Source organism: Pipra filicauda, unplaced genomic scaffold (assembly GCF_003945595.2).
Source record: "Pipra filicauda isolate LSUMZ 115617 unplaced genomic scaffold, ASM394559v2 scaffold505_size606005_pilon, whole genome shotgun sequence".
NCBI lineage: Eukaryota > Metazoa > Chordata > Aves > Passeriformes > Pipridae > Pipra > Pipra filicauda.
The window spans coordinates 129990-200933 of record NW_024104649.1 but is presented as its reverse complement, the minus strand read 5'-3'; the positions used below and the strand labels follow the sequence as shown (position 1 = coordinate 200933).

General features: G+C 45.1%; 1 protein-coding gene across 3 annotated transcripts; it reads left to right on the top strand.

Moving 5' to 3' along the window:
- The first annotated feature begins 29891 nt into the window (after window positions 1–29891).
- On the top strand, window positions 29892–67570 carry SGPP2 (sphingosine-1-phosphate phosphatase 2). 3 transcript variants are annotated; one of them, XM_027751269.2, is made up of 5 exons: window positions 29892–30120; window positions 44329–44487; window positions 55251–55430; window positions 57896–57985; window positions 64102–67570. In XM_027751269.2, the coding sequence occupies exons 1-5, from the start codon at window positions 29899–29901 to the stop codon at window positions 64642–64644; spliced, it is 1194 nt and encodes a 397-aa protein (XP_027607070.2). In that variant the 5' UTR covers window positions 29892–29898; the 3' UTR covers window positions 64645–67570. The 3 variants fall into 3 exon arrangements, with proteins under 3 accessions (XP_027607070.2, XP_039242739.1, XP_039242740.1); XM_039386805.1 differs by lacking the exons at window positions 29892–30120; window positions 44329–44487 and adding an exon at window positions 47548–47850; XM_039386806.1 differs by lacking the exons at window positions 29892–30120; window positions 44329–44487 and adding an exon at window positions 50654–50762.
- Window positions 67571–70944: the final 3374 nt, after the last annotated feature.

The following is a 70944-nucleotide window of genomic DNA, read 5'->3' as shown; positions in this document are numbered from 1 at the left end:
AAAAGAGAAGAAAGAAAGAAAGAAAGAAAGAAAGAAAGAAAGAAAGAAAGAAAGAAAGAAAGAAAGAAAGAAAGAAAGAAAGAAAGAGAAAGAAAGAAAGAAAAAGAAAGAGAGAAAGAAAGAAAGAAAAAAAAAGAAAGAAAAAGAAAGAAGGAGAAAAGAAAGAAGGAAAGAAAGAAAGAAAGAAAAAAAAGAAAGAAAAAGAAAGAAAGAGAAAAGAATAAAGAAAGAAAGAAAGCAATAACGAAAGAAAGAAAAGAAACAAGAAAGAAAAAAAAGAAAGAAAAAGAAAGAAGAAAGCACGAAAGAAAGAAAAAAACGCAAATAAAGAAAGAAAGAAAGCAAAGAACAGAACGAACAGAAAAGAAAAAGAAAGAAGAAAGAAAGAAAGGAAGAAAGAAAAGAAAGAAAAAAGAAAGGAATATAGAAAAGAAAGGAAGAAAAGAAAGAAAAAATAAAGAAAAGAAAGAAAAAGAAAGAAAGAAAGAAAGAAAGAAAGAAAAAGAAAGAAAGAAAGAAAAAGAAAGAAAGAAAGAAAGAAAGAAAGAAAGAAAGAAAGAAAGAAAGAAAGAAAGAAAGAAAGAAAGAAAGAAAGAAAGAAAGAAAGAAAGAAAAGAAAGAAAGAAAGAAAGAAAAGAAAGACCAGAAAAACCGAAAGAATGAATGAAAGAAAGACAAGAGTGGCATAACTAGTGTGCTTGGGCGCCTGTAACTGCTGATTCGTGCTCCACGCTGCCCTCGCCATAAACACCTTAAAAAGAAACCTCTGGGTTTGGGTCTCCTGCCTTGGGCTCCCTCGGGGCTGCACGGTCCAGCTTCACCTCCTCCCTGACGGCTCTCGCTTCACGCAGGTTTCCCTCCTTCTCCCCCTCCCCCGGAGCGAGCGGGTTTGTGCGTTTGGGGCACCCGGGCCCACCCGATCACGGCCTCCCGGCCGAGAGCCGCTGCCCGCCGGTGAGGGGCGGAGGAGCGTGTGCCCGGCGGGATGGGGACCTGGGGTTGCGAGGCTGGGGCTGTGAAGTTCCAGCAACTGCTGTCCCACCCCGAGCGTGTCCTCCGCGTTAGGAAGGTCTATCCCCGCCGCAAGCCTGACATGGGGGACGCGAGCGCTGCCACGGACCCGAGGCGTGTTAAGCCAAACTGGTATCGCCGTGTTCGGACAAGAGTGACCGACGTAGGACGGCGAGTTGTAAAACGCCACAGAACAGAAATTTCAATACTATTCGAGTAAGTTGAGGTTAGTGTAATTTGTTAAATCCCCTGCTTCTAGAGAGGACGCCACGGGACATGTGGCGGCGGGGCGCGGGGGTGGGGGAGCGGGGCAAGGAGGGAGGCGGTAGGTGGTGACATCCCGTGGTACCCCGCCGGCGGCCACACTGGAGAAGTGACCGGTTACAGCGACAGACACTCCGTACAGCCCGGTCACCTCCTCAGAAATAGGCTCCGCGAATGAGCCCTCCCAGGAAAGCCCCTCCGCGTCGTATTTTCGCACATCGCCCCCCCTCCTCATATATGGTCCCAGAGGTGTTCGGGGACATTACCCATCGAGTCGGGGCTGTGAGGGAGTCCCGGGGCAGCCGGCTGGGAAGCATCGCCCCGGCGGCTGGAAGCGGTGGTGGGACGTGCGGGGTTCGCCCGGATCCCGACCGAGCCGCTTCCCCAGCCGCCGGGCTGGGAGGCTCGGGGGGAACCGGATCACACCGCAGGGATTAGAAGGGAAAGTACCCGCTGGACGTCTTCCCCGGCCCACCGAACACCTCGCAGCCCGAGCCCTCAGAAGCCTTCGCCCCGGAGGAGCCCGGGCCGAGGGCCGGTGCCCCGGGAAGGCCTGGGCTGGCAGTGGAGCGGACAGAAGTGTGCCCTCCGCCCTGCTCCTGGGCCCAACCAAGCCTTAGCAATATTTCGAGACAAGTAGCTTTAAGATTAATTATTTTAAGGTGCTTTGCTTTTTTTTTTTTTTTTTTTTAGTGGCAGAAACATAATACTATTTGGCGAAAAAAGAAATTACCAGCAAGGGCCGGGGAGATTAACATTTGGAAACTTATGAAATGTAATCTGCATATCCAATTGATTCCCAGCATATCAGTTGAAAGGATAAAGATGTGTATCTCCATGATGGATATTGCATTAATAGGCACATAAATAAAGGTTGAAAAGTCATCACTGAAAGCTTTGAACCTTTTTTCCATTGCTTTTATGTCCCATCCGCACGTTTCAGCACCATCTTTTTTTTTTTTTTTCCCTTTCTGAATTGTTACGTTTTCATTAATTTACAGATCAGCACGACTGGCAGCTGGAGAAGGGACGGCTCGGTACGAGAGGAGGCTCTGCGGAAGGGCAGGGATAGGGGACGGGACATCCCAGATCCCCCGAGCCGAGCCCAGGAACCATTTTGGAGCCCCGCTGTCCGGGCCGAGGGGAAAGGAGGGCATCTTGCCCCTGCCATTAAGGAAGAGTTTTTCTCCGAGGTTATGTCCTCCGGGGATCGCCTGTGCCATCACCGCGGAGGAAAGAGAAATCTGGAGGGTAACGGCAAAGCACTTCCACGGTGGGAATATACGGGATAGCTCTCGCCAGCAGGGTCCCAGAGGGAGCCATGAGAGGGAGCAAACACCCAAGGGGTGGGAGTTGGTCTCCAGGAAGGGCCGAAATCCAAGCCGGCGAGGCTGCCTGTGGGAGAAAGCTGAAACACTTAACCCCACAAATGGCTCCCTTTGCGGCAGCGTCCGCCCTCTCTCCCTGTAAACTGGCAATAAATACAACATGTATTTCGCTAACTCCTCACCTTTCTGATTACTACCAGATCCCTCAGTAAGCGATACTACAGCTGCCACTCCGCACTGACACGTGCCCGCCGAACGAGGACAGGGATGTATCTGCAGTCCTGAGGCTGGGGGCAGGAGGGAGGGGCGGGTGTGGGCTACAGGTCCCGGCCCGCAGGGCCCGAGGGCTCCTTCCAGAGGGCCACGGCGGCTGGGACGAGACGGTCCTTCCCTTTAAAGAGACGAGAGGAAAAGGCGGCGCTACTCATTCATTTCTGACTTTAAAGATTACCATCGAATTTCGGGTGCATCTCAGAGAGGGGCGGCAAGACCCCGCCATGTCCCCGACGGGAGGGCAGGGCCGGCTCCTCGTGTCCACCTGCGAGTCACCCTCGGGAAACCCGCATCTCCCTTCCCCACCTCCTTCGTAGTTACCAGCCTCATGTCAAAACGAAGCGTCTAATCCTCGTTAATTACTCGTAAAAACACCAGAGATTATTAATTCCAGCAGTATCACAATAGATTTCCACCGGGAGTTTTACTGCAGCAGAGACACCATGAGGATTTAGGGACCCGAGGCTCGGACCATCAGGTACGTCTGGCTTCGGAGTAAGGGATTTGCACGGCGGCGGGGAGAAAACATCCGTGGCCCTGCATGACCAGGTCTGTCAACAGGTACCGGGGCACCAGCAGGCATCCAGCCCTCGATCCCAGCGGTCACAACTGTCTTCTGGGACATTCCCGCCTCCCTCTCTCCTCGCCCTCTATCCAATACGATCGAGCCAGGAATTAACGATATTAAGGGGGAAACGGCCCTACTAGCACAGACATTGAATTCATTAATCGGTATTTCGCCCGCAGCTATATGATTTCATCGCTTACTCTTTTAAAGATGAACTGGATTAAAATTTGGGAAAGGATAAGCAGAAAGAGAGTGAAAAAGACAGAAAATGAGAAAGACCGAAAGAAAGAAAGAGAAAGAAAGAAAGAAGGGAAGGACCGGAGAGGGGTCCCGCCGGTGCCGGGGCTGCGGCCGTGCGGTACTGTCCCCGGCCACCCGAGCGGGTGAAGCCGTGGCCCGGGGCAGCACAGCAGGGCCGGCTCCATCCCCTGGCTCCAGCCCCCGCTCCCCGCAGTGGGTACTGCCCATCCCCGAGCGGGACCGCTGCTCTGCTGCCGCCTGCTTTCCCGCCATCCATCCCACCCCGGAACACAGGGATCCCTCTCCCCAGCCGCCGAGCGCTGCCCCTGTCAGTGCCAGGCGCTCATTTCCAACGGCAGAGCATCACTGGGTTAAGTAAAACACAGCGGGAACAGACACAGCGCAAGATGTGGGGGGTTCGGGGCTCTTTCAGCACCGGCCCGTGGACACCTTCCCGAGGGGGCAGCTCCCCAGGTCCCGGCACCACCGCCGCCCCCGGCCACACAGCTCCCGGCGCGGGGGAGAGCTGGTGTTCGGCCCGACGGGTTTGCCTCGGGCCAAAATTAAACAACTGCCCACAAAAAATAAAGACATTGGGGTGGTTTTTTTTTTCGGGGGCAACTTCACCCAATTAATATCTAGACGAATACTTTTCGTGATCATTACCAAAGACAGACTCCTCCTTCAGAAAGAAAGCAGAAGTAACTTCCAGGACAACTAGAATGTTGCCTATTTTCCAAATGATGTTGATACTTAAATAATGCAAGGAGAGCTAAATTTATTCTCACAGAGAAAGGCTTGCTACTTGACTAGAAGAAAGTGGTTTATATTTTAGTTTTACAGTTTCATTAAATTTACTTCAAAGTTTTCGATAGTTACAGATTTATTTTTTTCCTAGAGGAATACTTTCTGTCTCCTAATATTAACCATACAACTAACAAGTCCTTATTTTCCACGTGGAAATCAAGCTGGCATTATTGCTCATCCTCACTTTTTCTAAGTCATAAAAAGTTTCATGTTTCTCCTTTTAAAGGAAAGCAAATTTTGATTTCTATCTCAAGCATGTTCCTCAAATTTCACTCATTAAAAAAACCCAGCCAACCAATTAACCAATCAAAACCACAGCCAAACCCCAAATGCTGTTATTGCTATTGTTTATTAATCAAAATATCACAAAATAATAATCAAAATGGATTCGTTAGATTTTTCTACGTGTTTAAACAACTTAGAAGTAGGATGGGGAAACAGCTTATATCTGGATCTGTAATGAGCTGAAGTCTAAGATTTAGATTCCTTGACAAATCAAGAGTAGGAGGAATCAAAGTGAGAAATAAAAATAATTAAAAAAAAAAAAAGTAAAAATCTTTCAAGCTATTCCCCCCAAATTTCATAATCCAATGAGACAAATCAACCTCATGATATTTGATTACTGTAAAAATCTTCTTAAAACAGCTGAAATATTTCTCAACCAAAACTATGTGTAAGAGATTACAATCACCTTCATGCAAAATCTCTCAATCTGCATGACATGTGAACAACACGCCTGAGAGCAGCTCAGATCCTAAGCTTCGAGGCCAGTTTCAGACCCAGGTGTTTTCAGTAAGAGGAGGTAACAGGCAGAGGGCCAACATCGCTCCTTCTCCAAACACAGGCAAAAGTATTTTATGCTGCATTGATCAAAGATCAACGTAGTTGAATATGTGCAGTATGAATGTGTGCATACCCCATGACATAAACCACATTTTGTTAATGCAACTTTGGCATTTCTTCCAACTATCTCCATTTCTACATGCGCTTGGATAAAATGTAAAAGCAGGATAAGTTGTAGCATTTTCTAGCTTTAATAAAAGCAAGCCATGAATTTTAAATATCCTTCAGAAACACTAGAAATCATAGCCATGAAAAACCCACTGCTTCCTGGGCCCATCTGTAACATGAAGGGAACATTTGTACTGTTTGTGTGAAGATCTCGTACCAATGGGCAAGTGACAGGGAGCCACCTCTTGTAATTTAAATGAGCAGAGGTTAATACAAGCAAAGATTAAAGTTTTCTTTGGCAATATAACAAAATCAACTAACCTCCAGTGAGAAAAGCATATTCTCTAGACTAGTAGAACAGACAGGGACAGAACAGCTACAAAGCATCTGTAACATATGAGAAAGGGCCATTCAGCTCAGGAAGACTTAAGTGCACACAGAGAGCCCTGACAAAGTTAGACACTTTTAATTTAAATAAATTTTAGGCTCTCAATTTTGTGTCCATAAACGTATCTCGCACCATATTACTAACCACTGCATTGTTTATGCTTAAGCCTGCAGGTCAGAGATGGTCAATAACCATTGTTCTGGACACATTCATGTTTAAATACTGGCTTCTTCGGCAGTAAGAAGCTGCAACAGCACCTTTCCTTGGGATTCACAAAGACCACTGCCCTGAGCAAAGTTTTTCAGCCTCAGGTTTGAATACACATAGCACACCTACAGTGAACCTGTAGTTCACACACACTTAAAATTCCAACTCTGTGTGATTTTGTCTGTTTGCACAACCGGACAGCCAGATGGAACAGTTCTCCCACACCGGTGAAATTTTTCACCAAAGTAGGATTTGAACTGAAAATGCTCATTAACCCTATAACTACACCTGTACTCCCCTCCAGGTAACTGCCTGCAGGAAACTCACTCTTCCATCACGTGCAGAAGGCATTTTATGCGAAGTGTTTGTCAGAGACTGAAATGGTTGATGATTTATGCATTCTAGGAGACTCTTGCAGGCTTTTCACTTTTGCATTATACCTCGGATGGACAGTTGGGCCTGTCCCTCCCCCCAGTAAAGAGCCGAGCTTGCAGGCTTTTGACTTCTGTATTATACCTCTGATGGGCAATTAGGTCCATCCCTCCCTCCAGTGCTGAAGGTGTCAAGCCCTAAAAAAGCAAGAAGATAACAACTCCCCTCCTCAGGGGAGGTGTAAAAGCATGCTGAGGGTATATAAACTGACTGGTGACTTTGGGGTTTTGGGGTTTTCCTTCTCCCCCACTGCCTCCGAATCAAGACCATCACTTTCAAGATTGCCAAGCTGCATCGCTGGATCCAGTGGGCAGTGACTATATACGTTTATTTCTCACTCTCATCTTTTCTTTTTCCTTACTCTCCCTTACTCTTATCCTGTCTTTCTCTCCCCTATGCATTTTCTCCCCCCCCCCAAAAGGTTATCTCTATGTCACATTGTTATATGACAACACCCAAAATGCTAGCGTAGCTGTTGATGCAGAATTGTTAAAATAAACCTTACCAATATATGTTTTCAGACACCGATTATTCAGTGTCTTTTCACTCTAATCCACCCCAAAGGAATTACTGATAAAAACCTGGGTTACTCCCCCTCCCCTATTCCTGGGATGGGTCGTAACAGTGTTACACACAATAAGCTACTTTGGGACGTAAGCCTTGAAAACAAACCCGAATCTCTATGAGTTGTTATTTGATCTACAAAGAAAGAGTATTAAGATAAGAAGCAACAGTATTTCCATTGCACCTGTGACCCATCATATTTTAAAAATGTATTTTGACAGCGTCAGGAAAAAAAAACAGAAATTTTTTATCTGTTCTTAAAAGTATAAATGCAGACAGAAACTCTCTTTTCAGAGTAAGATGGTTTTTTGAGGTTCTCAGCCCACAGTACTATGATTAAGCCTGATTTTCAAAACTTGCTTCCAAAATGCTGTCTCAACCCAGCCAAAAATAGATGGGATGCAAACTACTAGTCACTTCAGGAAGTGCAGGTCATTGCTCTAACTTGTAGGGATGTACAATTCCGTACCTACTGCTGTTACCTACTTTTTTCATTATTTGCTAAATTTCAAATTATCATAAACACGAGAGTTACTGCTCTGTTGCTTTTTGCATGATAAAATACATAAGTCTCTCCAGATGCAGGCCTTTTAACCAATCAACTAGAGTTTATTCCTTCAATGCATTTATGAAATACTTGAGTGGTTTTCTGTCAAACTTGCCTTTCAAAAAACAAATACCTGCCATTATATAAATGAACGCTGTATGATTCTTTACTACTTAAGGGTTAGCGATGCAAAAAGCAATATAATTTCTTCTCTGCAACTTCAGTATTTACTAGAGACACGTCCAGAGGAGAGAGCAGAAATAACATTTTTACACTGTGGCACTGAAGGTACATGGTAAATATTAAAAATGTAATTGTGCTTTAAAAAATTTGAATTCTTGAGCACAAGTTATACAGAAGGGTGGCATGAACGAAGGAAAGTTGTGGTAGTGATCGTCCCCACACATTTTCAAAGGTAGAAGCTGCCCAGGAAGACCATAGACTGAGTCTCCTCCTGTGGCTACAGTTATCTCCAATGAGAACTTTCCTCCAGTAGCAATGGTAGTCACCTGTCCCAGGTGACATGGAAATGCACAGTTTGCAGCATGTGACTGCCCCCCCAGGTTCTGTGTTGGTTGGGTGGTTCTACCCTCCTATCTACTTTTCTCTCCCTCTCTTGGTCTAATACCACCGATGTCTGGCAGCCTATTCCAAATCCTGCACCTAACATTTGATCTAATCTTCCTGTCTGGAGTTCAGTATGCTCCATTCAGGTAGAGGAATTGGGGATTACTGCCACAAAAATGTTGAGATCTTTTGGTGCAACTGGAAACTACGTATATTTCAGAGTTCACACAGACTGTGATCATGGAGAGGTAAAAAAAATTCCCGAGAAAGATTCAGGCCGCTGTCTACTTTCCTGGTATTTCCATTCCTTGTGCCCCAGACTGAGTAAAACAGGAAAATATTGCACAGCAGAAAAAAAAAAAAAAAAAGGGCAAAAAAACAATGAGGGCAAGAAAAAAAAAAAGCCAGTAGCTTGTATTTCCCACAATTTTCCCCACGGTGTTGTGGCATACCCTGTCTTCTCTGCTTTCCCACAGAGTGCCCCAAAGCACCACTTTTTTCTGCAAGAGGTGTCGATACTGTAACTGCTGCACATCCCTTCTCCTGACAATCTCCGTGCATTTTTAAACAACCAGAAGTGTTGTGACTGAAATAGTTACAATAATAAAACACCACCAGCCACACAGATTTTTCTCTTTTTGTATAACCTTTTTTTACTGAAACTTGAGCAAAGTTTGGCTTTGGACAAGCAATCTGTACACTCAAAGGAACCCAAAATACAAATATAATACTGGGATTCTACAGTAGCCAGAAATGTATACAATGCATGATTTTTTTCTGACTGATACTGTGATGTGGATCCAGACTAACACTCTTGAAACCAGTGGAGTTTCCCAAAATTTGCATAAGCAGAGAGAAAGATTTGGCATATTGTCAGACTGCCCATTTTAATTTGGCTCTGATGTATTTTCAAATATATGTGTAGGAACCCGATACGTAACATGATCGTTCAATGTGAATAAGGCTGAAAATCCTGTTTAGGCCTGTGATCTTCAACTTTTTGTAATGTGCCAACCTCTAAACACTTTAAAGTTTAAAGTAACAGATTTAAGCTTCTGATTATTGATTTGCTTTTCTTAACTTACCTTTCGCAGCTCCTTTAGAAGTAGTCCATGGATCCCAGTTGAAACCATTGGTTTAGTCAAAATGGCAAATACTGTTTACAGAGAAAAGGCAAGAATAAAAACTACGATGTGGAAAGAATTGGATGGGAGTATACACTTCTTACTGTAATCAGTATTTCAGGGCACAGCAAAGTAACAGCTTCCGTGGGCCGGCAGCTCCTGCACACATTGCACATTGGTGGGAGCTCACCAGGGTGCCAGGAGCACACCTGTGACACCTGAGGGCAACCAAAGCAAAGAACTACACGGAGAGCTCCAGCTGAGCTCCACGAGCACTCAGAGCTACCTCTGGCACATCTACAAGAGATGGAGTTGGAGCAGCGACTGCTGGCTGGGCTCACCTGAACTGCAAGGGACTGGAGCTTACCTGGTTGAACAGAAATGCGGATACGCGCGCTGCGTTTGCAGTAGAAGCACAAACAGGTAAATCATGTATTGGTGCATATGATGTACACATGTACATATTTTATATATTTATTTTTCTTAGAAAACATTGCTGCTGTTTATGTCCATTAATTTACATATATTTATTCCTACTACAGTATCATTTATAATAATACTTTCACTTCTATAGCACCTCCTCTTCAAGGATCTCCAATTGCTTAAAAACTTTAATAAATAAAGCCTCACATCTTGCCTGTGAGGTAGGTCAATGCTATTATCAAACTTTACAGATGCATTAACTGAAGAACAGAGAGGTTAAGGCCCAAATTTTCAAACATTTGTACCTGAAGTCAAGCACCTAAACTCTCATTTAGATGCTTAAATAAAAGTCTCATGATTTTCTTTGGTGCAGAACATTCACAACTACTGCTGAAGTCAACAGGGGCTAACGGTCAGGCCTGATTTTAGGAGGCATAACCTTTTAGACAGCTAACGAGCAACTCCAAGTTGGAAAACATTGGTCTAAATACACGAATCATGGTCAGAGCCACAGCTGATCCCAGTAATTTATCTCCACAGGGCCTTTATAATATGATATACGACTTTAAAAGGCTGGTGCGGATCTTTTTAAATAGACGTGACACAAAGATCATATACTGTTTCCATAAACTGTGTCCATCGCCACAGAGTTTGTATAAACATCGCTTGGGTTTCTGGGGTTTCTTGGGCGTCAGGGGGTTGTTTTTCACAAATTTGTGATAATCAGGACAATGCACAGTACACATCACTTGTGCAGTCATAAAACACATCACACATCTTCACCTGCTGTCTTTACATTTCTACATAGTAAATTCATTTGCACTTGTGATAAATATAAGTGGTCAAGTAAAGGTCTATTAAGAGGATACTTGTCAGAATATCATGCAGACAGCTTGCAAAACACACATACTAAAAGATCACTTTTAAAATTCTTGAATTGTTAAGCACGAAAATAATTACTTCATTCCATTACAGTACTGTGTAGAAACACGGAATAAGTAGCATTATCTTATTCCCAATAGAATAGATTATAACAACTAATTAAGTTAAAAAAATTCAGGCACCAAATGAATTATCCTGCAACATAGAACAGTATCTATATAGAGTGTTCTCCTTAATATACTACAAACCCAGCTGTATGGCAATGTTTTTCCATTTCAGCTTATGAGCATCTCATCACATTTCACAGACATCTGTGATATTCCAAACTTAGAAAAAAAATATTTTCTACTGGCCGCTACAGAAACTCCCAACACAGAAGAGAAACTTACCAAGAGGGGAAACCACCATCTTATTATAGCTATCTCGACCAGAGGCAAACGTTCAATCACAAATTATGCTACTGCATTCCACTTTTACAGTGATGCTGAAAGTTTGTACTTTAATGTGGGCTTCTCTCACTGTGTAAAAATTGAAATCAATGGCCAGTGAAATATTACTCCCTGCCACAGGAGTCTCTTTGCTCCATTTTAGAGCTCCATTAATTAAATAATCTTCCATAAATTGCTGTAAGTGTTCAATGTAGTGTTTCAGTCTCCCACATTAAATTAAAAATTTCAAAGAATTAAATAATACAGCTTATTTTAAGCAACCATCAGAGGGCTCAATGGCCTTGTAATAAAATTATAATAAAACCATACTCAATACATTGTAGGAAACTTTGGCTCAGTCTCTTTTAAGATAATACATTTCTGTTACAGCTTCTTCTACATGTACTTGTTAACTTCATAAAAGGGAAAACACAAAGCGCATTAAACACTGTCATCCTGTTCTGCTCCTAACCACAGTGAATCTCTCCAATTATCTTCCAGGTGGGGGCAACAGTAAGCCAGTTTTCTTTTATCTCGATTGTGTCCTTCTGCATCAGGAGCTCAGAACCCGGGGTGCGCTCCCGCAGAAGAGGGGAGGCGCGTCAGCCCCCAACCTCCAGCTCCCCAGAGAGGCCCTTCCAGGCATCTCAGCTGGAAAGGCGCGCCCTGCCCTCCCTCCTGAGCGTCCGGACCCTCCGTGACCCCTCGCCGGGTCACCCTGCAGCCCATCCCCATCGCCGCGGGCTGTGCCGGTGCCAGGGGGCCGGCGTGGCCGCAGGGCTCACCATGACATCAGGTCGGGCCTGGCACCTGTCACCGCGGCAGGACTGACACCTGTCACCAGGGCGGGCCCGTCCCGCCCGGGGGTCACCGCACCCAGCGCGGGGCACCTGCACGCAGGGTCCGCGCTGTCCCCGCACCGCCGGACCCCCGCACCGCGCTCAGCCCGCCCCGCGCCGCCCGCGCCGTGCAGCCCGGCCCGGCTCGGCCCCGCTCGGCTCCGCCGGGGCTACGTGTCGCTCCTGCGGGCCCGGCCCCGCGCGGTGCCGTTCGCGGTGGCCCCGCCGGTGGCCGCCTCGGGCCGGTACTTGAGCCAGCAGATGAGCCATGTGACGACGACCGAGAAGAGGGCGAGGATGCTGGCCACCGACAGGCAGATGGGCCCCACCGGCGACGGCGATGCCGCGGCGCCCGGGGCGGCGTCCCCGCCGTACTGGTTGACGAAGATGAGGCCGGTGAAGAGCAGCACCACCATGGAGAGGAAGGAGACGACGACGCACACGCAGCCGGCGCTCAGCGCCGCCCGCTTGCAGCTCTGGCAGCTCTCGTAGCCGCCGCCCGAGGAGCGCGGCCCGGCGGGGGCGGGGGGCGGCGGGGCGAGCGCGGCCGCCGCCTCCCGGGCGCGGGGCGGGCGGTGCGGTGGCAGCGGCGGCAGCCGGTCCTGCGGCACCGGGTCGCGGGCCCGCAGCTGCGGCGGGCAGGCGGCGGCCAGCTTGGTGTTGACCGGGAGGCCGTGGACACGGTGGTCGGGCAGCGCCGTGCGGTGGCGGCAGAGCGGGCAGGCCAGGGAGCCGCCGGGGGACCGGCCCGGCCCCGGCTCGGCGCCCGCGGCGGGGGGATGCTGCGCGGCGCGCAGGTGCAGCTGGCTCAGGCACTCCTGGCAGAAGGTGTGCAGGCACTCCAGCAGCTTGGGCGCCCGCCGCTCCAGGTCGAAGTAGTTGTAGCAGATCTTGCACTCGTAGTCCTCGCAGCTGGGGACGGCGGCCGCCGCCGCCGCCGCCGCCTCATCCTCCCGCTGCCCGCCCTGCCCTACGCCGCCCGTCTGCGTCGGCTCGGCCATAACATCTCGCCGGAGGGGGACGGAGAGCCGCGGAAAGGCGGGGAGTCCCGGGCCGCCCCACGCCTGGCAGGCGGGCGGGGAGCCGGGGAAGCCGCGGCCCCGCCGCCTCCTGGCCGCGCCCGCGGGCTGCGGCGCGGCCCGGCGGGGAGGGCGGGAGGATGGAGAGAGGGAGGGAGGGCTGATGGCCGCCTGCCTGCGCCGCCCGCCGCGCTGGCGGCTGCCGGGGGCTGCTGGCGGCTGCCGCGGGCGGGGGGCGGGATCGACGCCGCCCGCCCCCGGGAGCGGCCGCCGGTGCGCGGCGGGGCCTCTCCCCTGCCCGCCTGGCGAGCGGCGCGGGGCCGTGCGGCGGTGCGGTGCAGCGGGGCCGTGCGGCGCGGCGGCCCGTGCCCCCGGGATGCCGCATCCCAGCGCCCCGCGTCTGGCTCGGCCGCGGGAGCCGCCCCCGCAGCACGGCCGGGCGGGGGGTCGGTGCTCTCCCGCAGCCCCACCGCCCCGCAGCGCTGCTCGGCTCTGGGAACGCGACTGTGTGCCGGGGAGATTTTTAGTCTTGGAGTGCTTTTTTTTTCTTTTTCTTTTTTTTTTTTTTTTTTTTTAAACCATTTTGTTCATTTCTGCAGTTGATGAGGATTTCCCACCGTCATTATGCGCTGGGTCCAGCGGTTACGATGACAAGACCCTCGTTAGGCACGAACGCCGCTGGTGAAGGGTTAACATGGGAATACAGGGTGACATCTCTTCCATACACTGCAGTTCACAGGCTAACCGATATTTTGCTGCTTTTCAGGAAGAACCTTTTGTCCACTGTGATTCTCTTTCATTTTGCACAGTGAAAATAAAAGGTGTTTTATTCCGGAAACAAGAGGCGGAAGGAGCTGCTGATGTTGTTATTTACATCCTGACATCACTAAAAGGTTGAGAGCTTTTGCCTAGTTTAATGAAAAAGAATCCAAGCAGTGAAACGTCCATAGCTGGTGATGTCATATGTTAAACAATTTGGTAGATTTCACTAAATCAAAATCTGCACTGCCTTGTCAGGGAAGTCTGGAACAACTCCTTTATCTTCAGATGTAGCAAGGCCGTAACAGTGATTATTTCTCTTTGTAGTTCTGAAACACTACATGAGGATAGCTCTAGCCAGGTAATGCCCGTGTTTCAGGCACACTGCATTGCCCTGCTGTCTTGCTAAAGCTGCATCTTAGGCATGTCCACTCTGGACTGAGAGCTGTTTCAGCTTGGACACCTTACCCTCTCCTCTGCCACGTTATCAGGAGTGCTTCATGGCAAAGGCTAAGGAAAGCTCCCTCTTCTTCTCAGTGCTGGACCCTTCTCAGGGTGCCAGGGCTTAATTTGTTCTTGAGCTCTGAGCATTCTTGAAGAGACAAAATGAGGAAACCGTTGTTAAGAAAGACTGGCTTGTTGAAAAGATGAAAAGCCACATATTGGTAAATATTGGTAAATATGCCATCTGTGACGGCAGATCTGAAGATTGTCCTTGAGAAATAAAGCTAGCAAAAGAGGGAACTTAAAGTTCCTTAGCTTAGCATAAACCAAAATCACGGGATAAAGTCAAACGGAGGAACATTCTCTGTACAGAGAGACATGTCCTTTTTATAATTTAGCCTAGAAGATTTAAAGTCTTTTAAAAATCTTGATTGTGTCTCTAAAAAAAAAAGAAAGCAAATTACTTTTGCTGTCGCTGTCCACAGTGCACAGCTACTTGGCATGTGGAGTCAAAAACTGGCCCTTTTTAAAAGCCCACCCTGGTTTGCAACCTCAGAGATAATCTGCTTGATAAATTTGGGATGGTTTTCATCTAACTCTGGTAACTTCAATTTTTTAAATGAAATCTCATCATATTTACTCAGGCGTTCTTATATTCTAAAACGTATGTTTCTGGTGGTTATTTATTTTGTTTTGCCTTTTGTTTTATTTTTGTTGGGGTTTTTTTTGCTCGCTACTGTTTCCCAAATAGTGTCATGTTCCTATTTAATTAGCTCATTGTTAAAAGATGTATGTCAAATTATCCCAGGCACTGCCCTTCCCTTTAATATTATTGTCACTTTCACAACCCTACAACTTCCAATTAATTTTTAAAACATGTGAAAGTCCTTAGATCCAAGCAAATATGAATTACTTTTTCAAGTAAATTTTTTTGAGGCACTGTATCAAATGCTTTAATAAGGTCCAGATATATCAGCTGCATTTCTGGTTCAAACTGCTTTTCCCCTGTCTTTTTTGTTCTGAATTTTCTTATCTGATGTGTATCTGCCTTGAGGTCAACTGAAACTCTGTCTAATAAGTATATGGAAGTCAGAATTGGGAAAGCTTCCTGTAATTCTGGCATGAAAACTACACAGATGGGGAAGTTGAGCATAACTGAAAAATTGTAATAACTTAAAAAAGCTAAATGCAAAATTAGGATGAAATTTACTTTTTTTTTTTTTTTTGATAAAAGAATGAGAAAAACTGGTGTGTAATCACAGAAACTTCCATGTTCATAATTACCCTCGTGAACACAATGCTGCACAACTCAGTCCCACACAAGTAAGGTTATCCTGTGCCATGCAGTCCCTAGGGGACATTATTAAGCAGAACTTGTAGGGCACGAGGTCCTCACAGCTGGTGAGATGCCGCTTTGTTCTGTGGAAGGGTGCAACTCCTGTTTACCTCTTTGTGTCTCCAGTGGCATTTGCAGGTTCTGTCCTTACCCTTCTGCAAGCACAGGAACTCGTGTGATAACATGGCAAGTCAGTTCTAGGAGACAATCAAACTGAACACTTTTTCGTTAAGTTTTCTGCTGAAACAACTCAGCACAGCGGGTTGCTCCCTGGGTGCATGAGGTCTGTGGCCAGTGGAGGGAAAACACTGGTGGCTGTGGGGTCAGGAGAGGAACTGAGGCTGGGACAGCAGCGACGGTGATTTACATGCACTTACCTTACTATGGAACACAGCTATTAATGAGTTCAGCCCTTCTGTCTTGGTCCAGCATCATGTCAGGTGCATGTTTTAGTCGTGTCATGGGATGTTATAGTCCAGAGCCAGGCTTAAAGGGCTGCTGTGACAACCTGAAGAGTAAGCTGTGCTCTTGTATCTGCTGGCAGCCTTATAGGATAAGTGGGATAGTGTCGAGCTGTGGCTCTCCAGGGGTTTGTGGCTTCACCAGGCAGAGTGTTTGTGCAACACATGCTCCTACTCTCTGCAGCGTGGTGCTGCCCTGTCTCCTCGGTCACTTGGACAAGCAGGGTGTCCCACCTGGAGTTAAAGGTGGCTTCTTCACTGGATTCTTCTGGCAACCAAACCTGTGATTCTTCACAAGAGGAGAAGCTGGACCATGAATACTGAAAAACATCTCCATGATGAATTTAAAGGCTTCCTAAGTAGAGACTGAAGAAAAATTTCTTCAGATTTCTGGAATACTTGCTGTATTTCTGAAGATCCAGATGTATTCTCTCTTTTAGTCACTTTAATTACAATGAGTGTTTATTCTGTGGATTGTCAGCTTGTAGGGACTGTTCTTTAGGGGGAAAGGTATATTAGTTATTGTAAAAATAATGCCAAATGCAGCTGAGCCGATTCTGAGGGCTGATTTTTGGCTGAACCACTACTGAAGACTTTGAATGTTATTCAAAGTTGTGTTACAAATTTGGAGCGAAAGTGGCAAGCAACCCTTACAAAATATTTTTTCCACTTAAAAATAGTCATTCTGTAGCTGATAAGAATTGATTTTTAGCGTTTTAAATATTGGGCCTGATTTATCTAGTGCAGTGTGCCAGTTTGATGCCGGTGCAGGACTTGGTCTAAGAAGAGCTATAACAGCGTAAAATGAACTCACTGATGAGCCAAGCCCAAAACTTCGTAGAAGAACCTCCCATTTTTCAGAAGGGATGTACAGCCCTGCAGCAGTAATATCATGTTTAGCCAGTTTATTTCTTCAGAATATTGTTGTTGTTGTACAATAGATATGTTTAATGAAATTTGACATCTTCATTTTTATTTACAGGCAGGACAAAAGTTATTCCTGATGGATGAACAAGACAAGAATGAATTGGATGCCAGACCATTCACTAAAAGAGTTAAACCCTCTGTTTTATGCTTATGTTTTCTGTACATTGCAGCAATTAACTAGCTTGTTTAGGACTGATGCAAATGTCATTGAAATCTGACAGCTCTGAAATCTGACAGTTCTTGTGATTTAATATAGTGCAACAATTGACATCAGGAGAGCTCATTTGGTAAATACTTAGAAAAACAGAACTCTCTTATTTTTCATTCTTCCACTCAAATTCATTTACACAAGATTCCTTCTCCAACCCCAATTCCACTCACTTTTGAGGGCTGGCAAAAGATGTGCCTCATTTTTATGCTCTATCATTGCATAGTAGGAAACTGCAACATCTTCTGCTTTCTTCACATTAACATTTTATTTTACATAAAGTATTTCTGAATAATTTACAATTATAGTGCTTTTTTACCTTTTCTATATTGGAACTACTATAAAAGCTATTGCATGTGTGGTCTTTTGTGTTCACTACAGAAAGGAGTGTTAATTTTCAATAATATTTTCAGGGTATTTCAGGGAGCTGAAAAGGGAGAGAAAAAGATTACAATTATGAGCAATTCTATGTCAGTCACAGCCATATAAAAATATGTTAATCTCTTAATGTATATAACAGGAAAGACGCAGAGGTAGAAGCAGACATACAATGTTTGACACTACTCTCCCTAAAAAAAAAACCTTTTCTTGTGTTGTAGCTGCTAAATTCAGTCTTATTTCAGCCGCCTCAGGCAATGAGAAATATGTGAAAGACAGGACTTCACTAACCACTCAACTTTACCAGTGAGGTCTGGGCTTCCTCTTCTAGGTTAAGCTTTAAGCTTCACTTCCTCTCCCAGTGTTGACCTGCAGCCCCAAGCACAGACACACCCTCAACTGGCATCAGTCTGATGCCAAATTGTGCAACAGGTTTATTGGCAATGAAAGAGCGAGAGACGTAGGCTTAAGGCTGGGGATGATACATAATTTCTGATGGGAATAATTTCTGGTTATTCCCATCCCTTTATTTTCCATAATCTTGTGTTTTCAGCACATCCCAAACAGGTAACTGCATTACAAGCTGTTAAGAAAAGGTGAGGAACCATTTGAAATTTTGGGGGTATGACCATTAAGTGCAATATACTTACCAAATAGCTTAGGTTTAACAGCAACGAAGAGATCACTACGGACTTGCTATCCAGAGGAAACCCAACTCAGAAATGTTATTTAAGATGGTGGCAGACATGGGCTGACTCTACAGTTTGAGCAGAGGTGACTCTGGTATTCCCTTTGTAGACCTACATTTAATCCAGCTGATGGAAGAATTAAGATTGATCATTTGGGCTCCAGAGATGTTCTCTCCTTGGGTCCCTTGGGCTGCACAGGGCAGCAATACACAGCCAAAGGAGTCTGCATTTCTCATGGAATGGTGCTTTATTAACAGGTCCTTGGAGCAGGAACTGTGTTTCTGTGTTAGGGCAGATTTGCCCTGGGTGTTTGCAGGGATTTAATTAATCTCATACAAAACAGTATTTAAGTTGATGCAGTCTTCCAGATTTGTTGCAGCTTAAGGAACAAATGTATTTTTATAAAATTTACCTTCTCCTAAGCAAATGGCACTTCTTCAGATCATTTCCTGATGATAGAACTGAGTCAAGAATCCAGGAATTGGATTCTTGGATTTAACAGTTGTTTTTTTCAAAAAGGACCAAGCTAAAAGGAGAAAAAGAGGGAAAACCTCAGAGAAGTCCTTTGTTTTGGCCAGCATTATGTTTTCTGCACATCAGAGTAATAGTGAAAATTTAATCTGACACTGGATGCTGATTTAGGTGGCAGCGTGGGGCTGGCAGAGCCTGTTTGGGCTTGCTTGGTGCAGCGTTCTGGCACAGCAGCCTCGGCAAGGGGACAGATCTCGGCAGAGCAGGGCGTTTCAGGATGAGGAGCTGCTGTGTCTCATGGCACCTTGGAGCTTAAAATTAACTGAGTGTCATGGCTATATTGGCCACAGTAAAGCAGCTTGTGGGGAAAATATAGCCAAAATTAATAATTACTATTAATGGTGATTAGAGTAATTAGTGAATGCCAGCATGGCTACCTTATCTTGGGCAGTTACTTTCTGCTACCCAAATTGTTCTTACATCATATTGAGTATATGGAATCACTGTAAAAGATTACTTAGTCCTTTGAGAGCTCAGTTTAAAATACATAGTACATGTTACATTTACTGATTTTATTACAGGATATCATTGGTAACCTTGAGTTAAAATAGGGATGGCTATCTCTGAACTGAAATCCTGATCCAGGGAAGCTGGTTAAGAGTTTTTTGTCATCAGCTTCAAGGTAGCCAAGTTTTTGTCCTTGATAATGACAGGGACATATTTTTTTAAGACAGCTTGGAAACAACTACTACTGCTCAGACCACAATATTATGTATGTGTGCTTGAATGAATTCAGAATGAGAAACAGAGGAAGAGCTTGGGAATTTTTACATTCATACTATTGTGTATATTCAGATATTAAAATCATAAATTTTTTGTTGGTTTTGAGCTGAAGTGAGCACATAGGAGTTTCTTTTTTTTTTTTTCTTATTATTATTTTTTAAAAAAACCCATGACATCTTCTCACAAGAAACAGTGAATTTAAACATCACTTGACATGAACCTAAAACCTACCTGGATCTCTGCAACCCTGGATGAGCTCAGCCTCTGCTTTAAAAGAGGTATCAGTCAGAAAAGCAAACTAAGTGTTAGAGGTGAATTAGGAACTATCATAGATTAAAAGAGAAAACACTATTTTGCCACTGTATCAACCACATATTGAGCACTGTGTGTGCTTCTGGTGCCTCTTCTCTAGGAAGGAAAATGTTCAGGCAGAAAGGACTGGGGATTGGGAAGATCTTCCGTCTGAAGGAAATTCAACAGACCACAACTCCACAGCCTCTGGAAGAGGTGGCTTAAAGGGGATACAATAGCAGTGTAACTGTCTCTGCTGAACAAGCCAAGTGACTTAGATCCAGTGAACAGCATTACAAGGGGATGGAGACTGCCAAAAGGGATGCTGCCAACTTCCAAACTCGCCCTGCCAGGGGTGACTGTAACTCTAGAAGGAAAAGGATATCTGATTTGTTACTTGGCATATTCCTGCTGTATGGTCTGTGCTGCTGGCCCGCTCACTTTCACAATACTGGAAAGCAAGATGAGAAGCTTGAGTCTAATGGATTGATTAGATATTAAATATTTTGTAACAAAAGCAACAAGCAACTTTCTGATGGGGGTGAAAATTCAGGATGCTATATTTGGAGAGAAAACTTCATTTAGCTAAAAATGCAATTCTAGTTGAGTCAAGACAGAGATTCCTTCATCCCAATTTAAAACCTGAATTACATTCATTGAAGAGTTTATGGTTCCCGAGTTTTATGAGTAAGAATAACTAAAAATTGATTAAATTACTATTTTTTTTGTTCACAATTTTTTCCCCACAAAAATGTGGACTAAATTTGTACTCCTAGTAGAAAATGCCAATTTGGAAGAATTCCACTGGGTTCACTGCATTTGTTCTAGTTGTACCTCCCTTAGTGAGTACAGAATTGGGCTCTGTGTACATAAGTTTTCCACTTTTAGACCTGAGGGAATATAATCGGGAGCCAGGCTGAGATCCTATTCCAGATCAAGTCTTTCATATGCAGATTACAAAATCAGTAAAAACAAGCTTGCTTTGGCAGTTACTGTGAAAGAGACCTTTGGGTGATTTTATCAACAGCAGAAGAGGCAATTCATTCTTCATGCTAGAAATCATCATATATCTCATATTAGGAGATGTGATCTATACTGACTGGGGTTTTTTTGTGTAGAGAGAAAAATACCGTATTTGGGAGAAATTTTCTTAGAGCCACTTCAGGTCACTTCTGCCCTCAAAAAAATTTATCTTGCAGTCTCAGAGAAACATTTTTACCCTGTGCATTTAGATCAATATTTTTGTTTTATTTACTTCTATAGTCTTGTCTCTTTGACTGTCTGAGGCTTCAAATAAGATTTCAGAAGCTCATCCCAAGTTTCTATAATAATTTTGCTAGAAGAGTGGACATTGAGTTAGAGTTGTGGTTTGGATTTGTAGATGCTCATGCAAGAAAGCACTCAAAGAATGCAACTTCTCTCAACTCTTACACTACCAGAGACCTCATAACTGCTAAGGAACAGAGTTAAAACACAATTTTCTCTTCAGCCATTGACAGATCTGCTAATCAGATGCATGATCCGTGGTGGAAGGTCAACAGTCATAGTTAAAAGCTCTGTAGATGCTGCCATTGCTCTTCAAAAGTGCATATTGCCCAAATGAGCACAATAGAGATAACAGGGTGGGCATGGATGTCTTCTCTAAAACAATCAGTGGATGTTCCAAGTCTTGTTGACCTGCACAGTGTGCATGCAAGAGGCACACGGGCTGTAGCACTGTAAAGGCTGCCCTAACATCCACCTAAAATCCACCCAACATCCACCCAGCATCCCCCCTCCCAGTCAGAGGGTGCAGCAGCTCCTATCAGGTGTAGTTGGTCACCTCTCAGGTGACATCTGATGTTCAGGAGCTTGATGCAGAGGAAATACTTTATTGAAATGGTTAAAAATAAGGCTTATTAAAATAGCCATACAGGCAGCTGATAGTTTTGCATTAAAGGAAGATAACAAAGTATGGCCATGTTTCCCTCCTGCAAAAAAATATTGAAAATGCCTGCCATTTGGTGATATTTAAATGCATTTCAAGAGCAAAATGTTTGCTCTGAGAATGAGGCATAGTAGAAAATCACTCCTACTATGAGTTACTAGAGGTGAAGGACCAATTATGACTCCATTCTGAAGAGGGAGCCACCTAGGCAAGCCACCTCCTCAGTCTGTGTGCCTCTGAATTCAGTGATTTCTCCACAAAGAGTTCTGTAAGTGCAGGGTAGCCCTATATTTCTGTCTTCCTTATGGATCCCTTTTCCTTTCTTCCTTCCCCTCATCTGAAGATGGTCACATTTTTTAGGGTTGCAAACTGCTTCAGAAAGCAGGGGCGGGACAGCCTGAGGCTCTGGAAACACATCGGTCACACCTGAAAGAAATAGTCATCTCAACATCACTTATCCACATGTAAGAATAGCAGTGTCCTTGCTTCATCAGTAGCTGAGTATTGCTAAAATCAGGGCAAATTCCCAGAATATAAAAGGTTTTTTCTTACTGTCCTGTGCAGTTAATTTCACAGATTCTACTGTTTGAAGTGGATGGCTCATATTATTTTTAAATGAGTCAAGGCAAATGCTGTCAGACCTCCTAATGATTGTTTCTATCTACTATACCTTAAAAAATGTACATATGTATTCTTCTTGGTTTACTGCCAGTCAAGCAATGTTAAAATGTTGACATATGGATGTGGGATTTTTTTCTGTCTTTAAAATAGGATCAATGACCTTAAGGTTTGTCGTGTAAATAGTAGAAATAAAGCAAAAAACCCAAAAGTTATTTATGGTTTTAGGATGACATCTGTAATGTGGGTGGCAGTAGAATGAAAAAGTAGAGAATTTCAAAGCTGTTCATAGTTGAATGAATTGACTGGGCATATATTTTTTAGTGGTTTAAAAAGCATTAGTTACCCAAAGTTCATGCATAAAACCAAAATAAATATATGAACTAAGGATAAAATAAATCTATGAACTGGTTGCACAAATCCCCATCCATCCATTTCATTGCTTATTTTCCACTCCCACCCTTTCTTCTCTGGATTGTTCACTCATAAATTGCCTGAAAAAAAATTATTTAAGAGGACAGCAGCTCCCATCAAAAGCCACTGTTGCCCTTTTCAGGATGCTTTTTGTTGGCCGAGTCTCTGCAGGGACTGAACAATCCTGATGGCCAGGTTGACCTGCCCTAGCAGTGCCCAGCTCCATACTGCAAACAGAGAGATTTCAGAGGAAAGAAAAGTACCCTCAGTGGGTTGTGTTGCAAAGAAGTGTTGGGCAGCAGTATCTCATGCTGCCATAACACAGGGATAAGCATTTAGAAGACATTGTGCTGCAGCTTCAGAAATAATGGCATGAAGTTTGACTTGTGCAAGCTGTCACTAAGGAGAAGCTATCAAGGGGCAGGATGGAGAGGCTTTCAAATCCATTCTTGCTCTGAACAGGATGAAGAACCACGGAGAACGTGCAGTGCACAGAGGGCATTTGGAAGTGGTCTCTGCCAGGGCAAGATAAACTGCTGCTGCCCAGCACTGGTGAGTATCAACTACTTTTGCCACAGAAAAGGTACGTGATTAAAATCAGCAGCTCTTTGTCCATAGTTTTTGCTCAGTTTTGTACATATTGGCTGTGAGCTGCCCATTAGCAGCTGACTGCTTGGAAACAGCACACTGTGTTCAGGCTTCCTGCTGTGCACATGGGCTCAGAGCAAAACTGACTTTTCTAGAATAACAGATTTCTTGAAAGAAAAGGCAGTTGTAAAAAGTGGGGTATTGTGCTGTAGTTGACAATAATTACTCGAGAACTATAATCTTGTAATCATTTTTACACATGCTGAATGAGTAAAAGAGACCATGCCAGCAGATGTCTTGGAATAAAGCAAACAAAGAGAAAGGAGGATTGTTCAGCTGTGCCCTTCCAGCAGTGTCCTCATCTCTTTAGCAAAGGTGTACTATCAGTCTGACCATTTCCAGGGGAGCTGGTTACAAGGATCTGGAGCTGGTCACCATTAGCAAAGACCCTCCCAGGCACCTTCACAGGGGAGATTTACAGAACCTGCTGAATATCCTTGTCTTTGTGTCATCCCTTCAGTCCCAGCACTGACTGCTGTAAGCAGAGATGCACCAGGCAGCAGCATGGGAACCACTGTAAAAAACGCTAGAAACCCTTTGCATGGTTCCAAGTACATCAAGGCAAAACTCAGCCCAGAGAAAGGAAAGTTTTCACCATTTTAAGCCTAGACTGCTGTTGAGACAATCAGAACTTTTTTCGGAGGGCTGGTATATGGTGCTGTAAATAAGATAATCAGACAGGTCAACTCTTATGATAGTTAAGTTTTTAAATATTTTTGGAGGTTAAGTTTGATATTTAAACACAACTTTATTAATTTCTCTTCTGCTGTTGTTTTCCAAAACACTGGAATAGTAAAGGTATGGTATAGCCTACAAATAACCAGAAATGCTGAGAACACCTCTAGGAATTTCACAGTAGATGTGCGTGCAATTGAAGTACCTAAGTGATATGGTGCAGAATAATTATTTAAATGGCATGCTAATCATCTCTGGAAATTAGCAATACCATTTCAAGCAATTCAAATCATAAACAATTACATAGAATTATCTGGTTACTTACACTGCAAACAGAAAAGTTAATTATCCCTACCCAAGACGGCGCTGCAGCTTCAGCACATTCTCTTTCTTGCAGTTTTTGGAGACGCATTCATCTTTCCAAGCTCTAAAATTCACTTTGCTTTTGTACTTTCATTCTCTCAGACTGAATATATGACTATATATAATAGGGATTTTGTAATAAAATTATGAGAGAATTATTCAAGAATGGGTCTACAACTCCATTTTCCTCTGTGCCTAGAATTATGGGACTTGATGAGCAGTTTGGACCCCAAAGGACCGATATGTTTATCACACACTGTGTGATGGAGCTTTACATTTTAAGACCATCCGTGCAATGACAATCACTATGTGTTCAGTGCGTTGAAGCCCGTGGAAGTATCACAGAAACAGGATCCAATCTTGCTGTACCACTCAGCTAAACTAGTGAAGGTTCTAGCACAGAAAACATTTCATCCTAGTCAGAAAAGGCCTACAAAACATGCAGACTTGAGATCCATCACAGCTGTGCAGACTCCTGCTGTGCCAAATCAAGCTGTTTTTAGGTTGTTACGTCTCTAATGGAGATCAAACCTGGGAGAGATGCAATGGGAATTGTACCTGTCTGTGGCATTAGGTTGCAGACACAGGTTCCTTCTGCTGCAGAGCAGAGCCTGGTGAAACTCTGTGATTCTTTCTTTATTGACCTTTGTTGCAAACATTTTTTTCCTAAAAACATTTCTTCAAACCGAATTTTATTTGAACTGTGATGTGCATTAAATCAAAAGCAAAAAATTCAAGTGCTGTGAAAACCATAGCCTCTCATGTGTTGGTTTCTAAGGGCACTTTCTACAGGACTTTTTCATCTTTTCACCGTATTTAAAAAACTTCAGTTCTTCCAGCTGAGCTGAGAAAGCTTCATTTTGTTGCCTGTGAGGTTAGTGGGTGGTTGGGTCTGACATTCAGTACTGAAAGGCTCAGATCCAAACTAATGTGTTCAATAGCTTGTCAACTAAATATAATGAAGAAGCAAAAGACTCATAGAAAGAGTACTTGTAACTTGAGTTATTAAAGCATACAAATTTTAATGGTTTCTTTCACAGTATAACAGTAAAAAATTGCAAATTGTCAAAAAACAGCAAAGATGAAAGTGAGAGTTGGGCTCTAAGTACGTCGAGAAAATGACTGAGAATAATGAAAACACATGGGATGAAGCTGAAAAGAAAATTTGTTCAAACCTGTTTAAATAAAATGTACTGTGACACTTGATGAGTTGGTGAGATTTCTGTCTTCACTGCGGCCAAAGGATTTCTGTGTCTATCCGTAAGCATCTTCAAATAGGGAAGAAGAGGACTCTCAGGAAGCTGTAAGTTGAGTCTCACCCCTCCCTTTGGCACAGCCCATATCCCACTGCCAAGTTTGGTGGTCCCAGGTCACAGTCTGCTGGTGTTTGTAGCTCTGCCCTGGCGAACCTTCATCACCCCTCCAGTTATTGAAGACACTAGTAAGGCCTCTCCCCTGGTACCAGAGATATCTCGTCATGCAGTGGCTCTCTGCCTGCTCTACAGCAGTTTCAGCAAAGTTGTCAATTTGTCCATGTTCATGTCATTTCAGTGGTTTTTTTGTTTGGAAAACTGCAGTTCTGATGTTTGTATTTATAACTAACAACCCACAGTCGCCTCAAAGGGCTCTCAGCCGAAGTAACTCCAAGCGTGATTTTCCTCAGTGAAATGCGGTTGCTGTCTGTAGAGTGATGGCAAAAGCTGTGCTTCTATTTTGCTCCTCCAGGCCCATTCCCTCAGCTTACGAGTCAAAACAAGGCTTGCCTGGCCTGTCAGGATTGCAAGCTCAGGCTGACATCTGAAAACTGTGCTGTGTTCTCCCAGCATCATCATCCACCCCCAGTTGTGGAACTTGTACTTCGCTCTTAGCTGTGTTGATGCTGGAGGCAAAATTATCCACCGTCATGACAGTGACACCCGTTGTTGTTAAAGGAAATGCCTTCAGCACAAGGCGCTATTTTCAGCTTTCTCAAAAATTATCCTTTATATTCTCATCTTTCACGCTTATCCTCAGCCCAGGGGTGATTTTGTTCCCTTGTGAAAATGTAGCTGAATGCTGACCAGCTATTAGTGAGATATTCTGGCCCTGGATGAGGCAGTTTTACTAGATAAAGCTTTAAAAACCTTTTTTTTGGAACTGGACAGTTTGTAAATAGCTTCTTTTAAACACTCTCAGAATGCTACTTGTCTAGTCTTTTGGAGTGACATTGATTCCACTGGTTTTAAAGAAAGCTGCCTTTCTGAATGTCAGGAAATCTCTCTGGGCCACGTGAAGTGTGGGACAGTTCTTGATTTTTTTTTTTAGTTGTTATATTTTGGTGGGTTTTTTTTCTAAAGCAAATCTTTCAAGGAGCCAAATCCTGAGTATTTTTTTTCCCCATCAGAAGTAATGGGAGGTAGGTCTCAGGAAAAGGGGGTTAGAACATTGTTCCATAAAGGGAATAGAAGAGGGATTGCTTTGAGCAAGTGTAAACAAGTTGTTCTGTGAACAGTAGAAATGATAAAACAAGGTTTCTATAGATTTTTATGTTTTCACATTACTAGGTATTTTCCTCTACAATAGTCAGTCTTCTGCCCTCAGTTCGCTCCTTAAATCCTCCATCTTCTCTCTGGTCCAAACACCTCCCTGTGATGTGCTGCAATCCTTCCTACAATCCTCTATTTCATCCTGGAAGTATCTCTGTTTCCCTGTTCCTGGTCCCCCATAACCATGCTGCTGTATCCTGCAGCCGTGCCTGTATCTGTTTGGTACTGGACAGGCAAGAGGTGGAATTGCCAGCAGCCCACCTGGAAATAAGTGTGTGCTGAGTGGGGTCATCAGGAAGCTCAAGTTGTGTCTCTGTCTGTTATTCCACTGCCATTTCTCCTTGCAGGACTGCAAGTCTGGGGAAACCTCTGCTCCCATTATGAATGTGGTTAGAATTTGCCAGTTGGTTCAAAAATCAGTTGAGGAGAGGTGGTAAAGGCAGTTTAATTAGATTGATTATTATCTTCCTAAGAAAACATCCAAAAGCCATTAGTGAGTTTTCTTTCTGTCCTAAACCTACAGGCTACAAAGATGGTGAGGAGTCTAGCAGGGAAGCCCTGTGAGAAGGGGCTGAGATCACTTGGTCTGTTCAGCCTGGAGAAGAGGAGACTGAGGGGAGACCTCGTGGTCTTCAACATCCTCGTGAGGGGAAATAGAGGGACAGACACTGATCTCTTCTCTCTGGTGACCAGTAGTAGGACCCAAGGGAGTGGCATGAGGCTGTGCTAGGGAAGGTTTGGGCTGGATATAAGAAAAGGTTTTTCAGACAGAGCATGGTTGAGAACTGGAACAGGATCCCTAGAGAAGTGGTCACAGCAATCATAATCCCTTGACTTCCCACAGCAAAAAAAAGGGTCACAGACTTCCATTATCAGCTCATGTAGCACTTGTAATTACTCATGTTGATTCCAAGACATGGACAAGGCATATTAAAATTAACAATAAGTAGAAATCCCCCCCCTCCTTTTTTTTTCCTCTCTATTAAGTTTAGAGTAAGTTTGATTAAAAAAACCTCAGTCATCCTCAATTTTTATCAGCTGGACATGGATATCCTCTCTGAGGCACACTTCCACTAGCCTAAGTGTGTGCCTGAAGAGGAACTAGGGAGAAGCTGGCTGCAAATGGTTAGTTCTATTTTAATACTTGGGAAGTATTATAATGACATAAATATGTAGGCAGATTAGATAAATATTGACTTGTGGTTGACAAAGAGATGTTTTAAAATACCTATTGAGTGCTGGCCCTGGTCGTGCACTTTCATTCCTGCTTTTCTGCTTTCCGCTGTGTCTCTGGATGATGTCCTATCCCACTGGCATCAGCTGCAGGTGGCACCAGCAGGGCTGTAATTTTGCTCTTCAGATTAACATGCTAAAACCCTTGTACATGCTGTCATATAAGTAGACAAAATAAGAATGGAATAGTTATGAGGACAGTTTTTTTAATGCAGTGAAAACAACCATGAAGGGAGTATGGACTGAATGCATCCAGCTCTATTGAAGTCAGTCTATGTAGAAGGAATTAAGCAATATGAATGCAATTTTTAATTGAAATTCCATGCTTGTGGAAGTTTCACAGATCCAAGACACAGGAAAAAGAATGGAAAAGTTTCCCAGATACTTATGTGTGCACCTAGTAAATTATACAACCGTTAAAAAAACAAATCCAGAAGCAAATAATGAATAATTCTCTTAAGAAAGAGTACAAACATATAACCTAGTGGGAGTGGGCAGCCTCCCTCCTCAGTCTGTGTGAACTGGTTCTGCAGAGAGCTGAGCTGCAGCCCTGTCATCACGGCCAGGGAGGAGTGTGTGCACTCACAGCAATGAGGAAAGCACTGAAACGTGATGGCACCTGGAGCTGCAGCCCAACCCCTAATGATAGAAGGCTGCATTGTGAGAAGATAAGAGAAAATGAATCACACAAACAATTAGATAAGATCTATGGAGTCTGCCCTGGAGTGTGGATGGTGGTGATGGAGAGCTGTCCCTGGGACTCCTCACAGACACCACGTGCCCCAGCCCAGGCTGGGTGGTGAGATGACTCTGCCATCTCGAGAGCACAGGCACTCACAGGGCCTGGGTGACCATCTCCCACAGGCAGCCCAGACAGTGGCACAGAGACAAACTGACTTGCTATAAAGTGTAAGAGCATTCCTTTGGTTTCCAAGGGCTCTGGAAAGAAAAGCCTTGATGCAATCTTGGATAATTTGGTGTATTTGAGAGCAAAAAAAAAAAAGGTAACAAACTTGAAATGAGTCTACATTGAGCAAATGATGATTGTGCAATCCTTGTACAAAATAATTTGTGGGAATAGAAATGGGCTGTTCTAAAAAAAAAAAAAAATAAAAAATGCACTTACAGAACTAAGGTCCTTAATGTTTCAACAGCAAGAATTAGCAAGTTTCACCTGTGCCAAGGTTTGCAACCCCGGAGATTGAGAAGCATCTTCCAAGCATCTTCCTCTCTTTCTGTGGGAAACTTCATAGTTGTATTTAAGGGAGGAAATATTTAGAGATGTATCCTTATAGGTGTGTGTGTACATGTGATTTATACAATATAGATGTGCAAATATTTGGGAGAAGAAATGAAAACTGACTCCAATACAGGACCAAATGAAGCCAGGGACAACCCAGGGTACATTTTACACCCAAGGGGTGAATTGACAGGAAATGAGCTCACGTGGCCTGGCATCCACATTTCCCAAAGATCTCGATGTGATTCAGGGCATTTTATCTTTAGGTTAGGAAAGCAGCCGTGCTTATCTCGAGGCAGATTAAGTTCTTTTGCTTTTTGGTTTGTTTGTTTGTTTTTTTTTTTTTTTAATTATTTTTATTTTTTTTACCAGGGTCATCACGGCAGGGAAAACTCCAAAGAAGGGGAAGGCTCTGAAATTCCTGCCCCCGCCGGGTGGGAACCAGCGGGGTGGGAGCCGGGGGGGTAGGGAAGAGCACGTCCCGGCCGGCAAAGGGCGCTCCCGGGCGGGGCCCCGCACCTGTGAGGGGAGGGGCGGGGCGAGGCGGGGCTGGCGCACCTGTACGGGGCGGGGCGGGCGCACCTGCCCGCGGTCCCGCGGCCGGCGGGGCGCGCTGGGGCCGCGCTGCGCGGAGGCTGCCGGCAGCATGGCCCGTCTGCTGGGCACCCTGCGCAGCTCCCAGCCCGTGGCGCGCTTCCAGCGCTCCTGCGGGCTCTTCCCCGCCGGCGAGGAGGGCGGCGGCAGCGGTAGCGACCCCGCGGACGGGTCCCGGGACCGCGGCGCCTGCAATGGGGCGGCCGCGCTGCGCTGCCGAGCAGCCGCCGGGCGCGGCCCCCCCGGCGGGGTGCGGAGCGGCCCCGGCCCGCAGGTGAGTGCTGGGGGGCCTGGCCGTGACTCAGCACAGCCGTGCGCGCAGGGGCACCCCGGGAGGGTCCCCCCGCATCCGGCCGCCTGCCCGGGCTGGGGATGGGAAGGAGGGATGGAGGGGCCGGGCTGCGAGCGGGCGCCGGGGAGCGCTGTACGGTGCCGCAGCCCGGCTGCATCCCGGCCCCGCCGGGGAGGCGGCTTTGGCTTCTCCGCTCATCCCCGTCGCTGGCGCCCCCGAAATGAGGCGGTCGGTGCGAGCGGGACTTGCCTGCTGAGGGGCCTGGAGGAGCCCTGTCCCGTCACGCTGGGGTGCAGGTTTTCCGGCGGGCAGCGGCCGGGAAGGAGTAGTTCTGTTCCCCGCGGGTCTCTCCGTCCGGGGTGCACCTGCCGCGGTGCTGCGCTGTCCCCGCACCGGGTGCCCGCAGCCGGCCCCGCTGCCGCCCGGGACTGGGCGGTGAGCGGCTCATCTCTGTTCGTCGCAGCCGGGGTGCCGATGGAGACAGGCTGAGCTCCCTGCGCTTCCCGCTGGCCGGGCAGGTCGCGGCGTTTCCCGGCACGGTCTGTAATTCCCTTGCGTATCAGAAGGGAACAGGGAAGGGCATGATGCAACCCATGTGTACAGGTCGGACGACCTGCTTTTTCTCTTACAGTAATGACTTGAATTCATTAGTAGATCGCTTTGTGGTGCCTTTTGGAAAGCAGGTGTGATAATGGGCTTCCAAACACTACCTGCAAAATAAACACGGACCAGCCGTGAATGCTGCAACTCTACCACTCCTTCCCTGTTTCGCATCCAGTGCCCGGATTCCCGTTTCAAGCATCTAAAACTCTTCATCAGCTGCTGCTTGACTCTTTGTCAATTAGAAGATGTAGTTCTTCAGTCTGTTAATTTCTGAACTACAGTAAGATCTATTTTGGGTAAAATATGCAGATAATTCACAAGAAGTTTTGTTGTCGCTGCTTTCTTTTGAACAGTGACATAGCTAATGTAGCAGTGTTGATACTAAAATACTGTCCAAGTTAATGCTCCATGAATGCAGCTGTTCACCTTGAGCAACTGTTTTGGGTTTCACAAAGTAAGGCACAACTACCTGTATATGAAGGGTGAATGTGTCCTGAGTGAGACTACATGAAACTTGGAGATAGAAGCAGAAGGGTTTGTTTCCATAGAATTAGGACACTAACTTCTGAAACATGTGAAATTTGGGTTCAAATCCCCCCCAAATGGAGATGGGAGTAATGGTTTGAATAGTGTTTCTTTCAATGAGGTCCTAGAATTATAAAGATAGACTCTCTCTGCTCCTTTTTTTGAAACGGAAAATGGAAAATCCATTTTCACAAGGAGGGCCTTGTCCAACCTGCCAGGAGATGAAAAAAGTGAATTTGGATCTCCGTTATGCAACTCCCAGGCCCACTGCTCTGTTGCTAAATGAACTGGGATTGCCCTGACGTATCTGCAAATAAGTAGGTTTAGGAGTTTCATACACATAGCAAATTCCTTGGCCATAAGTTCTCTATGGACAGTGGTATTTTCTTGCTGTTAGCTGCAGGTGTTTGTAGAAAGGTGCTTAAGCGCTGCCCCTGCATCTCCTCCTGACGACTTGGAGTGGCTCTATGCTCATCTATCCCTTCCTGAAACTTGGGAGTTTCAAAGTTCGTGTCATCAGGACAAGTGGTTTCTGCGAGGTAGTAACTCTCACACTGCTGTGTTCTTGCTGCCACAATGCAGTAGCTAAAGGTTTTCAGGTTCTCCTGTGTAAATTCTTGCATAATCAGTGGGTTATATCTGAAAACAGAGTATATTGCATGCAGTGAAGATGTGAACGGCTGACTGGATGCTGGGGTTGCCACAGCCCCATCTCTCTAGGGCATTCCCCCTTTCTTCAGTGCCAGCTCTCAGGTCCCTGCATCGGACATGGGCTGGATTGTGTGCCAGGGTGTTCCAGCTGGAGAGACTCTGGGAAAAGGGAGTTGAGGGCTTGTAGCTGGTGGTGGTTTGGGAGGAGATGGACACACCTGGTAGGGATGGATGTCATACTGGATGGAGAGAAAAGAGGATCCCTCAGGAGGGTAAAGAGACAGGACAGCTCTTCATCTGGGAGAAGGAGGACTTTAATTACCTGCATATATCTGTTGCCAGGAGGGCTGCTCACAATTCATGAGTGTCTTCTTTTATGTATAACCTGTTAAAAAACCAAAAAAACAAAACAGCATGGCCTGACTACAGTTGCTGTATCTTTGGAAGTCAGTCCTGTCCGCCCCACAGGAGTTGCCATGAGATGATGAGACAAGGGATGAAATGCTTAGATGTGACATCCACGGCTGCATATTAATTATTGAATTAGTTGAATTACTTAAACATTGAATTAGTTGCCTAGCCCATGTTCTTGATGTTCCCTGGTTACCAGATCATTTAGAAACACTTTTTAATAACTCAGATGAAAACTCTGGTATTTGTGGATGATATAGAATGGTGCTAGTCCAAGATGCTAACTGGATTTATGACCTGGTTTGGACTGCATATTGAACCCATGGGCTTTTAGTGGAGAAACTGTCTGTTTTTATTGCTACAGAAGACAAGACAGTAACTTCTTGTAATTATCCTGTCTCTAGCTAATACTACTTTCTTTTCTGTACTCCTTTCTATTATTAACTTGTTTCACAAGGAATTTATTTCTGAAACTGCTTGAAGGTATCTTTTCCTGATGCTCTGTATAAAGTCCTCAAGTTGTGTACTTAAAAACACTGGCTTGCTTTTTGAGGATTTCTCTGGTGTTCTGTGACTGGCCAAATAAATGCCAGATATGTTTAAAAAGTGGAGCTCTGCTTATCTCTAATCTCCTGATGGACTTTTGCTCCTGAAATTAATAGCCTGAATGAAAGGGAGCAAAGGAAAAAAATAATCATCTATTCAAAGTTCTCTGTAGAGATTTGTTTGTCTTTCTCCACTCTTCCTTTCCCAGATGCTTTATCATCTCTTGAGATCTTTCTTTCTGCCTTTGAAAGAGTACAGTTCATGTTTACTCTGTAGTTATACCTTAACTGCCAGAACTGCTCCGAACTGGCACAATGTTTACAAACTGCCTGATGACGTTTAGTGATTGTATGGTTCTTGCTCATGCCGTAGGTGAGGAGGATAATAACCAGGATAACAGCAAGGTGGTGGTAACAGAAATGGAAAAGGTGGGTAAAAACTGCACATCCGGCTCAGATGTATTGCAGTTCCCAAAAATTGTAGTCAATTACTGGCAAGATGTAGATGACAACACCGCTTTTGCTGTGATGGCATGGCTGGTAACTTGAAGCATGCTTGTTCTAGGGCTAGAGTCAAGCTCTCTCTTCTGTGGTGTTCCCTTGAAATAGATTTTTACATCAGCCTCAGAATCTTGCTTTTCTTTTTTAATCATCTCGCAGGCTTACTTGGTTTCATGTTGTTTCCCTTTTCGTGCAGCAGTGAGTTGGTGGTAGCTGGGGTAGGTCCAGCAGATGAGACAAACCCCTGTGAAAAATGCCCATGAGCATTGTTAGGAGAACTGGCAGCAAGGCATTCCTGCCTCAAGTGCTAGCACTTTGTCTTCCTAGAGGATGCAGCTGAACTTTTGGAAGTTCCTCAGTTTGGAGCTGCAGCTGGAGAAACATGAGATCCAGTTTCTTATTTCAATGAGCACAAGGCTCACCTTCCCCGACGTTGTTCCCATGCTCTGGTACTCCATGTTCAATCTCCCCCGCCTGGTGTGGCTGCTGAGGGAGCTTGTCTGTCTTGGACGTGTCTGATTTTTGGTTTAAGGTTTAAGCAGGCACTAAGGGATGACGTTATTCTGTATGAGTGAGATGGTTTCATTGGATGGTTTTGGCCAGTGATGGTTTTGAGTGATGGTCTTTCAGAAGATGACAGTACAGTCGCATCCAAGATTCAGGTAGTGTGTGGCAACCCTGTGAAAATCTGTTAGCCCTGGGTTTGCCACTCCTCAGTGAGAAGCCCAGTGTACCCTGCGGAGAACAGACAGCAAAGCCAGACGTGTGTCATTTGTTACCATCTCATCTTCAGGATCTTGCTGCAGAAATGCCTGATGCTGACAGAAGTTTGTGAAGCTTCACTGATTGCAGTAGGTATCCTGCGTGGTGGCTGTGTGGTGCCAGCTGCTGAGAGAGCTGCTGCTGGCCAGGTGGGTGCCAGTGCAGGGGGTGTGTGAGGGGCTGTGCCAGCAGCCCAAGTCCTTACACCCGTGATGATGAGCTTCATGACTCAGTGCTTCCTAGCTCACAGCCTCAGTCATCTTTTTGGAGGCCATTGGACCTCATAATGAGGAGCTGTCAGGATCCTAGGATTAATTCCAGTGCTTGGAGGTGAGCCACTTACTGCTCTATAATTCTGCTGAATGTCTTAGGCCATTAGTTCAGATATCAACCAGAAGAATAAAAGCTCATCTGCTGTCATTGTTCTCCTTTACAGCTCTGGAGAACAGGAGTAGTTTTAACAGATGAGAAGCCAGAGAAAATCTGTTGTCTCTGGAAAATTCCTTTGAACAGCCAGTTCTTTCACTTTACCTTGTGTATATGCTCTGCAGGGAATGTTTATGGGTCATCTGGACAGTGGAAGGTGACTATTGACTGTCATGGCAAGTAAATCTGAGGTCTAGAATGTATGGGTAGCATTGTCTAAACCATGAGAGTTTTATTTTAAATGGCTATTCACTTTCCTGCTTTATAGGGCTTCATATCAGTTCAATTTGGTTAGCATCTGCTACTTATTCAAGGTAAACTGCTATTGGTTTAGATATAGAGGCATTTAAATGCTTTAATATGGAACTGCATTGCTGATTTATTGCTACTTTATTTTATTACTATATTTGGAAATATTTATTACTAAATGTAAAAATAAAAATAAAAATGTTTAATTCTTCCTTTTGAAGACAATTGGCAGCTGCAAACTGGATTCTGGCACACAGGAAGCTGAGTGGTCACTCTATAACCCCAGGCCAGGTTGTTATCCCCTTTGCAGCTCACTCCACTGGACAGAATTATAAATACTTATGTTAACCAGCTTAATTAGGTGTATTGCCTTCCGTGTTTCCCATTGCAATTTCCTCTTGCAAAGGGAGAGCATTGGGGTACTTTATTTTACAGAAGGCAGTGTCAGACACCTCTATTGTGCCACGAGAGCAAATATTGAGTGTTTGCAGGGAAGGGGCTCAGAGGAGTTGGCAGCGAGGAGCCTGTTCTCTGAAAAATATAAGACCTATCCACCAGGATGTATGGCATGAAGGAGAGAACAGAGTAAGCAAAATACTATATGAAGGGTCTGGGGAGGAGGAGGGGGGAGTCCTAATAGAAGGGCAGCTGTGATGCCCTTCACTTGGACCTATGAAGTGCCAGAGTGAATATTGAACTGGCATAGACTGAAGGATTAAGCCTTGCAAACACCTGCCAAATAGTGCCAACAGTGCTGTGCGGGCACTGCTGGCTCATGGAGGCTGCTGGAGTGCTGAGGGGGCTTCAGCCACAGAGTCCCTTGTTCAGCAGGGTAGGAGATCCAGGTCTTGAAGCAGCAGAAGAGATCCTTGAAGCTGCACTTGATGGCAACATGAGGTTACATGTTGGTCTCCCTGTGTGTTTCTCCATTGGAAACAGAGCTGACACTGGCATAGCCTGCACTTATTGCAACTAATAATGAGGCAGCAAGTGAATTGAGAACATCTTATCTACAGCTCTCCTCCCCGGGGCGGGCTGGCTGCTGAGGTGTCCTCCAATATGCCTCTCCACAGCCACAGCTGCAATTTGAACATATATCCCTTCCCTCTTACAGTGGTCTGGGTACATCTGGCTGGGAATTGCATATTTGTGATGATACTTAGCCCTAAGCCCTTTTAAGTACTACCTTAGGAAACTGCTGTTTGACTTGAAACCTCGAGCTCTTTGCAGGAGAAGCAGTCATTTCACCCTGTGGTGCCCAAGTATAAGAGATTAAAAAAATAATAGTTTAGTTTTCTGAAAATGGTAAATGTTTCTCTGCCCATTTATCTTCCAGAAGCCTTACTGCTCCATGCCTCTCAGGGTAGACCTCTGCTGTGGAACCAATCTTTGTGCAAAAGTAACTGACTGCGTTCTTGGTGCTGCTGGGTAGAAATATGTGACTAATCTGTGGTGTCAAGCTTCCAGGATATGTTTAATTTCTAAAACAAAATCTTAAAATGAGAACAAGCTTTTTGCTCTGAGAAGAAACATAACAGTGAAGTGCTGGTTCTCCATGGTCACTGGCCATTCACACGTTTCTGTTGGGTTAGGTCAGGTTAAGTTTCTGTTGAGGAGCTCCCATCAGCTGGGAGCTCCTCAAACCTGGTGTGCTGGGGGAAAAGTAATAGAGGGGCTTCCCATTCCTCCTCCCCTATATCTCTGAGAACACCCTGGCTATTTAGCAGCCATGCAGGTCCTAGTAATGCTCTGACTCATGTGTTTTTGGCAGGAAGTCAAAACTAAGAGGTGGTGGTGCTTGCAGGGAGCTGGTGTGTAGGCAGGGTGGCCATCTAATGCTGTGCAGATTGAAAACTGCTGTTTTGTGACACATCCTTCTTCTATCCAAAAACAGTTTTAGTAACACTCTGCCTTTGCAGAGATGAAGTACAGTTATGTTTCAGAGGAATTTGATATCTGCTTTGAAGTTGGAATGCCCATCTTTCTGAACTGCCTGTAATTTTCTTTCTCTGGCTTTTAACTCATGTGTTTTCCTCCCTCTGTCCATAGACACAAATGCTACCTAGCCCTTAAAATAACTTCCTCAGACATTTCCAGGTGTGGACCCTATGTTGCACCTCTCAAAATTGCAGTCTAATTCTCGTAAATTAAAATGCAATTAAATAAACCTGTTCTTCCACTGTAAAACAGGGAGGAAGGAAGCCTTTTCCTTCTACCCTTCCCTCTCCTGCCTCCCTTTTGCCCTGTTGTTTTGATATTGCACAAATTGGCCAGTTCTTCCTGGAATGTGGGAGGATGCTGAAGTGCATGGGAAGCTCACCCACCACTTCTGTCATGGCACTTGAAACCGTGTCAATCTGCCCAACCTCTGGCTGGCAAAGCAGGGCTGAGGGGATGCAGGAGGTGAGTTCATCAAGAAGGAGATGCACACAGCCCTACCTACGCTGTTGTTGTGCAGCTTTCTTGGCAGGAAACTGCTGCCAACACACATCAGTGATTAAAAACAAAAGAGTAAGAACTGGACATCGGGGGTGTCACTCGAGCAACTGGAATGGCCGTGAGAGGAACAACTTACCATAAAGAGCATGCAAGGAAACACAAAGGCCTTACCCTCTGTGTCAGGGAGGTGTGTATAGGTGTGTGCTCAACTCTGAAGATCATGGTGGAAGGTAGACCTTTTTGGATTCCTCAATATTATACCAGAAGAAAAGGAGGGAAGCATGATTCTGATCTCACGAGACCACTGTGTGGAGAAGATCAGAACATCTCGCTTTTTTACTAGCAACTGGCAAAAGCTCCAAAGTATATGAGCTAGCAGGTTTGAGGGTTGCACTAGATGACCTTTAAAGGTCCCTTCCAACCCAAACTGTTCTGGTTCCCTGAACCATGGTTGTCAACTCTCCAGGTATTGGCTAAGAAAGGAATATATGAAGCTGCATGGTCTGCAAGTTTGAGTGCCACAATGGACACCTTTTGATGGAAAACAATGAGAGTCTCTTCAGAATAGGCTTCATATCTATGTGGAAATAACTAGTTGGAAATTTGATTGTGAGAGACGTGCTGCTTGTGAGGTGAATTTAGAAGAAACTGCAGTCAGGCTGGAGGATGAGAACGGAAGTCAAATAGTCTTGTCAAGCTGAAGGTGTGTTTGAAAATTGGCTTCTGTTCAATAGGTGCAGATACTTATTGAAGAAGCAGTTGTAATAGATACTCAACTGTAGAATGGAAAACAGTAGACTTGGTAATGATTTCGTGGAGGAAAAGAAGTGGGTAGAGGAGATCACAGGTTGGGCATGGTTCAGTGGTAGCATGCCTCTGAAAACCACCCTCAAAATGAATGAAATTCTGCAGGAGTGTTTCTTCAGCATTACTGCACCATGTCTGATGTTTGGGCTCTGAAATTCAAGACAGGTATGTTAAGTGCTGTGTCTGGAAAATGCTAAGTATCTTCTGGAAGAATTACCAGGTGATTAAGCAGTGGAAGAGAGGACAGTTGTCCTTTCTGAATGCTTGTGCAACCTTCTCCTGTGTAAGCTTTAAGAGAGGGGAAACAATTTTTTCCTTGTCTGCAGCAGATACTGAAATTTAAACCTATGACTATTTTATTAAGAAAGTTTCAGGCTAGGTGGCAGGAGAGCAGACCACTTGGAGATTGCCTGGAGAAGCAATGGAGCCTCCGACACTGGTGTCAGTAAAGACAGGTTAGACAAATTTTAGATGAACTTCCATCAGAGTGATGGGAGTGTAAGCTGTCCGTCCTTGGCGGACAAGCTGGACTAGGCTTGGTTTAGGTTGTCTTTTAGGAAGCCCAAGGTTGTCCTTCCAGTGACTTGCAGGTCCTTCATAAGCAATCTCACTCTTGTAACCATGCCCCTATACATCTGAAAGACTTATGGGGTTTTCTTTGTTTCTTCAAGAAGGCTTTCTTTTAGAAAGACAACGTAATCAATTTTTTCCTTCACTGATTCTTCCTATTAACTGCCTGAACAAATGCTCTGTCAACTCTAATCTTATGTTATTCCCTTTACATTTAAATTACTTGGCAGATTCTGTTACTTCTATGTGTTCTTCCAACTGAATGAAGGAGGCTAATAGTGTTACCTCAAAAGCATGATACAGAAATAAAACCTATAATTCAGTCTACCTCCCAAGTACTAATTGGAGTGGAAGGAGTTATAATCTGAAGTTTAAAAAATTAAATCTTCACACATAAACTGAGCTATTTTAACTGTGTGCTGAACCCATTCCAGCTTCAGTGTGCTGGGTGTGTGTTGATTGTGCAGGTGTATGTGTCTGTCTCAGCTACACCATCCTTTACAGACTGAAGGGGAAATTTCGGATGAAGATGTACTGATGTCAAATGTGGTGAATGGTGTGAGAGATTGATTGGGTGACCATTGTGCCCAGTGGGACAGTTGGAAGACCTGGATGCTCATGTCCTCTTTACTACTAGACTGGTCTCAGGCTTTGGTCTGGCAAAGCATAGCACCTTTCAGCCTGACAGCTCCCAGCCATCCCTGGTGCCATTTGCAGAACTGCTCTGTTATGGTACCTTTGCTGAGATCTTTAGGTAATGGCCTTTTTTAGTGCTTTGAATGAATTAAGAAATGTTACTGGGATTCTGCCTGGTTTTTAGGCTCCCCACTTGTTCTTTGCCTGAGGTGACTGAAAGTGCTCTGTGACTCTCTGGCTTGAAGCTGATGTGTTGTTACTTCTCATGCAGTGATTGTCTTTGCTTCTGCATCAGCTGATGGTCCCAGACCACATGTCCCTGTAATTGCTGGGAGCTGGACGTTGCCTCTCTGTGTACTACTCAACAAGCACTTGCTGCAAACAGCAGAGCTGGACTGAACTTTATGGCATTTTCTTGTGATTTCTGTTTGTCTCAGTCTCCACATTTCTGAGGTTTCGTTAGCTCTAGGTGTCCCTCCTTCAATAAGAACAGTATGTAGACTGCACAACTATTGCTCACTGGCTGCCTCACATTCTGTAGAGGGTAAAAAATGAATTACTTGTTTAAAAGTGGTTAACAGAGTGGGAAGCTGCACATATGTATGAGTTTGGTTAGGTGCGTTTTTCATGCCTTGGGGCTTCCTGTGCTATGGCCCTCCCCACCACTGTCTTCCTGACATCTTTGCAATTCCTTCCATCTGTCTGTAACCCTCCTTTGCTGGCTCCTCCCTCACCTCACCATGGGTGCTCTGCCCCCAGCCCCTCCCTGTGAGGGGCTCGTGGCCACATCAGGATCTCCCACTTGGGCACAGCGCCTGTCTCGTGGTCACCCTGTTCTTTCCTCTTGGAGCAGTGAGTTCCAGTGTTGCTGCTCCCAGGGAAGGTGAATGCATAGGTCCTGGAGTGTTACTGAGTGCTCTCAGCTGCTTGTTAGATCTTCAGGAAACTCTGAATGTGTTTGACATTGAGATGGATGGAAGAGCTGAAGCTTTTGATAATCATGGTTTTTCTTTTTCTCATTTTCCAAAATCTAATCACCAATATCTAGTTTTTTGTTGTGACTTGATAGGTTCTTCTATTAACTGTTAGTAAACATAGAAGCTGATGTAAGACTGACTTTCTACAGAAGACTGGAGTACAGAATGTTTTTCCCACTGTTTATACTCCAGACAGCACTGTCCTTTGGGGCTGAATTGTCTGATTTACACTTTCTCTATGTGCAGCAACATCTAGATTAGAATTTTTGGCTTTTCCCCTTGTTCCTGGTTTCTCATGGCTTCTCTAAATTTTGTACCTTTTTTTTTTACTGCAGTAAAAAAATCACTTAAATGATAAATATTGCAATGCATTAACTACAGACTTTGGGAGGGAAATCGCTGATCTTCTGCAAGGCAATTCTGTTGGAAGGGGAAGCAAGGGACTTCAAGAACTTCAATTAAACATGTACATCTTCTAAAAGATCCAAAGTAATTGAGAGCTGAGAACAGAGTGTTGGTTAATTGTATCTCTGGGTCAGACTCTGAGCCTTAGAAGTCTGATGCTGCAAAGCTTGTCTCTAGAGACAGGGCAAGATAAGCCAGGGCCTGTTTAGATCTCTGACAAGAGATATCCCACAGGAATTGCAGGAGCAATATCTTTACACAGCTACTATTTTTTTGTCTTGTGGGGTTATACCTCTGCCTAAAAATACATGTTCTGTTAGTGGTGCAGTTGCTGTTCCCTCACTTCAGCTTTGAAGGCTAAATGTTACATATGCACATCCTTTTAAAATGATGGATTCCTCCTATGCTGTGTCATCGTCTGTTATTGTATTTCCGGAGTCACCATGGTGTTGGTTTGCCCTGCTCTGCTGGCCCTGTCATTACTGCTCTGTAGGAATGCTTTGGGGATGCTCCAGGGAGGTTGGGTGGGTGCTGTGGCACAGGGTTTGCACTCAAGGGCCCTGAGATAAGGCAGCACCTGGTGTGGGTGACCCACTCAAGTGCGGAGACTGCCAAAGTGGGATGACCTTCAATAGCCATTTTCCATGACAATACTTCAGGTGAGTAGTTAATTTACAGAGACTCACCATTCATGAGAGTTTCTTATGTTCTGAGCAGTCAAGGATTTTAAAAAGTAGATACTTTACAGTTGATGAGAAGAGTCATTTGTGGGAAATTACGTGTCTTCTGCATCTGCAAATGTCATGGCTTATAGCATCTTGCTTCTGAAATGCTCTAAAATTCTGATTTTATATACAGCCTTAATTACTGCCCATTAAAACCCCTCTGGTCCAGACCAAATAGCAGTGGAGATGCATGAAAGGGCTGACTCACTTAAAGGACTTCAGGGATTGTGAAAGGCATCAGGTCACTTCAGTACATTAAGAATAACCAAGTCTAAAGATCAGAGTTACTTAAAATTAGAGATTGGATAAACTTCTGAGAATGTTAGAATATGCTAAATGTTCACATGAACAATTGCAATCACTTTTCCTGCACTGGGGTTAGAATGAGAATAAAAAGGGAAGACACTTCTCAAAGCACAGCAGTCTTTGCTTTCTGCAGGAATAGTGTGTATTAATAGTGAACGTGAGCTAACTGCTGTCTGAAGGTGCATGGAGCAGGTTTGCTGTACTTACAATGCTTTAGGATCACAATGAGTGCAAACATCAACTTTTTATTACCATGCACTACCAAACATCAAGTGGTGATAGCGTGCATGTCTGACATGTGGCTGTTAGCACTGTGGGTCACAGACAGACTCTGTTTGTCCCCTGCCACGCACTGGCTGTGCACAACTGCTGGTGTAGAGTTAAAAAAAGAAAGTGTTAAAAACCCAAGCAAACAAAAAATCCCAAACAAGTGTGTGTAGGGGGTGGTTTCTGATAGGAAAGGAGAAAGAAAAAAGAAAGGTTTTAAAAATCACGTGGAAGGACTTGGCCCTACCTTCTACCTGGAAATACTTTTTTAACTCCAGATTTCTTTTAGAACTTGAAAAACTATTGCCCACAAGACAGCTATTGGAATTGGAAAATTTTATCCCTCATCTCATGAGGTTCCGAATACAAAAGCATTACCTTAGGGATATATCTGATCATCTTGAGCTAAAGCACACAAGCACATCATTCCTAATACCTTGGAGGATTGATGCTTAATTGAGGAGTTAGTGATGCCAGAAGAGGGCTTTCTGTGGGGCCATGTTAAGTGTCACCAAATACGGTTTCAGAATCTCAGACAGAAGAAGCATTGGAGTGCTAATTGCACTTGGGGTGTTTTCTAAGTGGCAGATGAGACTAGAGACACTCAGACTGATTGCTCTGTCATTTGGCCAGCCCCAGCACACTGCTGTTATCCTAGAGGGATTCCAGTAAACCCTCTGTGACCTCTGCTACTGATAGATGGGGGAACACTCCTCTGACCCTGCCGTTTCAGACTCATCTCTTCTGTTTATTGACACAAAAATCAATTTAAGCTGTGTTTTTTCTATGATAGGTGAATGGATGCAACTTCTTTCCATCTTCCTTTTGTAGTGCTCATGCAGTTTGCCTCATCTCTGCATTAAAAGCAGATGAAGTGACTGAAACTTCTAATGGCTTTTACAATGAGTCACAATTGTATATCTAGACTCCTTAGACAATTTTTACATTTTCTTACTAGCACATAGAATGAGAGTTTTCTCTCTGGTTAATGAGTTACACAGACCACTCTGAGCATAACAGTGTTCCTGTTAGAAGAGTTTTGTTAGCTTATGTCAAAGCTGTATCTTAACTTAGTGTGTCTATGCTGAAACCTTTGTGATCCCTTCTTAGTTCTCATCTTTAGGAAGTTCTTTCATCTCATATTTACATAGGTAACCTCTATATTAATTTTTTGGAGGGAGATGGAGTGGGACTAGACTGGCTCCTTTGCTCCTTCCCCAAATCAAAAATTCTCTTCATATACATTTGTGTGTGTGTATATACATGTGTGTATATATATCCTTCTTTTTCCTTAAGTGTACAGGTACTCCTATAAAATGTGATTGACTTGCATGTTGCTCCTGCTGACAGGATGTGAGGGTTTTTAGTGGTTTCCTAGTCCCAAATGGCAGCAGCAGCAGCAGCAAACCTTTTCTAGACACTTTGGACAAGTGAACAAAGTCATGGACTTAGCAATGAGTGCTGTTCTGTGGCTTCCTGGCCCTGGAGGGCTGGGTGTCACCTTTTAGAAGAGAGAATACAAACGTGTTAGGTGGGGTACATCTTATGAAATTATCCAGCTGCCAAATCCAGAGATTGAATGAAATATCTAGCTTAATAAAATGAATAAATAAAGTGCTAAAGTGTCACTGATTGCAATGTATCTGCTGGTAATGTTTAAAGAGACAACCTGGTGGTTGTTACTTAAAAATTTCACAGAAGTGAAAATCTGGTGGTGACAGGGGCAGCTCCTCTCTCTGCCCACTCACAGCCTTGTTTTCCCCTGGATCTGCTCATGCAGCTGCAATTGCTGAGCCCAGTTCCATGTAAAAGCTGTAGTTTACAGCTGTGGCATCTCAGCGTGGGGTGACTCCCTGAGCATCCTGCCATGGGCAGCATGGGGTGGGAGGCACATGGAGAGCCTGGTGTTGAGGGCAGTGCTGGGGATGCTGCTGTCAGTGGACCTGGCAGCAAATTTCTCATACTAGCAGGGTCAACTTTGACTGCTATAATGAGGCAAATCCTAAATGAAGTGGTTTGCTAATTGCAGTTTATATTTTTCATCTCAACAGTGAAAACAATGGTGGCTTTGTCTACAGATGTAAAAACTTAGCACATCAGTACTCTTTTCTGAAATACTCTTTATTACCCTCGAGGAAGAGCTGATCCCTTCTCTTGAAAGTTTCTGTCAGTTTAATTAGCCTGAATAGATTTCTGCTCTACAGGAAACGTAGTTGAGCTATCATTATAGTCTTCATTTTAGTATAAAAGTTGAACTTCATTTCTTTACACTTTTTATAACAAGTTGTTTAGTTTAAGGTCTGGGAACTGTAGCAGTTAAAGTATCTTAAATGTTTGCTGTGATTTTCTAATTCGTTAAAACTTTGCAAAATTCTCCTTTTCCAGGGCTGCACGCAGAAGTATATTGTGAAGAACTACTTCTACTACTACTTGTTCAGGTTTTCAGCTGCTTTGGGTGAAGAGATTTTTTATATCACTTTCCTTCCATTTACCTACTGGAATATTGATCACTCCGTATCTAGAAGAATGATAATTGTTTGGTCTGTAAGTATTTCTATGATTAATTTAAATGTTGATTCTGTATCTACAGCAAATGAATATTTAAGAATAACCCTTCAAACAAACAAAATCCCTTCAAACAAAAGAAGCACCGACACTATTTATACATAACTCATGTGTTCAGGAATCAGAGGCATTGTGATGCTGAGAGAGGAGCTGGCAGGCATTAGCTGACATGGGGTGTCTGTTCATCTCTGCCACATCTTGGACTGACTTATTTTTTTCCAGCCCAATCACAGATTCAGCTGCTGATAGGGTTTACATAGAACAGTTGGGAAAACACTTCCTTCCCAATGTGTCATAGCATTTTAATGATAATTTTTCATCACTTTGGGAAATCTTTCTCTTATTCTAATTTCTTCTGCATAACTTGTTGCATAGTTCTTGCTTGACTGAAATGACTATAAACTTGATAGTAAGGGGATGTGCAGACTGCAGCAGGATAAGCAGTAATTTGAGGGGGGGAAATCAGATTATCTGTTGAAGACTAAGACTTAAAAGCATTGATTTTTTTTTTTTTGTTAATACGAGAGCATTCTCAAATTAACTGGTTTCTGCATTGATTCAGCCTTCACGAGTGTGGTTTGTGGGTATCCAGAATAATGTATTTCCATTCTAGCACTGAAAAAACAGTAGATAACCAGGCACTTCAGGCTGAGATTGGCTGTTTTGTCACTGACATTGCTCATCTTGGTATTGATCAGATCTTTGCTGCTCAAATTTTAGAACAAGGAAGGGAGGTAAGTGAGCACCTCTGGCAGATGGCAGGACCATGGAGGTGTAGCTGTCAATTGATCTAAGAAATTGAAGTTTGGTAAAAATTTGGGTTTGATAGCTAGCTTTTTTTCTTTACAGTGAAGCTTCTCTGTGATTTGGTCAATTCTGTTTAATAATATTCTGTCTTTTGACCAAATAATATGATAAGAAATAATAAAAACTATTTGAATTCCTAATACACTTCAAATACACACGGTCTTGGAGAGAAGGCATCAATTGCTCTGTGCCAATAACCCTAGTCAATACATTTTATAAAGAGGACATGAAAAATAACTTGCAAGTGAAATGTAGAAGTAGGTGGACACTGTATAATTAGAGCTGGGTTTTGGCCAGGAGTACACCTACTGCTTCTGGAAACATGCCACAGAAGATGAAAATTGGTAGTCACTGCCTTCTGGGTTTGCATATTGCTCAGAAAATGACTCTTTAGAGCTCCTCATATGCAGACTTGCTATGTCTTTTTCTTGCAAGGAGTTCATCTGAGTACTGGCCAGATCTAGTCTGGTTTAAGACCTCGTCACAGTCTATAACTTCCTCGTGAGGGGAAGAGGAAGGGCAGGCACTGATCTCTTCTCTGTGGTGACCAGTGACAGGACCTGTGGGAATGGTCTGAAGTTGTGTCAGGGGAGGTTTAGGTTGAATATTAGAAAGAGGTTCTTCACCCAGAGGGTGGTTGGGCACTGAACAGGCTCCCCAGGTCAGTGGTCACAGCACCAAGCCTGACAGAGTTCAAGTGTTTGGACGATACCCTGAGGCACATGGTGTGATTCTTGAGGATGGTCCTGTGCAGGGCCAGGAGTTGGACTTGATGATCCTTGTGGGTCCCTTCCAAATCAGCATATTCTGTGATTCTGTAATTAGAGTATTCAAGCATGTGATATTATGATTATTAATATTATTTTTCCAGTTACTGAGGGAGTTGTGGAGTTGCACTTCATAATGAAAAGGGGAAGTTGTTTTAAATATATGGGCTTATGACAACCTGTATTTTTAAAACGTTGATTATGTGTAATTGCAAAATGACTAAAGATGTCTGTGCAGGCCATGTGTTAATATTATGGCAAGCTCAGCTGGGTGGGTTTCTTGCTGGCGAGAAGGCTGTGAGCAGGAACTGGTATTAAGAGTGCTGTAAGTGGTGCTGGTCTGTCTTACAGAATCATAGAATGGCTTGGGTTGGAAGGGACCTTAAAGATCTTCTACTTCCATCCTCCCTGCCATGGGCAGGGACACCTTCCACTAGACCAGGTTGCTCAAAGCCCCATCCAGCCTGGTCTTAGTCATGTATGTGACAGCACAATTGGTTTAGCTGCATGGGAAATGCCAAGGAGTCAGTGGGACAAAGCCATGGTGTTAGCTAACTGGGAGGTTTTTGGTGATAGCAGTGGAAGGACACCTGTCTGGTGACACAGTGGTGAGCAGAAGTGCAGACCCACAGGCTCTCTGCAATCCAGAGTTTTGAAGAAATGCTTCTGAATGGATGATGATGATGTGGGGCTAAGAAGAGCTGTGTTAGATAAAAGTAAAAATCCAGGTAGCCTGATATCTCTGGCAACAGCTGCCAGTTGAAGTCTGGGAAAAGTATGAAGGGGCAAGTGCAGCACCCAGGCATGTTCTGCAGAAGGCTCTTACCCATCAAGGGAAAGGAGTTGGTATCAAAGGGAGAGCTTTAAGGGGAAGGTAGTAGTAGTTCCCTTTAAAAGAGATGTTCAGGATGAGGAGGGGCTGTTAGTGAAGCTCTTCAGCAGGGAGTGGACTAGTGAGAGTTCCCAGTGAGAGCTGGGTACACTGGGAACACCGTAGGCAGGGATGGTGGTGACAAAGAGGGTGAGATCATCGGCCAGAAGTGGGGCTGCCTGTGAGCACTGGAGAAATAGAAGGGTGCTGAGGGTGGTGCTTTGGTTTGTGCTGTTTCCAACTTAAACCTGTGAGTTTCTGCTGCAAGTTGGAAATAATGTCAGTTTGCCAGGATGAATCAGGGGAGTTTCTTCCCTTAAAAATCAAAGCAGCATTAATGCTGTTTACAAAGCTTTCCTGCCATCTTATCTGTAATATTTTATGCAGAGCCAGTCACCCCCATTTGAGAAAGATGATTTCAAACTGGAGCAGGGCCAGGGATGATTCAAGAACAGACTATTTTCTGAGCAGACTGAAAACTTAGATAAGTCCCTAACAAAATGAAGTTGGAGAGAGAATGGGGCTGGCTGCAAACAGCACAGGAAAGGAGCTTCTTTAAATAAAAGTACAATCACAAGAAGAAACATGCATAAGGCAGTTCCAATGGTGTCTTTCCTCTGAGGATTCACAGTACATATGCAGGCTTTACCTTTCTTGATAGATGGAGGAAATAACTGAAACTTCTGAGCAAGATGCTGGGTCAGTGCTGAAGGTACTCTGGTGTCTTTGCTTCTCTTCTCCAGAAATTTGAAGTAAAAGCTCTTGAACCTGCACAGACAAAGCTTTGAAGCCTGTGACTGTCGTGACTTCAACCAGGAAGTACAGAGATGAAAAATAGCTTCACACAAACCAGGCCTCAAATGTACTTTAAATTCACTGCACATCTCAGGTCAAGAGGTGAAAGCTCAGTTTGGTTTTGTATGTTTGTTTGTTTGTTTTTTATTTTCTGCACTTCTTCAGGTCTGAAAGCTTTATTTTGGTGTTTAATTTCAGAGGTAGAGACCTGGGGAAAAAATTAGTTAGTTACAGCATAAAACTTTAATTTATGCAATATAAATAAGAGCTGGCCAGCATGGATTTTGTTGGGGCAGGTGTGGAAGCTGTTGGCATGTGACAGTGATAAGCTGCTGACTCAGGGGTAGGCGTCAGCTCTGAAGGAAGGCAGGGTTTGGGTGCCTGGTGATGCCAGGCAGGAGTTTGCCAGGCTGTGTGTGCCCCTCTGGGCTCCTTGAGCAGCACTGGGCGTAGACATTTTCAGCAAGTCTGAGAAGGTCCTGGGTCTGAGTCCATGGCAATTTAGCATCTTGCTTTTCAGAGGAACAGCTTTCTACAGACTGTCAGCACATAGTTAGGAATGATGAGCTCTGAACTCCATCTCTCAGGGTAACCAGGAGTTTCCTAACCAGCAGGAGTTTACCTGCAATTGGGATGCCACTGACATTACCATGAGGTGCTTGAATCCCTGGACACTGCTTTGAAAACACACTTCTAAGCAAACTTTGGGTTTAACAATTCCTATGTGTTTGTTAGTTTTACTGCTTTTGCTACATTTCACCAAAACAAGCCTGGAACAGTTGATAAACATAGTCACTCAAAAGTCGAGCTCTTGAAAGCATCATATATTACACTGCACAAGATCATGTAAAACTGTATTCGGGTACATAAATAACTACATAATGTCAGAATACAAAAATAAATGGTCCCTAAAAGAAAATGTCATGTGGAAGTTGATAAAGTGTTGATTGAAATGGAATTTTGTAAGAGCTGGTAGCTGTACTCCACCCCTGAAGAAAGAGTGCCAGTGAGGCTTTCACAACTGAGACCAGCTGTGAATCATTTAAGGTGAAGTTTAAATTGGCAGCCGTTTGTATTTCACTAGATCTACTAGGTATAACCATTTCCCAATTTTAGGTGTTAGATGACAAACCAGATCAATTTGACAGTACTTTTCCTGCTACCAGGAGATTGGCCCCAAATTTCCTTCTTTGAGCTCCTTATGAGATAGTCAACCCCCTTATAGTTTTTGTCCAAAGGCTTCTTTTAAAGACACAGTGAATGTGCTAGGTTGTTAGTTGGTTGTACTTCTGGAAGCACGGGATCTTGTGATGGTTTTGTGTTTCTGAAGCCTGAATTGACACAAAGTCCTCCTTCCTTATATACATATATATATATAACTTTTTCTAGGAAGCTTTCCATGCCGTCTCTCCTCTCTCCCTGTCTCCTGCTGACCCTTGCCATGATGTGTGTGCTGTGAAGCTTGTGGTGGGCTTGAGACCTGCCTCCTAGATTTGCTGCTCCCATCGTGGAGCTGGAACAACCTGAGTGTCTGAGCATCCCACCAGCTCAGTGTGACCTTGAATGTCCCATTGAACCTGACTAAACCCTTGGAAAACGTGTAAAGTTCCTGTGCAGCTAGCACAAGATTGATGTATTTTCTGAAAAGCAATAACCATGCTGGAAATGGCAGATCCTTGAGTTCCCATAGCCAGCTGCCCTCTCCCATAAGGCATGTGTGCCTCAAGGAGGATCCCAGCCGTTGGCATATCTGCATGCAGGGAGGTTCAGGGAGGGGATGGAGAGCAGGATAAAATCAGAGGGTGGCTTAGGGCCCCCCCAGGCTGGGAGTGCCTGGGGCTCCTCTGCTCTACAGGGCTTCCTCCACATGGGTTGCTGCCAGGGCAAAAGGCCAACAGTGCTGCTCAGTGACTTTCACAGTGTGTTTTCCTGATGCCAAACCTTAGTTCTTGGCATTGACTTGGGGGTAGAGGAGTATCTCCACAAGAACGTTCTCTTCCTTTCCCTGCTCCTCTTTCCCCATGAACCAAGGGATGCTCAAGGGACACAGTCACAGCTATTATCTGCTGCAGTGTTTCTCTGGTCACTTAAGCTTTCACTGGGGGATGCTGAGAACAGAAGCTGTGAATGGTGCAGCCTGGGTGCTTGGTTTAATTCCTGTATGGTAAATGAAAGTCATGCCTGCCTTGGCAACATACAGTTTTGCTTCTGCTTGACTAATCTGCAAATGCCAGTTTATTAATAGTGCATCCTTCTTTTTTTCCCTGTTGTGCTTGGTCACTCTTATCAGTGCATAATGTTATGGAAAAAAACCCCAAACAACATCATTTTCAAACTGTGAGTTTCCTTTTTGAGGAGATGACATATGCTACTGCAGGCCAGGGTTTCTAGAGCCAGGTTATAGAGTTTCTGTTTTGGAGCCAAAACAGCAGATTCAAAGTCAGGCTGCCACACTGTGAGTCTCGGGGAAGATGTCGCCAATGCTTTTTGACCCCATGTCTCCTCTTGAATTTCATCTTGTCCTTTTAGTAGATCAATAGCATAGATAGGAGAGCTGTAAAATCAGAAGTTGAAAATAAACATGTTCTGGTTTCTCTTTGTTAGCTGAAATATTACAGAATACAAAAGAGTTGCTCCTCCTGACCTTCACATGCCTGTGGGAGGCTCAGGTGTGTCCAGCCCTGTGTGGAGGCCGTGGCAGGGGAAGGGTGGTGGAGGATGTCCACACACAGCACACCTGCAGCACTGAGCCTGTTTCCTCAATCCTGCCAGACTCGGGGTCTGGGCAGCTGCCATAGGAATGTTCCACAGGGGAAATCGTGCCCTGAGGCACTGGTGCCGTGCCTCTGCATGCAGAACTGGCTTGGCTGTGTGTTTGTATGCCCTCTTGTGCATCTGCACCGTGGCGGTAAATCTGCTTGCAGCGCTCTTGCTTCCTGCCACGGGAATGCTGCCTGCAGCAACTGAGAGAGGAGTGAGGGAGAACCACTGCAAATGCCAGACAACACCTGCAGGTGAGAAAAACCTCTTCTTAGATGATTGACTCAATACCAGAGGTATGCAAATGATCTAGGAGACAGGTCACATTATGGGACTAAAATGCTCAGAGGGAAGGGAGCAGTCTCTCACCCCAGAGGGAACTCTTGCAGATGTTGGAACAAATGAATTGGCATCTGGACCTGTGTGGATGCTAATGCCTCAAGTTTAATTCTATGATTGTTCAATAAAGCAAGATCTGTTAAAATGACAAAGGTAGATTCATCTTGTTTACTGTGATGTAAAGGCCCAGGTGAGGATATATTTTTGGAGACAGACCATATATATGACTCAGAGCAAATTAAGAGGAAGCTCTCAGAAAAAGACTACAGAGGCTGTCGTGCTGCTATAGCAACTGCCAATTGCCTTTGTGTAGTAAAATGTAATGCTGTTGACCCAAAGTGGCAATAAAGCTTTGCCTTTCCTTCACCTGATACCCTGGCTTACTGTAAATGATTGTTATTGCCCTCGCACAGCACAGGCCACTCCAGCTGTACTGGTAGGCACCAGGGAGGGAAGTCTTGATTTTAAGTTGCTTACAGTATTAATAAAAAATAATTTTGAGAGGGGAACAAGTAAGAAGTCCTTACCCAGGTGTTTTTTTTTTAATTGATGCTTACATTTTTTGTAAGGATTTAACTTGGGAGACTTCAGAGTCATTTTCATTGCATTCGGAAGGCATGGATATGTACAAGAAAAGAGCAGAAAATTCACAGAATCCAAAACTGAATAATATTGTCTATGGGCTTGGATTTAGACTGGTGTGTCCAGCTTGCTGCCCTGGCCCATGTGTTCAGCCTGTGTGGTTATAGATGCGAGACCCTTGGGAGGGACGGCAGCTCAGGCACAGTCTGTGTCACATTCCCAGCTGAATGGGAATTGCTGAACTGGTGTGGTAGCACCTGGCAGTGCAGAAACAGAGGAGGCTTGTTCACCTCTGTTCAGATTAGGGCAGTTGTACTCTGGGTTTCAAGCATGGCTCAGTTAGCTGGGTTGCTTACTGCTTTGCTGCGGAGCAGAGTGAGATGCAGATAACACATTCCCGTGCAGTGCTGAGCAGGAGTCCTTGGGAGGAAAAGCCTGCCCTGGGCTCTCCCTCTGCCTGTGAGTGCAGCTCACAGCTTCAGCTAATGAATGGAGTGCCTGGTTTGTGCTGCGCTAAGGCGAGAGCTGTACAGCCTGAGGCCAGGGTCTCCTGGGAAGATGGTAGAGGATAGCACCATGGTGACAGGCTGTGCCCCTGTGGCTTTGGAGGAAGGGACTGAGGGGATGTGCTTTACTTCCCACAGCTGGTGCTGCCATGCCCCTGTAAAGTGACCCTGCAAATGTTAGAGAGCTGACATAACTTCCTGAGGGTCCCCACCATGTCAATGCTATGGGAGCAACTTTTCCTTGTGTGTGCATGCACACACCTCAGCGCAGACAGGAAGGTGGCATTTTCCTGCTATGCATGTGCATGATGGTTGCCAGTGACCCCTCCACCACACCTCTGCTCCCAGGTCACAGTCCGGCTTTTGCTATCATTTGTTTGATAAGGACTCACGCTGTAGCTCTTGTCTCAACCATAGCTTGTAGGACTGGAAAATGCAGAGGGAAAGCAGGGTCCCTGAGTGTCCCTTAAGAGGGGGTCCTGTGGGAAAGTGTGGTGAGGGTCTTGGGACAAGGGCTCCTTGTGCAAACCTATCTGATGTTCAAGAACATCACTTCTTTCTGCCCAGGTTTGGGGCCTGGTTTGGGGTACTTTTCTCTTGTCCATCCTTGAGCTTCAGCTCCCCTCCCTCCCTGCCAGCCTTAGCAGTGCCCCTTTTTCATACATACATCTTTGAAACTCGGGTTATTTGAAAGAGCCTGTGCTAGAAATAAACACAGAAGAACAGCACTGAGAGCTGTAATACAGCACTCTAGGCAGGCAAAAAATGTCAGCAATGCAAGGAAGAAGCAAACAGAACAATTAAGCATGGAGGCATTACTTGCTTCAAGGTTTTGCTCTCTGCCATACCTACAAGAGAGCAAACAGCACCTGCTTGCTCTGTGGTCAAGGGCCTGTTCCCTCTTCTCCCCAGTGTTCAGCCTTGGGCTTGGAGACCCCTTGGGTGGAAATGTACACGGGTACAGAAAAACTTTTGGAATGGGTTTTATTTAAATCTTAGATGAGCGTGGTTTGAGTCTGCCTCCTCTAGCTGGTGTGAGCAGCATGTGGGGTGCAGGCAAAGCAGAGCAACACCTGTGCTGGGGGGCCTTTAGACACGGGCACTTGCCATGTTTCGCCTCTCGGGGAAGCGTGCCAGTCCAACTGGCGGGGGATGTTTTACTGCGCCCACAACTGCTGCTTCTGCCAAATAATCCAGGACATTGTGTGTAAAGACACGTGCCCGGTACCCAGATAAGCTAAAGGCAAAGGTCTGGTGTGTCAGAGATCAGTGCTTAGTCTGAGCATATTCTGGATTCCTCTTCGTGTTTATATGGAGGTTGTCTCACCTCTCCTCACTGTCTGTACAATATGTGTTTTTAAAAAGTAGAAGGGTCAGAATTTAATCTGGGATGCCAGGAAGGAGGGTGTTGTGAGGAAGCCTGGTATTTTTGCTTACCCATACCACCTCAAGCATTCAGCCTGTTTGTCACCATCAGAGGAGTCCTAGCATAGCCTTCATTTTAGAGATGACTCATTTCCTCTCCTGTAATGCTCTTACGTACCAGCACTAATAATACTTCCACAAGTGGAAGTCATTATTACAGAGGACTGCTGATAAACTGGCTCATTCTACCTTTCCTCTCAGATGGTATCACAAACAGCAGCCTCAATGTTTTATGTTCTGCTGGAGAGAGTAATTTTGCTTTCTACCCCAGAATTTAATTAACTTCCAAAGATGTGCCTGCATCCATTTGGAAACTGGTAGCATTAACCAAATAAACCCACACAGTGTTTTCTAAAAGACATTTGTTCCTTGGGCCTTTGTTTACTGTGAACAGTCTGGGGCAGGGTCTTTGCAGTCTCCCCTGTGCTCTGTGTGTCTGCAGGAGCAGCCAGGAGTGTCACACCTGGTGCTGATAGTAAGGCAGTAACGTGATTCACATGATGAGGGATAAAGGCTAAAAAGGCACCAGCAATCACTTTTCCAGGCTCTGGTGCTGGATGTAAGTCTAGCACTCCCTGCAGCATGTGTTTTGCTGTAGAGAAAAGGACATGACTTTTGGCTTTTTCCTGGTCCTGACATGTGAATCCTGAGTCCTGATGTCTTTCTTTCAGTGTGAAGCCATTTTTTAAATGGCTGGTGGGAGAGAGAGGGATGTAATGTGGCTGGTGACAAATGTGGCACTGGATGATCGTGTTGCTGTTGTAGCATATGGCTAACACCAGCATGGGAAGGATGTTATTTTAAGACCCCTCCTTTGCTAGTGGAAGCGTGAGAAGCAGAACAGTGAGCTGTCTCACACAGCAACTGAGCTTTCGTGGTAGACATCAGTTAACCTGATTTTTATATTAAAAAAAAAAGGAAAAAGGTTTGCTTTGTTTTGAAGAGCCTTCTTTGCCTATGTCTGGCTACACTATCTAAAGGGAGTAGGCTGGAAATAGAAAGGAAATGCATCCTCCAGGGACAGCCTGGCTGATTTTTCGCAGTCCTTGCTGGATGCTGAGAGCCTGCTGCTAAGGAGCAGAGGATGTCGACACAGTGGGTGCCCTGGGCATGGCTGGATGAGCTGCACCTCTTAGGGATGCTGGCCATCCTTGCCTCTGCTTCTGTTGCTGAACTGAGAATGCAACATTTCCCCCCAAAAATAGTGTTGCTCTGCTTGGGAGCTAATTAATGGAGTCTTTGCTTAAACCTCTGGGGTCCCAAATGGGGAACAAAAGCCTTTTACTGCAGAGTTAGGCAGGAGAACTGGTACTTCATGTTGCTTGTCCAGTTCTCCCTCTGCTGCCTCACCAGGGATGCTGAGGTTGTAATTTAATAACCACACGGGTGGTGCATCCCAGAGGGTTTCCTGCAGCACCTCATGCAGTGGGTGGAGTGGGAGCTGCTGGGAATGGGGGAGCTGGTGCTGCACGCAGCTGGGAGGGACATGGCTGGGCAAGGCAGTGATTCAAAGATGGTGGTGGGAAAATTTCTCTTATAGCTGTTTTCTTTGAAGGAGAGGGGGTGTGAAGGATAGGGAGGGAACTTAAACTTCTCTGGCATGGGGTGGGAGCCAGCTGTCTGTCTCACACTGTCCTGTATTGCTGCACCTCGTCAGCCAACCCTCCTTTTGGTCCCACTTCTGATCAGGTTACCACACGGTGCAGTAAAACCACTGCTTCCTTCGCTGACTAAGCTAATGGCAACCCCTTTAATAATTCAGGGGATAAATTCTGCACTTAGAGGGGTGGATTTTGCAGGAAAAAGCACAGAAATACAGGTGGTTGTTGGGTGGGTTGCATGGGGGTTGCCTGTGCTGACTGACAGCCCTGTGGCCTTTCCTGTCCCCAGATAGTGATGTACATAGGCCAGGTCTCCAAGGACATCCTGAAGTGGCCTCGGCCTCTCTCACCACCTGTCGTCAAGCTGGAAATGAGGACGAACGCGGAGTATGGGATGCCTTCCACCCACGCCATGGCAGCCACAGCCATCTCCTTCTCCTTTTTCATTGCAACCATGAACCAGTACAAGGTAGGGGGTACAAAAAGAAAGGAAGGAAAAGAAAATATATGTCTTTAAAAAAGCATGTGTCTGCTTCCAGCAAGCTACACAAAGCTGGCAAATCCAAAGCTGTTGCCGCTCCCAGAGGAGCTCTGTATTTATTTTCACAGATGTGTATGTATTCTTTCCTGTGGTTACCTGTAGCTGGCCAATAATAGACACAAAAAGAAACTCAGTGGAAATCTCCTTTCTTTAGCATGAACTGTGGGCAGGCTGCACTGCCCTGCCATGGTTTGGTGAGTTCACTGTGCTTTCTCACATGGGGTGACCGTGGAGGGAAGGTGCCCAATGCCAGCATTTTGTGCTCATCCCATGCCCGCCAAGTCACTGCTGTATGTCAGGACAGGCCAGCTCCCAGGGAAACCAAGGAGCTCTGTGTCACCTGTTTTTTGTATGAGAGGAAAAGCATCCTTGGAAATCCCCTGGCTCTAACATATGTTAGACTAACAGCATACAACATGATTTGAGAGCCTGTTTGCCAGAGAAGTAACAGCAATTTCACTGCACTGGAGCTGTAGGCTGCTTGGGGATTTTTCATCATTATTTTCCCTCATTATCTTTCTAAAAGGTTTATTTACTAGAAACTCATTTCTCCATGATGATTATTTTCGTTTCATTTTATGAATCCAAGCATGCATTTCCTGTACTCTAGCAATAATAACTTCCTGGCTGCATTGTACTTAAGCATGTTTCTCAGCCCTCTCAAGTGTATTTCAAGGATAAATCCATGTAGCCAAGAGGGCTTGCAGTACAGCCAGGGGGTTCTTGCTGTCACAGTGTCCCTGGGTGTCCCCCCTGCAGTGCCAGCCCTGTGCAGGGAGAAAGGTGGCCACTGTTCACTGCGTCCTGGGACTGCAGCTCATAGCAATGGGAATCTCTGAGTTACACTGAGATCTCTGAGATAATTTAACTTCCAGACCCCTCTGGTCCCAGCTGTGAAGTAGCAGGCTTTTCTCCTGCCCACAGCATGGGGACAAGCGAGCAGGTCAGTCATGCCCAAAGCTGTGCTGCCAGCCCCCTGCTCCCTGATCACTGTGTGGTAACTGATCAGAACAGCTTGACAGTGGGATGGGGATAGGAAACCATAAGATGGGATATTTGTCATCCTTGGAAGACCAGATCCATCCTATGTGTCAGAGCTGCCAAGAAGACCTGGTCCAGCAGCACCTTCTCCTCCTCTTTAATCAACAAGTGACCACTGGGACACGCAGCTCTTCACAGGCTGCCTGGCACTTCTTGGAAGCTGCCATGAAACAATAAAACTGCTGTCAAATAATTAAATGATTTAATTGCCTCTATTAGGACAGAAAAATCTTCCAGAACATTATGCTGCTATCTTCTCAAGCTGCCCTAAATATCAATTACTGATCTGGACTAGCTCCCAGGCTGCTCGCTTAGTGGGGAGTAAAGTGGGTGTAAATCCTCTGAAGGCTTAGAGAAGCGAGGAAAAGTAGTGTTTTATGAACTGGGAGTGACATCTGCAGCTGGGTCTGGGCTCTCTATTTGCTGGTTAGAATATGCTGGGTGAAAGGGTCAGAAGAGAGTTGTTATGCTTAAAATTTCCACAGATGCATTTTTGCTCTGACCTGTGGCCACCCTGGTGAGTTGGCAGCCTCTGGCAGAAGATGGAGACTTTGTGTCAAATTGGGTGAATTAATTTCATTTATTTGTATTTTGAGTTGGTTTATTTTTTACAGAAAAATCTCCTTTTTGAACTGAAAGGAACCCAGCAGCCCACTCGGTTTCAGGATTTGAATGAGTGGATTAAGGGCTAATATGTTAAGTTTATTCTTTACCAAATGTAGGAGGTTTTTTTTTCCTTTTTAAACATTGACTTATTCAAATGCTTCTTTCCATGTTTGCAGGCAACTTGGAGAGGGAATTAAGCAAAAACAGCTTCATAAGAAGATGATTAAACTTTTAAGTGTCACGGGGAAGAGCGGTCCTGACTGCTCTAATAGCCGGATTGTGGTTTCAGCCCAGACATTGATTCTCCCCTCTCAGCCCACTGCTCGAGGACTATTGATCACACATCTGCTCAGGCTCTGGGGCTGTCACAATCCCCTTGGCTGAGCTGAGGCTGCAGTGCAACCTTGGACATCATTTGTACATGCTGTGACATTTTCCTTAAGGTCTTTAGCACTAACATGCTAAAGGTAGATATTGTAAGGGAACAACTCTGCAAATGCCATCTGTTTCCCAGGGTTCCCCACACTGAGACTATATTTTTGCAAAAGCAGCACCACAGGTAATGAAATGACCTTCTAGCAGGATTGTACATTGGCTGATGTGGGGTCTTTTTTCAGGTCAGATTAATCTCTTTGGGAAAGTACAGGAGCCACTTCCCAGCACGGTATCCTTGCAGACATCCTTAGGTCAGTCCAGCTGCTTGGTGTAATGGGTGTATTTATTTTAATTTTTTTCCCTTTTCACAGTATCCATTTGAACTCGGCCTGGTAGCAGCATTTGTGTTTTCGACCCTGGTGTGTCTCAGCAGGCTCTACACGGGGATGCACACAGTCCTGGTAAGGATGCCCTGCACCAGCCCCACGCTGGTTGTGCCTCCAGCTCTGCTTTCCTACAGCAATTCCCATGTCTCACTCTTCAAATGATGTGTGACCTGCCTTGGCCATGGCACCACAGAGATATAAAAGTTGTGCCACTGAATTTCAGGCTGTGCATGCAAAGGAGCTGTGAGGAAACCCTCAGGCTATTGCTATTTGAGTGCACAGGGGAATAATTTATAGCACTTGGGAAGCACAAGTGTGCGGAGGTTGAGGAGCCGGGTGAGGTCGGGGTGGCATCTCAATTGTAGTTCTCTATTTTGAAATTTTAATTGTGAGGAATGTACTTGGGTAACTGACACTGATCCTTAGCTAAGCCTTTTGTGCAACAGTATCACTGTTTTCAGCGAGAAATACTCGGGGCTGGTTTAGCCTGGGAGTGTCAGGGCAGGAATAGCAGGTTGGTGAGTCATGAGGATAAACCATGGCAAGTGAGCTGCCCTTGGGGGCCTGGGGGACAGCAGGTCTCCTGTTACCATACAAGGTACCATACTTATAAAAATATTATGACAAGTTTCTTGTTTTCAGCTGGAAGGAAACTAATTCTTAAAGGATTAAGATGCGCAAATACTTTGTCTGAAAATAATCATAAAATATCTGTGACTTTATATGACAGATTTGTTGGGCACAGTTGCTTAGAGACATCAGTCCTGTTTTAGGAACAGATTTCAGTGTACCTGTGATAACACAGTAACTGGTTCCTTCCTGACAAGAGCAAACACTATTTATGTGTTATATATAGTGGTCAGGGTGGTGGTCCAGCTTCCCAAGTACGGATAAAAAATCCTGGCTACTTCCCCGCAGGAGTTTGATATGCATTGTTGGTTCCATGTGCATAAATAATTTAATCTTTTTTTACTAAGCAGTAATTATGTTTGTAATGAGACTTGGTGACTGTAAGAAAGGGAGCCCTTATGAGATTAGGGTTAGCTATAAAATATAGCTTGACCTTCCCTTTCAGGCCTAGTGGATCAAAACAATAACTTACATCGAAGCTGGAGACACCCTTTCTTGGCTAGTGACCTTAAGTCAATCAGTAAAAATTCTTTGCATACTTCTCTTGCTGGTCCATTATAATGAAAGACTCCTCTAAATTTAGATGGATTTTAGGGTAAAGAAGAAAACGTCCTTTGTGCTTTTGACATGGTAAAAAAGGGCTTTAAAATAACCAAAAAAAAGCTCCTTAGTTGACGTGGGAGCAATGCTGCCTTTCAAAAGGGCAAATGTACTTTGCTGGGGTCTTCATCCCATATGTACCATGGTGGGGATTGAGATGGGGAAAGGCCCAAGATCACAGCTGCCCAAATACAACCCCTCTCTCTGCAGCAGTGTGCCACCCACAATGACTGGTTCTGGTGCCCCACCTGCAGTGACTGGTTCTTTGGGGGAACAAGTGCAGTTCAGAGCCGTTTCCCACACTTTGAGGGATGGCTCCTGCCCTGAGCCGTGTGCGATGCCATGGGGCCGAGGTGCAGCAGCTGCTCAGCCAAGCCATTGGCTGGAAGAGCCTCTGGATTTTTAACTGAGGTTTTAATACTAAGGATATAATTATGTATTAACCATCATATTTTAGTAAAGTAAGTGGATAACATGGTGGGTAACATATATCCACCAGCTTGGTGCAACTGTCCGAGGAACAAGAGGAGTGACAAGGAGGGTTGCATTGTGCTTTGCTACAGCTGTAGCTTGGGTGCAGAAGCTTGTCTTCTGGAGTCTCAGCTCTACAAATCAGTTTGTATTTCAGTACTACTGGTCTCGCTTTTGAATCAAGAGTGGTCTCAGAAAGCACAGTCATGTCAGTAGAAGAGATGTTACCATTGAAGACCTTCTGGGGAGGCAGTAAGCTGGTATGAGAGCTATCTGCATCATTATAGCTGTACCAGAATGAATACTATGCTTAGGGAAAAGGGAATGAACACCCATTGCCTGGGCTCTTACTGGGAGAACATCACCCAGCCAAAGAATGGGGTGGCAGCAATGCACTTGCACTGCTTAGAGGTAAATTAGTTACAACAACCCACCTTCACCGCCTCAACACCAGAATGTCCCAAGTGTGTGGAAAGGCAGGGTCATTTCTTTTAGGTCTTAGATGATGGAATATGAAGGCCTGGTAATCTGGAGTTACCTGGAAAGGCCAGAGCAAAAATTTGGACACATTTTGAAACAGTGAATCCGTAAGGTTTTAGGAGTTATTTTTATGGAACAAAAAGCAATTGGAGACAATAAGACTGGTGGTTGTTTCATTTGCCTTTTTCACCAGAGAACTGTATTTTAGAAAATATCCCTTTGCTTGCCATCTTAAAACATTGGCCCAGTTTTTGGTCTCTGCCTCAGTGCAGTGAACAAGTTTTCCTGTCTCAGCTGCTGAAGCCTGTCCCTCCAGAGCCACAGCTGATGTGGTGAGAACCTCAGCTGCCCTGAGTTACAAGGAATAATTCCCTGTGCTGGCCAGCGTTGTGTGCAGGGTATAGGGAGGAGTCAAAAGGTCGCTTTTTATGACCAAAAAGAAACGTGAAAGTTGTTTCTGTAAACAAAGTCACTTGTTTTTCCCCCAAGATACACCGATTCGGTGTTGATGCATTTACTACTGATGCCACTGTGCTCAGGAGGGGATGTTCTGGAGCCTCCACATTGCCCCTTTCCTGTGCTGTATTGCAGGTTTTTTAATAGTACCATTAATCCTGAAATTATCCTAAATATTTTAAAGCTGATCAAGAAACAACATATTCACATTACTTTACACACTGTGCAGTACAGTCCTTGGGGGGTGAAATAAAGTAACCTTTAGGAATGGAAACCAAATAAGATATTTATCTTTAGGAGACCGGGTGGAGTTTCACATTAAATGAAAACATGAAGGTAACTCAGGCAATAGGTGACCATGTACAAGACAGAATGGGAAAAGTGTGATTTTTGCTTTGATTGGCAATATCAGGGAAGGTGCTTGAGTGCCAACATATTTGGTGGTTTGTGCTGGTTTGATAGCCTGAGGGATTTTGTGAGTGTTTGCAATTCCAACTGTAGATTCAGTGGGAAGAGTGTACGAGGGTCTCACCTCCAGAAAGCTTTTTCAATCCTACACCAAACTGTGCTCTATGACATAGTGAAATAAAAAGCCAGCAAGAATGGCAGCTGGTGACGGTACTCACGGACCCTGATGACAGGCAGGGAGCATCTTGAAGCCCCCAGTCCTGCATCCCAGGCATCACCTGCAACTGGGTGTTTGCCTCTGTTGTTTTTCTGTATGTACCTGGTGCACAGCAAAACAATCTGAATGAGTGCAGCATTAGAAACTCCCCCAGTGGCCTGTTCTTAGGGCAGCAAAGCAAACTGGCAGCTCTCCACTTAAAATCCATGAGAGCGAGGCCTCGCTGGTGCTGAAAAGGGGCAGATGTTTGGTGCTATGTGCGAGCGGGCCGAGCTGGAGAGCAGTGGGGGGCCTTTTGGGGAGGTAGATGGAGCCTGTGGAGGGCTCATCTGTGCTGAGGAAGCTGGAGCATCCCAGCAGGGGATTTTAAGCTTTGCCGGTAGTACTGCACCTTGAGCAAAATTCGTGCCTGCCCTTATTTAAAAATTCCTTTATAATTGTGGGCTTGGCGAGAGGCTAATCTGTTTACACAGGCGTATAGGAAAGAATGTGCTTCCTGGGAGTGCTAACAGCAGCTCCACCCCCGGGAAAAACTCGGGTCCTGCTCCAGGGGGCACAGCAGGGAGGGTCCAGAACAGCAGCGTTTCTCGCAGAAATCGGAGCCGACCCTCCTCTTCCCATTTGCTCCTTAGTTTAACAGGCGGGGGGGAAATAATTAATTCACTGCTAAATGTCTGTATAAAGGGTTGGTCTGGAACATCTCTGTGTGTTCAAAAATTCAAAGCTGTCCATGCACACCAGGACCGAAGGAAGTCACCACAGATTGCCGTGGCTGGGTGTGTCCTGAGCTCTCCAGCAGCTTCTAGTAAGCTTTAAGCTCCTAATATATGAGCAGCCCATATATTGGTGGATAGGGGTTAAAAACTGAATAAACCACTGGCCTCCAAACTTTTTTGTTCAGTAAAAAATTTTGAACATACACCACCTATACATACATATATATTTACTTAGGAATTGCATACATGTACTACTGTACTGATACATATGTGATAAAACATGCACAAAATAGACTTTAAAAATGTAAGAGAAGGATAAAATAAACAGTACTTTGAAAAAATACGTATATTTTATTTTACTCATTAGTGGTGCCAAAGCTATGTTCTTCCCCCAGCCTGAAGGGTTGCCTTGTGCACCCCATTTGGAGACCACTGGTATAAGCCACCAGTTGGGGCAGAGCTGGTTATTTGGGTCCTGCTTGAAAGCTACAGGAGCTGTGTGACTGTACTGGGGCTGAATGGGGAAGATAATAAAATTCAGAAAACTTTAATCAGGTTTGTAAATAGACACTGTCTGCAACCGGTTTGGGAACTGCTGGAGTTGGCTGGGTAAATCTGAGCAAAGCCTTTGTGAGGGAATGATGATGTTTGGTTACATCTCTTTAATTGGAAAACAAAAGCACGTGAACAGCTTTTGAGTTCACTCCTTGATCACCCATCGAGGGGTATTTAGAAGGACTTTTTCTTCTAATATGAGGTGGACAAATAACAGGGCGGGAAATAGAGGTACAGAGTGGGGATGGAATTTCTGAACATCAGTCCTGGGAGCAGTCCTCAGCTCTTTTGTGTTGAGGTACTTACTTAGTGTTGGGCCAAAACATGCTTTGCATGTAAAGTTATCACCTAAAAATTGATATAAAAAGAGGAATTATTATGAAATATGGACACCTAATAGTATTTTACATACTAGATATCTGTGAACAACTTTGTGTATTTCCATGGCTATCCTCAAGTTATGAATGAGAGAACAAATGTAAGCGGAAATTTGTATTAGGAATATGCAAAATGGCTCTTGAAGTTGCTTAAAACCAAACATGCTGTGAATCTATTGCTTGGAAGTTGTAAACAGCTGAAGTTCAGCCACACTGGAGTAATGCATTTACCAGAATACCATTAAATATTTCTGTTGTGAAAAAGTCCCCTCATTCCTGCCTAACTAAAAGTGAAGTTTGCATAAATAATTCATTTTCAGACTATGACCAAGCATGGTAGTATTCATACTGCCATGATTTGGTGAAAAAGAAACAACCCTGAGAAGAGGGACATTTCTGTCTGTGACTAACTTCAGCATTTGCAGTGTATTTTGTGGCTAGAGTACTAACTCTGCTGCCTCTGAGAGCAGCACAGGGAAACTTGTTTTATTGCTTTTTACCTGGCTGCTCTCATACGCACGGCTTTTGTTAGGGTTACCTCCTGTCTTCTTTCCCAGCTTTGTAGCTGACAACAATCAAGTTCTTAAAGCACCTTATTTGCCTCTGTTAATAAATTAGGGTTTAACTATGTGCTTGCTTCAGGCGCTGTACTGAAAGCCGGACTTCAGTGGCTTGGGCAACAAATTCCCTCTTGATGTATTCCTGCCAGGCAGTGCCTGCCTCTTGCCAAGGCTGGCAGAAGTCATGGCACACGCACCACGTCCCACAGCTCTGCACTTCTCATCCCTGGAGCTTGTGTTACCAGGATGGGAGCTTGTCTCTGACAAAGGACAGCATCTTCCCATTTATGCAAAGCAAGCCAATGATAATCCTGCTGATGTGATGAAATTACTTGTAGGATAATGGGAGGGGAAGGGTTTGTGTGAAGGCAGCTTACTGCGAGGTTGTCCCTGAGGTGGAGCTGTGCGTGTGCCTTTTCCATTCAGGTCGTAGGTGAAGAGTGCCCTTAAAACATGAGACTGGGTGAGGGGGAGAATTTCACTTGTTCAGGGGAAATATATGTGTCCACAGATACATGCATATCTGTATGTGTCTGGGTTGGGTTTTGTTTAGCACAGGCTTCAGGTTGTCCCTGCACATGAATAATGCCATCACTGTGAATTCAGTGTGTTCCTCCACTGCTAGGCACCCACCAATGCAGATAATGGTCTTTTATCATCACCTGAATATCTTGTTTACCTTCCAGGTCTCACAAAGTTCCTAAACGTGATTTCTTTGCAGGATGTGATCGGTGGAGCACTGATTTCGGCCGTGCTGCTCATGCTCTTGTATCCTGCGTGGGACATGATAGATCACTTGCTGTTAACTAGTCCCTTCTGCCCACTGCTTTCCATAGTTGTGCCTCTTGTCTTATGTTACAACTACCCCAAACTAGACTATTATAGCCCTACTAGGGGAGACACCACTACTATCTTAGGAGCAACAGCTGGAGCAACTGTGGGATTTTGGTTAACCCACCAGTACACTGCACCAGTCTACGCCAGCAAAAGTTTGGAGCTTGCATTTCCTCTGATCACCAGCAAATTGGTGGTTGTGCTAGCCAGGTTCTTTGTAGGCATCTTAGTTGTTCTACTGACGCGCTGGCTCATGAAGAGCGTGGTCCTTGGTGCACTGGGTTATCGGTACAAGTTTCCCATTCGTGACCTGGAAGCCCGGAGACGACTGGAAGTTGAAGTGCCCTATAAGTTTATCACATACTCCTCAGTCGGCTTCACGGCTACCGTGATTGTGCCGCTGCTGCACGAGCTGTTGGGGCTGAAGTGAGCTCAGCACCTTCCTCACTGAGCGACGGGCGGCACCACCACTTCAGAGACGCGAGAACTCCATCAAGGCTGGTAACTTGACCAAAAAGTGTTTTGTGCCTTTCTGCACTGGTGTGGTGGGTTGACTCTGGCTGGATGCCAGGGGCTCACCAAAGCCGCTCTATCACTCCTCAGCTGGGCAGGGAAAAGAAAATATAACGAGAGGGTCATTGGTTGAGATAAAGACAGGGAGAGGTCTCTCAGCACTTACTTACAGTCACAGGCGAAACAGTCACGACTTGGGGAAATTAGTTTAATTTATTACCAAACTAATCAGAGCAGGAAAATGAGAAATAAAACCAAATATTAAAAACACCTTCCACCTACCCCTTTCTTCTTCCTAGGCTCAACTTCGCCCCCAGATTCTCTACATCCTTCCACCCACCATCACAGGGGGATGGGGAATGGAGGTTACGGTCAGTTCATCACATGTTATTTCTGCTCTCCTTCCTCCTTGGGGGTCAGACTCCTCACACCCCTCCTCTGCTTCAGTATGGGGTCCTTCCCATAGAAGACACCTCTCCAAAACTTCTCCAACACAAGTCCTTCCTGTGGGCTACAGTTCATTAACTGTTCCAGTGTAGGCTTCCCACAGAGTTGCAGCCTCATTAGGGCATCCCCCTGCTCCCATGTGGGATCTCCACAAGCTGCAGGTGGGTCTCTGCTCCACTATGGACTTCTGTGAGCTGCAAGGGGACAGCTCCTTCACGTGGTCTGTGCCACAAGCTGCAGTGAAATCTCTGCTCTGGCACCCAAAGCACCTCTTACTCCTCCTTCTTCAGTGATCTTGGTGTCTGCAGAGTTGTTCCTCTCCCATATCTTCACTCCTCTCTCTGGCTGCAGTTGCACAGGTTTTTTTTCCCCTTCTTAGCTGTGTTATCCCAGAGGTGTTGCCACTGTTACTGAGGGGCTCAGCCTTGTCCAGCAGTGGATCTGTCTTGGAGCTGGCTGGCACTGGTGGTGTTGGACACAGGGGAAGCTTCTGGCACATTCTTAGAGAAGCCACCCCTCACTACCATGACCTTGCCACACAAACCCCAACTGGCTGACTTGGAGGAGTCGCAGGAATTGCTGGGCACAGATACCTTTGGATGAGAAATTGCTGCCCCCACCATGTCCCATAACTAGAGACCCCTTGGTCCAGGTGACTAAAGATGACAAGCACAAAGCCAAAATCCCTTCCAGAGTGGCAGCAGTGGCTGGTTTACCATGGGGTTGGGGGTGCCAGGGAGTGTGGCTGTGCTGCTCCCTGCCCAGCTGTGGGTGTGTTCCTGCTGAAGCAGTAGAGCAAGCCAAGGAAGAGCTCAGGTTTGGGGCATGGGAGAACAAGTGGCTGGTGGTGTGGGGGAAGGACAACCATCCCAGAGTGAAGTGCCATCATCAGGCAGATCTCACAGTGTCTTCTGATGGCACTGCCAGAGCTGGCTAGTTCTTTGTGGATGGTTTTACCCCTTACAGTTCAAAAAACCCCCCCAAACATAAACCACAAGGAAAATCTAACACAAAACATTTTATGTGATTTGTGACAAATTTATCTTGGATATTAGTAAGAAAGCCTCCACTGAGAGATCATTTGCTCACATACAACTGAGCAGAGTTATTACCACAACACTGATGTTTGTGTTCAAACTGTTTAACTCAGATTAATCTCCCCTGTCTAAAGGACAGGAAAAAGTCCTTCCTGTCACGCAGGGATGACAAGTAGTGTCCATAATCTGCGTTGTGGAAGGAGCTGAGTAGTGACTCTGGTGACTGCAACGTGTGGCAATAATAGGATGCTATCATTTTCTAGTGCTGCACAGCATCACAGTTGGTCTTCCATGCATCCTGCAATACTGTTTGTACATTTGTAGAATAGCAGGTTAGGAGTGTTCATGGGAGGGTCATCCCTATAACTCAGGCTGCTTATTTAAAAAAATATATATCAGCTGTTGGACCAATGAGCTGTTGAGAAATACAGCGGTGAATGTGGTCTGCTCGGCTAGAAAAATGTTACCATGCTATCGCTGCAGAGCTTCAAGCATGGCCCCCGTGCCTTTCCTGGCAGAATGTACAGTGAGAGCCAGCTTTTTAACCGTGTACACTTGTCTTCCTGGCTGCAAGGAAAATGAACCTGAAGAGTGTAAAGGAAGTTCTTTGCCATCAGTTGGCTGGTTGGATAAACGTAATCAAGTTCCAAAATGGTACCTGGGAGTTCTTCTGAGGAGTGGGAGGCATGCACATGAAAGGGCTGTGCCACTTTAAAACCCAGGGTGTCAGTCTCCAGAAGAAATGCAGGCAGAAATTTTAACCACTTTTAGATTTGTTCAGGCTGTGGATAAACTGTTTTATATCGGGTTGTGTGGACTTCACATGTGCATGCCAACAGCTTCAGTGAGCCTTTCAGCATGGCACATGCCCAGTCACACTTGCCCTCAGGTGAGTGCTGGACTCTGGCCATCAAAGCCATGGGGTTCCATCCTCACTCTCTCTCCCTCCCACACACCACAAAAGCGCTGCCATCAGGATTTAAAACACCTTTAAAACACCTTTAAAACCCCAGTGTTAAGAGTGCTGTATGATGTACAGCTGCTGTGCAGAGCTGGAGCCCTGTGGAGGGGCCATATCACAGTGGATGGGACCAAAACTGGGAAAAAACTTGGCAGCAAGCTGTGTTTAAGCTGGGGGGTGGAATCAGTCCCAAGAAAGGCATAGTTTGACAGGGACATTCATGCAGCTTTATGTGTAAAATTTCTGTTTTGATTCACAGCTATTTTGTGCTACAAAGATTTTATAAATTATATATAAATGCTAACACAGGTATTTTTATAGTATTAACCTGCATGTGATTCATGGAATAAATGCAAACTGTATTTGGTTCAAATTTTAAAATATATCTATTTTGCAGAGTTTGGTGTTTGTCTGTTCATTTTGTGTCCTCTATTGCTATTTGTAAATGACTGATGTGAGGGGAATGAGTCACAGTTTAAAGAGATTCCCAAGTGCAACCATGCACCTCTCTTCCCAAGCTGTCCTGCTTGTGGCCATTTGTCTCCTGTTCAGTCCAGCTGAGAGTTTTGGCTCCTACAGCAAGATCTTGCTCTTTTTAAAACATAAAAAAAAAAAAAGACTGCTGATCTACTAATGATTATTTGTTACAATCTTTGCAAATGGAAATGAATGAGTTGCCTGTTATTAGTGATAAGGGATGTTTGGGCAGTGGAATCTTCTTTACCTGCGATATCTACCTCTAATAGACTAAACAGTTAATAGGAAGCCAATTTAAGTTAACATGTGCAATTATAGTGTGACAACCCATGAACTGAAGAATATTTTGCATTCACTGAGCAGCCCAACAAGGTTTTGTGGCCAAGGATGTGTATTTGAAACCAGGTAGAGCCATGTCCTCCCCTCAGCATCATGCCTTGCCTGGAAGTGGCATGGCCCTGGGCCCTAAGTGCCCACAGCTGATCAGAGTGAGCCCAAGTGCTGCAACATCCCTGGGCCGCCTGGGCCAGGCACAGGTTTCAGCTGGGCTCTGTGTTGTATCTGTGCTTGTGGGATGCTCATGGGACCACAGCCATTCCCACAGGGCCAGGCTTGGAGAGGCAAGTCCTCTAACAAGGTAAGAGACTTCACCCTTTCTGTATTCATTAACCAGGTCCTCATGGCAAACCTGTGTGTCTTTGCTGTCTGTGGAAATGCTCCCCACCCCTTCATCCCTGCAGCGTGTGTGCCTCTGCATTTCCAGCGTGGTGGTAGAAAATGAGTTTTTGTGGTGGTTTTGCTGGTCACGTTCTGTTCTCACAAAGTCACCAGCTGAATCCTCTTGAGTAGGCATGCTCAGATTTTAGAGTAAAGCACTGTGTTTGTTGTGAACGGGATAGGAGGCAACTTCCAGAGCATCAGCCTTGAAGCCTGGGCTGTTGAATTCTGTCTGTCCTGGTCCAGTGCTACAGGTATCCATCCTGTGGCTGCCTACAGCTGGAGGGGTGGTGCAAGGCAATCTGTTTCTAAGTTTCCTTCGTTATTCTGTCAAGAGGGATGTAGCAGGCACCTCACCCTTAGCTTAGTCCACTCTGTCCTGCCTTGAGGCTGCCTGCTGAAATGCTCACTTTGCAAATCACTTTTCGGTTGTGTGGTGCCAACCCAGCCTTCCTCCTGTCGTGGGGCATCTCTGTGTGACAGCCTTCCAGTACAGAACCAGCTACTCTACCAGCAGCAAAATGGTATTGGACCTTTTGGCAGGGATTAAAACTCAAAGCAGCAAGCACTGAATTTTCCTGCTTTAATTTTCCAGCAGTAACTTTGTCATGACCCCAGTCCCCTAATCCATCCAAATTTCTATGCAAAATCACCAGCAGGCTTGCACCTTGCTTTTCTGGATACAGGGGATGTAATTTAGGGGATAGAATACAACGGTCTGAGTTTCAGTTTTGACCCTTCTAATATCTGTGCTACAAGCAGAAGTTAGGAAATGCGAGTACCTCTCTGCACAGGGTGGAAGTGCAGTTCAGTAGTGTATGTACGGGATCTTGCACATTTGCTAAAACCCGTGTAAAGGAAGGCCCTCGCTTGCTGCCAGCCAGCTCCAGCTCCTGCCAGAGCACATCGCTTCCCCTGTCATCTGCTGGGGCTGGCAGTGGGCTGGCAGTGATGGCCAGCCTGCCCGCTGTCCCGCTGCCACCCTGCTGCTGCCCTGCTCACCCGGCTGCCCTCGCACCAGGCTCGGTTTCGAGGTCACTGGGTGGTCAGAGGTGTCGCGTGTGAGAGGCCGTGACCCCCCAGCAGCCTCCTGGCAGCGCCCGGTGCTTTTGCTCAGCCTATTCCATACTCACCTGCCAAACCGAGAATGATTTGAATTGCAAGCAAGCACAACGCCAGCACGGAGATGGAAACAGTCCCAAGTGTCACCTTTACATAAACACTCTTGTGCAATAGCGAGGGTGACCTGCGAGCACAGGGGCCTGTGCTGGGAGCTGCAGTCGGGCTGTCTCAGGGTTCTGCTCCTTTGGAAAATCACCTTTACAGCTCCAAAGCACAGCAAGGACAAACCCAGAGGTGCTTGTGTCCAGCAGAATGGAACCTGGCAGCCACCTGGACAGCACCCTAAATCAGCTTTGACCTCTCTGTCACCAGCTCTCCATCCTTTTGTGCTCGTGTTCAGATCCCCAGAGATGACCCAGTATGCACAGGCAGCAGGAGCAGGCCAAAAGTAATCCATAATTTGGGACCAGTAGTGAAAAATCCCACTTCCAACTTTTCTTTAAAAAGAAAATCCAAGTTCAAAAGATGTTAAAAAATTGCTCAGAAGCCACCACCACCAGCAGACATTGCCTTTGCCTGAGACCATGGCTACAGCAAAGGGTAAAAGCAAATTTCAATGCTCACAGTGGCTCGCTCCAGCATGGAGCTGGGTGATAGCTACCTCGAGTTCTGCATACAGCTATGAGCAGGCCGTAAATACCAGATAATTGGTTTGGAGCTGTGAAAGACAAAGCCTTGCAATAAATACACCAGACTTATATGAAGTGCCCCACTCATCAGGAATCATGGTTAATCCTGAGCACAGCACTACAGCAAAGCTTGAATTTCATTGCTACAGCATCCCCTGCAAGGCTGCTGGCACCACAGTTAGCTGGGGGGGCCAGGGGCTCAAAATGGGTTTTTTAACCTTTATCTTGATTCTCATCCTCCACTTTTAGCAAGTAATGGTACTTACCTGGGACAGAGTTAGTGTCCCGTTTGTGGTGCACTTAGCTGCCAATGTGTGGGCAAATGGTTTGAAAAAGAAGTGATCCCTAAAAGCCTCACAACACATGCCACTGCAGCTCAAGCCCTTAGTCCCAGCCTAATCTGGTCTTTAAACTCAAAGGACAGTAAATTCACGGGAGAATTGGGACACCCAAAGAGTCAGAAAATCTTGTGTAGAGAAATATATTTAGTGCACGCAAATATGCCTGCACTCTGCTGCAATGCAAATCTGCCTTATTGTCGTCCTAATCCCCGTGCATGACACACCAATAAACAGGGGGGGTTAATACTTACCATCTGCGTTACAGATTGCTTCCCACACTGCAAGCTTGCTTGGTTACAGTTGTGTAGGCACCACGGAGAGATATATCCTGCAAACGGCAAGCTGGCTAATCCCTTGGGAGATTTAAAATGTGAGCTGCAGTTTTCTCACTCTCCGTGGGCACTGGAGCCAGTCGTGCAACGTATGGCAATAGCTATATTCTCATTTCACGTCTGTCATGCAGAGATAATTAAAATCTACACTTCC

What these genes read in the sequence shown, in the direction of transcription:
- SGPP2 (XM_027751269.2), top strand. Translation starts at nt 29,899, where the DNA reads ATGGCCCGTCTGCTGGGCACCCTGCGCAGCTCCCAGCCCGTGGCGCGC. An exon ending in CAACCATGAACCAGTACAAG is followed by an intron (nt 55,431 to 57,895) that starts GTAGGGGGTACA and finishes CCCTTTTCACAG; the next exon opens with TATCCATTTGAACTCGGCCT. An exon ending in CGGGGATGCACACAGTCCTG is followed by an intron (nt 57,986 to 64,101) that starts GTAAGGATGCCC and finishes ATTTCTTTGCAG; the next exon opens with GATGTGATCGGTGGAGCACT.